This window comes from Myotis yumanensis, unplaced genomic scaffold (assembly GCF_028538775.1).
Source record: "Myotis yumanensis isolate MYYU_CA2020_CCGP unplaced genomic scaffold, mMyoYum1.0.hap1 SCAF_4, whole genome shotgun sequence".
Taxonomy (NCBI): domain Eukaryota; kingdom Metazoa; phylum Chordata; class Mammalia; order Chiroptera; family Vespertilionidae; genus Myotis; species Myotis yumanensis.
This window is the reverse complement of record NW_027223755.1, coordinates 78,663,973-78,736,061: the sequence shown is the minus strand read 5'-3', so window position 1 is coordinate 78,736,061 and position 72,089 is coordinate 78,663,973. Positions and strand designations below refer to the sequence as shown.

The 72,089-nt window shown below is 41.1% G+C and overlaps 1 protein-coding gene across 1 annotated transcript; it reads right to left on the bottom strand.

Moving 5' to 3' along the window:
• Nucleotides 1-28,443: 28,443 nt before the first annotated feature.
• LOC139008876 (cytochrome P450 3A12-like) lies at nucleotides 28,444-64,155 on the bottom strand. Its single transcript, XM_070412615.1, has 13 exons — nucleotides 64,005-64,155; nucleotides 61,754-61,847; nucleotides 59,083-59,135; nucleotides 55,329-55,428; nucleotides 52,127-52,240; nucleotides 51,780-51,868; nucleotides 50,307-50,455; nucleotides 46,209-46,336; nucleotides 44,827-44,893; nucleotides 37,573-37,733; nucleotides 34,375-34,601; nucleotides 31,997-32,159; nucleotides 28,444-29,813 (listed from the first exon to the last, which is right to left on the bottom strand). Exons 1-13 carry the CDS (start codon nucleotides 64,073-64,075, stop codon nucleotides 29,718-29,720), a joined length of 1,512 nt encoding a protein of 503 aa, XP_070268716.1. The 5' UTR covers nucleotides 64,076-64,155; the 3' UTR covers nucleotides 28,444-29,717.
• Nucleotides 64,156-72,089: the final 7,934 nt, after the last annotated feature.

The window sequence follows — 72,089 nt, the reverse complement described above, 5'->3', positions numbered from 1 at the left end:
CTGTCACCAATTCTTTAGATCCCTCTGGCCATAAATTCTTCAGGGTTACATAAAACGGGATGGAAGTGTTGGATGTCTCATTGGTAAAATGCAGAAAATCCCAACTATCTTCACCCACTTCCCTTTATTTATTTGGAAGCTTGTTATGAAGTTTGAAATTTCTACCATCATAGTTTGTCATCTCTGGTTAAGGTTTTCTCCCAGAGGTACCTGTTAAATTCCATAGCTCCCACTGGAAAGAGCAATGCAGGAATACATTTACTCATCTGTGCATTGATTTAAGGCCAAGTGCATGAATGTTATGTGGAGTTATCATGCCAGGCTATGGGCTACAAACCATACAGTCCCCATCCTCAAGGGCAAGGATCCTGAGTCTTATATTCAGTCTTGGCACATGGACTGAACACAGCAGGCATAGAAACTAATCCTAATTGACTGAGCCCAATCGACTTGCCCACCTCCTCCACATCTTTTTGCCACATCGCCACCAACCACAGGCCCAGCCACCAAAACTTAGATACCAACTTGTTGCTGGGAATTGGCAAGATCAAGTTTTACTTTACTGTGAGTTGAGTTACAGACACATAATCTTGCTTTCATTTGTATCCTGTGAAATTTGAACCTACTGCACAAATAAGTTCAGAATAACTCTGCCTCCTCATGCTCTGAGCAATTCTCTCGGCCAGTGGATGTCAGGATGGGCTTCCCAGAAGAGGTGCCACTTGAGCTAACATTATAAAAGGACAGGAGTATCAGCCTAATGGTGCTCCTCACATCCCTGAGTCCATGACAACCTGTCCTATTATACTGATATCTGAGCCTAATGCTTCCTTGAATGTTATTTGAGATTCAACTTTGACCATTTGCTAAGGAGACCAAGAAAGCAGATAAGCCATTCTCTGTTGATGAGGACATTATGTTTCTCAGACTTGTATAATTACTTTAACTTTGTTATACTAAAATTATCTGTTAATTTGTCTCTGTATCAACTTGAATAATATCTGGGTCCTAGTCATATTTGTACTGTAAGCATTTAGAGCAGAGTTCTGAAAGAAGGTGATGAGCACATAAGTACACGCATGAGTAGGTGAGAGGCATCGGTTATGTGGGTGGGCTTCCAACACATAATGCATTTTTTTTACACTTTAACTGAACTCTTAGTATGTAAGTCTTTTCTTGTTAGATGTTTCCTTTTGTGGGATGTTTCCCCTTGAGGAACAAGACCATTTGCATTGTTTAGGACACGGTGCTAGCTACATTTTAGTCCTAAGGAATGACTAGCCTATGAGTCTTGGGATATATTCCAACCTGCTGGACCAGTCCCTAAGGTGAATAGGGCCAGGGAGTGGTCATATTAGGCTTAGTTATGAAATCAAGGCAGTTACATTTGATTTTAGAGAAAGAATAAAGCATATTAGTTTCCACAGAAGTTTTGTTTCCAAAAAGAATAATAAAGGCTTTGTGTTTGGGGGAGTGAATTAAGTAATTATCAGATGAACCCTACCTTTTCCTTGTTTGTATGTATGCTGCAGTAATGGCTGAAACCAAACAAGTAGCCAAAGGCCAGGATAGGTACATTAGTTATTAATGCACTCTGACATATTATCCCCAAATGCAACAACTTAAAACAACAAGTAGCCAGACGGGTATGGCTCAGTGGTTGAACATCGGCCCATGAACCAGGAAGTCATGGTTTGATTCCCAGTCAGAGTACATGCCTAGGTTGCAGGCCGGATCCCCAGTAGGGAGCATGCATGAGGCAGCTGATCATTGATTCTGTCTCATCATTGATGATTCTAACTCTCTTTCCCTCTCCCTTCCTCTGTCTGAAATCAATAAAAACATATTTAAAAAAATAAAACAACAAACATTAATTCTGTCAGTTTCTTGGTTAGGAATCTAGGTATGGCTTAGCTAGAAACTTCTGGCTCAAGGTCTCTCATGAGGTTACAGTCTCCTCTCAGGCTGGGCTGCACTCCCATCCTAAGACTTGAGTGAGGGATGATTTACTTTCAGATCAATTTAGGTGGTTATTCACAGGAGTTAGTTCCTCACAAGCTCAAGGCCTGAGTTCATCATTGGCTCTTGACCATAGGCCTCCCTCAGTTCTTTCCTACCTGGGTGTCTTCACAGGGCAGGTCGAAACTTGGCAACTGGCTTCTTTCAGAATGAGTGAGTGAGAGCAGGTGCCCAACATGGAAGCCATAGATGTTTTTTAAAAAATTTTTTTTATGAGTTTATTTGAGCCAAACTGACAACTTATGCTGGGAGCAAGATCTCAAGTGCTTCAATGAATAACAGCTTTGCAGTTTCTTTTGTGCATTTGAAATTAAGGAGGAAATGTAAGGAAGATTACATGAAGGTGAGAGAAAGCAAGGCAGGGATTGGATTATAGGATAGTTAAAATCATTTGCTCTCTGAAGGTGGGTAAATCTTAGAAGGGGGGATCTGAAAGGATAGTTCATCCATTAGAAGGAGGGGGTCTAAATTGAGGCATTTTAAACAATGGACATGGCTTGCTTAGGAAAAAGATAAACCTCTTACTAAAAAGCTATATGGCATGAGTACTGAACGTGACCTGCCCAGTTAGGAATTTATGGTCAGATCATCTTGTGAGGTTACTTCCCATAGAACCTCTTTTTTAATTCACAATTCCCCCTTTTGGTCATAAATCAAACCAAAGGATGCATTAAGTGACCAACTTTTTAGTCAAAGCCAAAGATTAGACTTTTTGTAACCTTATCTCAGAAGAGGCATACCATATCTTTTGCTATATATTGTCTTTTAGAACCAAGTTGTGTGATCCAGCCCATACCAAGGAGATGGGATAACACAGGTGTGTACTAACAGGAGGCAGGGGCCATTGGTGACCATCTTAGAGGATACCCCCACAGATGTGAAACCAAAAGAATATATAGTGTCACATAAAATCAATCCAGAGAATTATAAAAGAATGCTTCATGTCTAGCTCATTCTATGAGGACAGTACCAACTTGACCCAAATCAGATAAGACAGGACAGGAAATGAATATTGCATGCTAGTTACACTCAGGACTTCAATGTAAAAACCCTAAAAAAAAAAATCACACTCCAGATCCATCAGTGATAATACACTATGGCCAAGTTTGATTTGGCCCTGGAACTCAAGGGTGTTTAACAGAAAAATTATAAATATCAATTATCACATTAACCGATTAAAAGAGAAAAGTCATATCATCTCAATACTTTTATTTGATGATACTAAACTCACATTTATGATATGAAAAATCTTAAATTACTCATACTAGGGATTTCTTTAATCTGATTAAAAAAACTACCAAAAACCCTAGAGAAAACATTATCATTCATAGTATAAAAACATTATTTTTATATCATTTTATTTATTTGTTTTAATATACTTTTTATTGCTGATCATATTACAGATATCTCCCATTTACACCCCCTCACACACACACACTTTACCCCTCTCCTCCCAGGCCTTACTCCCCCCTGTGTTTTCACTGCCCTATTGCCCATATCCATGGGCTATGCATATAAGTATGTAAATTCTTTGCTTTATCTCTACTGGTCCCCCCAACCTCACATCGAGGTATGTCAGTCTGTTCCATGCCTCCATGCTTCATTCTGTTCATTAGATTCCAAAAATAAGTGAGATCATGTGATATTTGTTTTTCTCAGATTGGCTTATTTCACTTAGCATAATATTTTCCAGGTTCACCCATGCTGTCCAGGTCCACCCAAGAGATCCCTCTTTTTTACAGCTGCATAGTATTCCATTGTGTAAATGTCCCACAGCTTTTTAAAATATATTTTTTATTGATTTAAGAGAGGAAGGGAGAGGGAGATAGAAACATCAATGATGAGAAAGAATAATCGATTGGCTGCCTCCTGCATGCCCCCTACTGGGGATCAAGCCCGCAACCCAGGTATGTGACCATAATGGAACCTAGACCCTTCTGTCCGTAGTCCGACGCTCTATCCACTGAGCCAAACCAGCTAGGGATCCCACAACTTTTTTATGCATTCATCTACTGATAGGCACTTCAGCTGTTTCCAAATCTTAGTGTTATAAATAATGCTGCTATGAACATAGGGGTGCATATATTCTTTCTGATTGGTGTTTTGTTTTTTAGGATATATTACCAGAAGTGGGATCACTGAGTCAAATAGAATTTCCATTTTTAATTGTTAAAGGAAACTCTATACTGTTTTCCACAGTAGCTGCACCAATGTGCATTCCCACCAGCAGTGAACTAGGGTTCCCTTTTCTCCACATCCTCACCAGCACTTGTTTGTTGATTTTTTTGATGATAGCCATTCTGACAGGTGTGAGATGATACCTCATTGTGGTTTTAATTTGCATTTCTCTGATGATTATTGACTTTGAGCATTTTTTCCATATGTCTCTCAGCCATTTGTATGTCCTCTTTGAAGAAATGTCTATTCAGGTCTTCTGCCCATTTAAAAAAAAATTTGTTTTAATTTAATGCTTTTCTTCTTTATTGTTGAGAGTATTACAGCTGTCCCCTTTTGCCCTCCACCCAGTTCCCGCCCCATCCCAGGCCTTCATCACCCTATGACTCTGTCCTTAGGTAAGCTCTTTGGTTCATCTCTTCCCACCCACCCCCTTTCCCTCTGAGATTTATCTCTGTTCCATGCTGGTGCCGGGTCTTGGGCCTTTTATTGAAAGGTGTGGGGCTCCCTGACCCAGCTGCAGTTTGTTTGACAGATTTTTAGCCTGAGAAAGGTCAGGCCATTATATGCAAAAGTCTCTGTGCACAGCTTGGGTGGGTTTGTAAATTGCTTGGGGTGGGGTCTCAGGGAATCCCCAGGGCGGAGCAAACAGTGTGGGCTGCCATGATGGGAACTCAGATCTGACTGCCAGTCAGCCCTGCAACAGGGGAGGTCCCAGTACAAGAACCATGACCCCTGGGAGCACCTCCACCTGGGAGAAAGCCCCAGAGTTCCTGCCCCATGCCAGACAATCCAGTCCCTCCATGTATGTGTCTCGGTCTCTCCGCGCTGGGGCTCCGAAGCAGCAGACTGGGTAAGTTTGTGCACAGGCCCTTTAAGAGGAACACTTGTGATTCCAGCAGCCTCTGTGTCACTGAGCCCCAATCCCTGCTAGTTTTTACAACCCATCGTTATGGGGACTTCTCTTCCCAGCTCTGGAGCCCTGCGCTGGGGGTCTGGAGCCCCTTGCTCCTCATGGGCGGCCTCCACAGAGACCATCTCCCTCCTGATTAAAAAAACGCACACATGGGTGTCGGACCAGCTGGTTCAGCGGCTCCACTCCTCTGCTAGTCTCAATGTGCTTTTTTCTTTACTTCTCTCATTGTAGGACTTCCATTCAGGTGGTTCTGAATGATGGTTGTTCTGTGTTTTAGTTGTAATTTTGATGTGGTTGTGGGAGGCAGCAAGTACAGGCATTTACCTACCCCACCATCTTGGTTCTCCCTCTCTTCATATCAGTTTAATATTTTATTTTGAGTACATATAATCTTTTCAAAAACAGTAATTTCCCTTTTTAACATTTGCTTTCAATTTCATATTGGTTTCAGGTGTACAGCTTAGTAGTTAGATAATCATGTACTTTACAAAGTGTTCCCCTCGATATTTCCAGTGCCCAACTGGCATCATACGTCGTTATCTCAATATTATTGATTGTATTCCCTATGCTTTATTTTTTTAAAATATATTTTTATTGATTTCAGAGAGGAAGGGAGAGGGAAAGAGAGATAGAAACATCAATGATGAGAGAGAATCATTGATCAACTGCCTCCTGCATGCCCCCCAGTGGGGACTGGGCCACAACCCAGGCATATGCCCTTGACTGGTGATCAAGGGAATTGAACCACAACCTCCTGGTTCATAGGTCGATACTCAACCACTGAGCCATGCCAGCCAGGCCCTATACTTTACGTCCCTGTAACTATTTTTAACTACACATTTGTATTTCTTAATGCCTTCACCCCTTTCATCCAGTCCATCAACCATCCTCCCCTCTAGCAACCATGAGTCCACTCTCTGTGTCTATGAGACTGTTTGAATTTTGTTTGCTTATTTATTTTGTCTTTAGATTCCACATGTAAGTGAAATCATATGGTATTATGCTAACTTATTTGACTTAGCATAATACCCTCTAGTCAGCGGTTCTCAATCTGTGGGTCGCAACCCCTTTGGCGGTCGAACGACCCTTTCACAGGGGTCGCCTAAGACCATCCTGCATATCAGATATTTACATTACGATTCATAACAGTAGCAACATTACAGTTATGAAGTAGCAACAAAAATAATTTTATGGTTGGGTCACAACATGAGGAACTGTATTTAAAGGGCCAGAAGGTTGAGAACCACTGCAGTCTAGGCCCATCCATTCTGTGGCAAATGGTAAGATTTCATTCCTTTTTATAACTAATATTTCATTTTATATATGTACCACCAATTTTATATCCACTTGTTTACTGATGGGAACTTGGGTTGCTTCCAAATCTTGTCTGTTGTAAATAACCTGCAGTGAACACAAGAGTACATATATTTTTTTGAACTAGTGGTTTGTGTTTCTTCAAATAAATCCCCAGAAGTGGGATCGCTGGGTCATATGGAAGTTCCACTTTTAATTTTTTGAGGAAACTCCATACTGTTTTCCATAGGGGCTGCACCAATCTGCATTCCCACCAACAGTGCAGGAGGAGTCTCTTTTCTCCATATCCTGGCCAACACTTGGGTGTTGATTTATTGATGATAGCAATTCTGACAGGTATGAGGTGATATCTCATTGCGGTTTTAGTTTGCATTTCTCTGACAGTTAGTGATAATGAGCATCTTTTCAAATGTCTATTGGCCATCTGTGTGTCCTCTTTAGAGAAGTCCTGTGCCTATTTTGAATTGGATTGTTTGTTGTGTTGAGTAGTATAAGTTCTTTGTATATTTTAAACATTAACACCTTATTAAATATATTATTGGCAAATATGTTCTCCCATTCAGTAGGTTGTCTCTTCATTTTGTTGATGATTTTCTTTACTGTACAAAATATTTTTAGTTTGATGTAGTTCATTTGTTTATTGTTTTCTTTTCTTTATCTTGACCAAAGAGATATATCAGAAAAATATTGCTAAGGAAATGTCAGAGATTTTACTGTCTATATTTTCTTCTAGGGTTTTCATGGTTTTGAGTTTTACATTTAAGTCTTAATCCATTTTGTGTTTATTCTTGTATTGTATATGGTGTAAGAAGGTGGTCTAGTTTCATTTTTTCCATGTATCTGTCCAATTTCCCAGTACCATTTATTGAATAGACTATATTTACCTCATTGTGTGCTTTTTTGATTACTCTGGCCTTGTAGTATAGTTTGATATCAGGTAGCATGATACCTCCAACTTTGTTCTTCTTGCTCAATATTGCTGAGGCTATTCAGGATTTTTTGTGATTTCATATACATTTTTGGGTTATTTGTTCTAAATCTGTGAAATATGTCATTGGTATTTTGATAGGGTTTGTATCGATATTTTAATAATGTTAATGCTTCTTATCCATGAACGCAATATATGCTTCCATTTATTTGTATTTACTTTGATTTCTTTCTTCAGTTCCTTATAATTTTCCTAATACAGGTCTTTTAGATTCTTGATTAAATTTATTCCTAGTTATTTTATTTCTTTGATGCAATTGTAAATGGAATTGTTTTCTTAATTTCCCTTTTTGATAGCTCATTATCTATATATATAAAAGCCAAGCGAGCAAAACGCCACTATGAACAGAATGACCAGAATGACAGGTTGCTTTGATGCACACTGCGGCCCCTCCCCCCGACCGGCCTCCCATGTCCCCTCACCCTGGCCAGCCTGGGCCTGGTCGGCCTGGCTCCGATCGGCCCCAATCGGGTGGGCCAGCTGGATTCCACCCATGCACAAATTCGTGCACTGGGCCTCTAGTTTATGTATAAAAATTCAACAAATTTCTGAATATAAATTTTGTATCCTGCCACTTTACTGAATTCATTTTCTAGTAGTTTTTTGGGAGGGTTGTTAGTGTTCCCTCATGCAGTATTATGTCATCTGCAAATAATGACAGTTTTACTTTTTCCTTTCCAATTTGGATGCCTCATATTTCTTCTTCTTGTCTGATTGCTGTGAGTAGGACTTCCAGTACTATGTGGAATAGAATGGTGAAAGCAGACATTCCTGTCTTGATTCTGATCTTAAAGGAAATGCTTTTAATTTTTGCCTACAAGTATGATATTGGCTACAGGTTTTCATAAATGTTTTTTATTACTTTGAAGTATATTCCCTCTATTCCCACTTTGCTGAAAGTTTTTAACATAAATGAGTATGAGGGCTGTATTTTGTCAAATGCTTTTTATGCGTCTATTGATATGATCATGTGATTTTTTATTTTTCATTTTGTTTATGTGCTGCATCATGTTAATTGATTTGCTGATATTGTACCAACCTTGCATCCAAGGAAAAAATCCCACTTGCTCATGGTGTATTATCTTTTTAAAGTATTGTTTAATTGCTAATATTTTGTTGAGGATTTTTGCATCTCTGTTTATCAGGAATATTGGCCTATAATTTTCTTGCATTGTAGTGTCTTTATTTGGTTTTGGGATCAGAGTAATGTTGGCCTTGTAAAATGAACTTGGGAGGCTTCCCTCCTCTTCAACTTTTTAAAATAGTTTGAGAAGGATAGGTGTTAGTTCTTCTTTGAATGTTCTGTAAAATTCACCTGTGAAGCCATCTGGTTCAAGGGCTTTTTCTTTTGCTAGGAGTTTTTTAAAAAATTGTTATTACTGCTTTGATTTCATTAATTGTAATCAGTCTGTTCAGATTTTCTGATACTTCTTGATTCAGTTTTGGAAGATTTGTTTCTAGAAATTTATCAATTTCTTCCAGATTGTTCAATTTGTTGACATATAGTTTTTTGTAATATTTCCTTATAATATTTTACTAGAGGCCCAGTGCACGAAATTCATGCATGGCGGGGAGGGGGTGGTGAGGAGGAGGGGTCCCTCAGCCTGGCCTGCACCCTCTCACAATCTGGGACCCCTTGGGGGATGTCCAACTGCCGGTTTAGGCTCGAAAGGATTGGGCCTAAACTGGCAGTCAGACATCCCTCTCGTATACGGGACCACTGGCTCCTAACTGCTCGCCTGCCTGCCTGCCTGATTGCCCCTAACCACTTGCCTGCCTGCGTGATCACCCCTAACCCCTCTGCCTGCCTGATCGCCCCTAACCACTCACCTGCCTGCCTGATCGCCCCTAACCACTCTGTCTGCCTGTCTGATGCCCCAACCACTCTGCCTGACTGCCTGATGCCCCTAACTGCTCGCCTGCCTGCCTCAATGCTCCTAACCACTTGCTTGCCTGCCTGATCACCCCTAACTGCCTCTGCCTGCCTGATCACCCCTAACCACTCTGCCTGCCTGCCTGATCACCCCTAACTGCTCACCTGCCTGCCTGATCATCCCAACTGCTCACCTGCCTGCCTGATCGTCCCTAAACACTCTGCCTTCCTGCCTGATTGCCCCTAACTGCTCACCTGCCTGCCTGATCATCCCAACTGCTCACCTGCCTGCCTGATCGCCCCTAACTGCCTCTGCCTCGGCCCCCCATCTTGGCTTCATCTGGAAGGACGTCCGGAATGACATCCAGAAGGTAGTTCAGCTGTCTGGTCTAATTAGCATATTATACTTTTATTATTATAGATAATTCTGAGGTGTTAATTTTTACTTCTTTTCTTTCATTTTTAAATTTTATTTATTTGGGCCCTATCTCTTTTTTCTTGCTGAGTCTGGTTAAAGGTTTGTCAGTTTGGTTTGTTTGTTTGTTTGTTTTTGTCTCTGTGTCATTTAGTTCCACTCTGTTCTTTATTATTTTTTCCTTCTACTTACTTTGTGTTTTGTTTGTTCTTTTCCTAGTTTCTTTAGGTGTAAGGTTAGACTGTTTATTTGAGCTTTTCCTTGCTTCTTTTTAAATTATTTTTAAAATTCTTGACACTATTACAGATGCCCCCCTATATTCCCCCTTTGCCCATTTGAAGTAGACCTGTATTGCTATGAATTTCCATTTTAGTACTGCTTTTGCTATGTCTCATAGATTTTGGGTTGTGTGACTGATTTTATTTTTCTCAAGGTAACTTTGATTTCTTCCTTGCTCTCATTGTTAACACATTCATTTTGTAGTAACATAGCCTCTATGTGTTTGTGTGTTTTTCAGTTATTTGTTTCTTGTAATTGATTTTTAGTTTCAAACCATTATGGTCAGAGAAGATGCCTGATATGATTTTAATCTTCTTAAATTTATTGAGGCTTGTCCAAATATGGGGCCTATTCTAGAAAATGTTCCATGTGCACTTGAAAAGTATATATTCTGCTGCTTTTGAATGAAATGCTCTGAAAATATTAAGTCCATCTGGTCTAATTTGTCATTAAAGGCTGCTGTTTCTTTGTTGATTTTTTTGGTCTAAGATCTATTTATTGATGTCAATTGGGTGTTAACATCCCATATTATGACTGTATTACTGTCAATCTCTCCCTTTATGTCCATTAAGATTTGTTTCATATATTTAGGTGCTCCTATGTTGGGTAAATAAATATTTATAAGTGTTATATCCTCTTGTTAGAATGATCCCATTATCATTATGTAATGTCTTTCTTTATCTCGTATTGTAGCCTTTGTTTTAAAGTCTATTTTGTCTGATAAGTACTGGTAAGTATTGGTACCCCAGCTTTTTGTTTGTTTTCATTTGCATAAAATATCTTTTTTCATCCCTTTCCTTTTAGTCTATGTGTATTTTTCATTCTGAGGTGGGTTTCTTGTAGACAGAATGTATATGGGTCTTGATTTCTTAACCATTTAATTATACTTTGTCTTTTGATAGGAGCATTTAATTCATTTACATTTAAAGTGATTATTGATAGGTGTGTGTTTATTGCCATTTTATTCTTTATAACAATGTTCTCTTCTTTTTCTTTCTTTTTTCTTCTTAAAGAAAATCCTTTAACTTTTCTTATAATATTGATTTGGTAATAATGCACTTCTTTAGCTGTTTCTGGTCTCAGAAGCTTTTGATTTCATTTTCCATTTTGAATGATAGCCTTTCTGGGTAAAGTAGTCTTTTCATTTATATCCTTGCTTTTCATCACTTTGAATATTCCATGCCAATTCCTTCTGACTTGAAGTGTTTCTGTTGAGAAATCAGCAGACGGTCTTATGGGAGATCCTTTGTAGGTAACTAATTGTCTTTCCTTGCTGCTGTTAAGATTCTCTTTTTGGCCTTAGCAGTTTGGCTCAGTGGATAGAGCGCCAGCCTGTGACTGAAGGATCCCAGGTTTGATTCTGGTCAAGGGCACATGCCCAGGCTGCAAGCTTGATCCACAGTAGGGGGCGTGCAGGAGGCAGCCAATCAATGATTCTCTCTCATTATTTTTTAAAATATGTTTTATTGATTTTTTACAGAGAAGAAGGGAGAAGGATAGAGAGTTAGATACATCGATGAGAGAGAAACATCGATCAGCTGCCTCCTGCACACTCCCTACTTGGGATGTGCTTGCAACCAAGGTACATGCCCTTGACTGGAATCGAACCTGGGACCCTTGAGTCCGCAGGCTGACACTCTATCCACTGAGCCAAACCAGTCAGGGCTCTCTCTCATTATTGCTGTTTCTATCTCTTTCTCCCTCTCCCTTCCTCTTTGAATTCAATAAAAAAATATTTTTAAGATTATCTTTTTGTCTTTAACTTTTGCCATTTAATTATGTCTTGGTGTTGGTCTCTTTGGGTTCATTTTGTTTGGGACTCTGTGCCTCCTGGACATGTGTGGTTTTGTGTTTCAGCAGATTAGGGAAGTTTTCAGCCATTTTTTTTTTCAGGCATGATCAAGTTTCCTTGCACTTCTTTTTCTCCTTCTGGCACCCCTATGATGTGGATGTTGTTACCGTCCATGTTGTCCCAGAGGTCCTTTATATTCTCATTTTTAAAAATTCTCTTTACTTTTTGCTGCTCTGATTGAGTGCTTCCTGCTACCTTATCTTCCAAATCGTTGATTCTATCCTCTGCTTCATCTAGCCTGTCTTTGACTCCTTCTAGTGTGTTCTTCATTTCTGACTGGTTCTTTTATGATTTCTATGTATTTTTTAATGCTTTCTATCTCTTTGTTGAAGTTCTCATTAAGTTTCTTATAACCATTGTTTTGTACTCTGTATCTAATACCTCACTTGCCTACACTTCATTTCACTATTTTTCTGGGGATTTCTCCTAATCTTTCATTTGGGGCATCTTTCTTTTTCTCTTCAGTTTAGCTGCCTCTCTCTATTTGTTTCTTTGTATTAGGTTGACCTACTATGACTTGACATAGTGGCCTTATGTAGTAGGTGTCTTGTTGGGCCCAGTGGTGAAATCTCCCTAATTGCTTGACCTAGGTGCACCTGGAATTTCCCTTGTGTGGGTTATATGCACCTTCCTGTTGTAGTTGAGTCTTTATTGCTGTTGGCTCATCAATGGGTGGGGTTGCCCCTCTAACTGGCTATAAGCAGGGGTCCTCAAATTATGGCCCACGGGCCACATTCGGCCCGCCGAAAACATTTATCTGGCCCGCCGGGTGTTTTTGCTGCCGCAGTGTGCATAGGAATTTGTTCATAGTTTTTTTTTAAACTATAGTCCAGCCCTCCAACGGTCTGAGGGACAGTGAACTGGTCCCCTGTTTAAAAAGTTTGAGGACCCCTGGGCTATAAGGATGGACCCCGAGTGCAATGTATGGTCGGCTATACAAGGGCTGACTCCACCAAGCTTAATTTGCCCCAACAAGGTCTTTTGTCTGCCGAGATCTCCCTTTTGTGTGCTTCTTGTGGAGCTAATTGGGTTGTGCTTTAATGTGGTCTGAGCCACTGGGTGTGTTGATTCTGGGGCTACATTGGAGGAGATCCAGTGCTTGTCAATGGAGGAGCTTCCTGTCAGCAGCCTTGGGCTGCCTATTTGGGGCTATAAAGTGATCCACAGTTTGTGATTGCCTCTCCTGGGCCTGGGTGTGTGGGAGGAGTACAGCTGCATACCAAGGCTGGTTTCTACCAGCTCTGAGCCTGGGGTAGGTCAGTAAAAGACACAAGGATCCCCAAGATCCACCCTCACCTGTTAGCTGCCTGTTAGGCTCATTCACTGAAAGAGCCTCTAGTGGTACACAAGTTGCATGAGGGAGGATGTTGGTGAGTCACCAGGTAGGTGTGAGTGGTGTTCACCAGATTAACACAGATTCAAACTTGGTTTCAGTGCTGGATTTGAGACCAATCAGCAATAGTCTTAGGGTATCGCAAGGTCAGCTGCTACCCATCAGGTGCCTGTGAACCTTTGTGGTGGAGTGGGGTCTCGGGTATTTATCAGGGTGAAGCTAGGAGTGCTCATCAGGCCACACTTACCAATATTTGGCCGTCTGAAAGGAGAGCCCTGTACAGAAATGATAGCACCAGTCTGGCTAAGAGAAAAAATGGCCCCACCCAAGAGCCCTACAACTCAGTTTTTCCTAGAGTCTGCCCTAACCTCCTGGAGAGTCTTCTGCACCAGGGACCAGGCTAGCCACAGCCCACTGACAATATTGCCATGTGCAATCTCAGCAAAATGAAGCCATCAGGATTCGGGAGGGCAGAGCTGAAGGTTCTCCCTTGGTGGGGCTAGTGGATCTCCGGGAGGGTGCAGAGGTGCCACTACTTCTGTGCACGTGTGCAGCAGGTCTGAGCTGTGGTGGATGGGGTGCAGCTTCTCTGGCACTCTGGGTGCCTGTGATACAGCTACTCTGGCCCGGGAAGGGGGTGCTAAAATTGGTGTCACTGTTCTAGCGTGGTATGGGGAAGAAGGAAAGAAATGTCCTCCACCCCAGAGCCACTCTGTCTTTGATTCTCCCTGAGATCACTCTCAAGATCCCTTCAGGATCATCTGTACCTTAGGCTCCGGCAGCAGGCTCATCTGCAGGGCATGAGCTCAGCTGGGTGAGGACATGGGAAGGTAGGGCTTGTACAGTCCCTCCTGGCGAATGCAGTTTGGAGGGCAGTACTTGTCTCAGGAAAGATGGCATTTGTGGGCATCACAAGAGAAAGACAGCACAGGGACCCTGGTGGCTGCCTCTTCAGCTCTCTCCTCAGAGCCATGCAACCCAGTCTGTCCTCACAGGACTCTAGTCCACTCCCACCCAACCTTCTTTTGCTGGAGCGTAGGGTGGGTGTCTGCAAATGAGATTTTGTTCACTGGCCCTTTAATAGGGCACCTGGGTTTGCAGGAGACCCCTATCTCTCCCTGACACACAAAATCCCTGCTGATTTTCACAGCCAGATGTTATGTGGGCTTCTTTTCCTGGCTCTGTTGTTCTGGGCTGGGACCCTGGCAAGGAGTTGAGATCCCATATCCCTCAGTATTCTCTCCCACAGCACATGAGTACAGAGCCAGCCCTTTTCACGTCTTGGCTCTTCCTACCAGTCTGGATGGGATTGCTTCTGAAAATTCTTGGTTATAAGGCTTCTGTTCAATTAGTCTTTAGTTGGTTATTTAGATTGATTGCTCTATAATTTAGTTTTAATTCTAGTTTGGGCCTGGGAGGTCAATGTATCCATCTTTTCCCCCCCAAAATAGTAATTTCTTAAATAAGTAAAATCCCATTAATTAATATATTTTTGCTTTTAGTGAGAAGAGCTTTACTTGTTTTTTTGTTTTGTTTTGTCAGACACCCTGCTTGCAGAATCTAGGGTGAACAGTATGAAAATTACTCAAAAATTTAAATAAATCATTTTCTCCTTATGAAGCTGTATGAACTGACCAGATTTAGGGGCAGCAAGGGGAAGAAGGGGGGTGGCGGAAGGCCAGCAATTCATTCAGTTGAGATCACCGGAGTTCACAAGTTGGAGTTTTGACCTTTAGTCAGAACACGGGCTCCTTTGATAATCAGATTGAAGTAATGAACAATCTCCCCAGAAAATAAACAAACACTCATCATTTTCCATGCAGTTCCAAGCCGTTTCCAAGCAGACATGTCACCGTGGTGCCTGCCAAGCCCTGTGACGTTTTCCAGGAGCCCTGCCCAGCCAAGGTCAGCCCTCTCCTGAAGTCCAGCACAAGATGCCCTATTTCAATCAGTCATAGGGTTATCTCCAAGGCCATGGGGCCCCGCCTCTCAGTCTGAATTAGGTCTTTGCTGTGTCTGGTGCTAAGATGTACATGGGGACATAGTGTGAACAATAACATCACCCCGGCTTCTAGGGGTGCTCCATTGCAGGCAGACACCTCCAAAGGCATGGGGAGCTTGGGAAAGGCAGAGATAAGTGGGATATGGAGCTACCTGGGCGGGGGGGTTCCAAGAGGAGGTGACACTCTGCTTGTACTACTGTGGAGAGAGGAGTGTTTAAACATAAGAAGAGGAGAGAGGGCATCTAAGGCTTTGAGAATGGCTTAGCCTACCATTATTATCATTGTTGAGTGTGTTTACCATTTCTTTTTTAAAATATTTTTATTGATTTCAGAGAGGAAGGGAGAGGGAGAGAGAGATGGAAACATCAATGATGAGAGAGAATCATTAATTGTCTGCCTACTGCACACTCCCAGCTGGAGATCGAGCTTGCAACCTGGGCATGTGCCCTGATTGGGAATTGCACCATGACCTCCTGGTTCATAGGTCAACACTCAACCACTGAACCATACCTGCTGGGCAAGTGTTTACCATTTCTTGGTTGCAAAGTAAACAGTGTCTGAATTATGCCAACTTTTATTACTGCTAATAAGGAAGAAGTCAGTTCACAGGCAAAACTGGGGATCTTCTGCTTCCATGGTCAAGGCTCAGCCCTGCACCAATCAGCAGGGTGCTGAAGGCTGGGCAGGTCCTCTGGAAATAGCCACTGGGCGTGGCAGGGCCCATGGTGATCTGGGTTGTACTTAGTAGGGCACATATTTGGGATTTTTTAAAAAAAAACTGAGGTAAAATCCACATAACATAAAATTAGTCATTTTAGTGTCTTTTAGTACATTCACAATGTTGCACAACCACTACCTCTGTCTAGTTTCAAAACATTTCCATTGCACCAAAAATAAAATCCTGTGTCCATTGAGCAATGCCTTCCTGCTTTCGGCTTTCCCAAACCTCTGGCTACTACCAGTGTACACACTGGTTTTATGGATTTACCCCTTCTAGATATTTTATATAAATGTAATCATGTATATGTGGCCTTTTATATCTGGTTTCCTTCATTTAGGGTAAAATTTTCAAGGCTCATTCTTGTTGCGGCATGTATCAATACTTCATTTCCTTCATGACTAAATACTATTGTGTTGTATGTATATACTACAGTTTGCTTATCCATTAATCCCCTGTGTTATGTGGTTTTCACCTTTTAGCTACTGTGAAAAATGCTTCTTTGAACATGTAGGTACATGCATTTCTTTGAGAAACTGTTTTCAGTTCTCTTAGGTATATACCCAGGAGTGGAATTACTGAATTGTATGGTAATTCTCTACTTAAATTTTTTTTAAATATATTTTTATTGATTTTAGAGAGGGAGGGAAAGGGAGAAAGAGTTAGAAACATCAATGATGAGAGAGAATCATCGATCGGCTGCCTCCCACACACCTCCTACTGGGGATCCAGCCTGCAACCCGGACATTTGCCCCTGACCGAAATTGAATACAGGACCCTTCAGTCCACAGGATGATGCTCTATCCACTGAGCCAAACTGGCTAGGGCTCTAGTTAACTTTTTGAGGAACTACTGAATTGTTCTTCACACCAATTTACATTCCCACCAGCCATGTACAAGGGTTTCAGCGTTTCCCATTCTCACCAACAGTTGTTTTTTTCTTTATAGCCACCCTAATGGTTTTGAAGTCATAATTTCTCTGGGATTTTAACTTTGTGCAACACTTTGGGTAAGAACCTGTGAGAACATACTAGATAGAGGAGGAGAAGAAAAGGGTGTGGTGGGAATCTGCCTGGTTGGCCCCTGAGCCATGAACTCCAGGGACATGTGTCTTCTCTGTAATGTAGATAGTCAGCTGGCAGGGATCTACAGGATGTGACTGATATGCATGCACTCTGGAAGTTATTTAAACACTTTAGCCTCAGTTGCTCAATTTACAAAATGAGCATGAAGAATTATGTTTTTTCCTCCCAAAGGAGCCCTGACCAGAAAAGACCCTGATTTGTAAACTGCAGCAGCTTGAGGTCTAGATCTTTAAGTCTGACCCATGGTGACTATGACTATACAGAATATTTGAAATGTTCAGCCAGGTATCTGACCCTCTGCAGGTTCATCCAGAAATGTTCACCCATGTGAACTCATCAACAGTTCCACTAGTGTCTGAGAGAGGACAAGAGTTATAGAGTAACCCTAAGTTGAGTAATGTATTTTCTTTGAGCAAAAAGAGGAGATAAAAGTTCAAATTTTAGTTGAAAAAATAATTAAAATGTTGGGAGTTTGCCGAGTGTGAACTGTTTACCTTTTTCCATTTCATTGATTGTATTTAAATGGCTCTTATTGGCATAGAGTAATGGGTTTTAAAAAACAAGACCCAGCAGTATATTGCCTTCAGGAGACTCAACTGAGATACAAAGACAAAGATAGGCTTAAAAAGGAGTGAAAGATAATACTCCAAGATAATGGAATCCAGAGAAAAGTAGGTGTATCAGTACTTTTATCAGAAAAAATATATTTTAAGGCAAAATGGTAATGAGACAAAGATGGACATTTTATAGTGATGAAGGGGACAATTCATCAAAAAGACATAACATTTATCAATATACTAGAGGCCCAGTGCACGAAATTCATGCTGGGGGCGGGGGGGAGGCTCCTCCTCAGCCAGGCCTGCGCCCTCTCGCAGTCCGGGACTCCTCGGGCGATGTCATCTGCTGGCTTAGGTCTGATGCCAGCATGCAGACATCCCTCTCGCAATACGGGATCCTTGCTCCTTACTGCCCGCCTGCTTGCTGCTCCTTACTTCTCAGCTTGCTGCTCCTTACTGCTCAGCTCGCTGCTCCTTAGCACTGCTGCCGAGATGGGAGAGGCTCCCGCCACCACCTCTGTGCTCACCAGCTGTGAGCCCGGCTTCTGGCTGAGCAGCGCTACCCCTGTGGGAGCGCACTGACCACCAGGGGGTAGCTCCTACATTGAGCATCTGCCCCCTGGTGGTCAGTGCACATCATAGCGACTGGTCGTTCTGGTTATTCCACTGTAGTGGTCACTTAGGCTTTTATTATATAGATATGCATCCAATTAGGGAGCACAAAAATATATAAGGTATTTAATACAGACCTAAAAAGAGAAACTGAAAAAAAAAAAATACAGTTATAGTAGGGGACTTGAATACCCCTCTTTTAGCAATGGTACATCATCCAGTCAATAAATACTGGCCTTACATGACACATTCTACCAAATAAATTTAATAGATATTTATAAAACTTCCTATCCAGTAATGACAAAATACGAATTATTTTCAAGTGCACAGGGAACATTCTCAAGGATAGTCCATGTGCTGGGACTCAGTACTAGTCTCAATAAATTTAAGAAGAACAAAATTATACCAAGCATATTTTCTGAGCACAATGGTATGAAATTAGCAATTAACTACAATAAGGAAGCTAGAAAAATGACAAATATATAGAGACTAAACAATCTGCTACTGAACAACTACTGGATCAAAGAAGAAATAAAATAAAACATCAGAAGATACAAGGAGACAAATGAAAATGAAATTATGATATATCAAATTTTGGGGATGCAGCAAAAATTACTTAGAGAAAATTTTATAGCATTTCAGGCGTACCTATAGAAACAAGAAAAATTTCAAATAAACAATTTAAAATTACACCTTAAAGATCTATAAAAAGAAAAAAAAGAATAAATGATATCCAAAGTCAGTAGAAAAAAGAAAATAATAAAAATCAGAATGGAAATAAATGGAATAGAGCTAAAAAAGGATAGAAAAAAAATAATGAAACAAAGAACTGGTTCTTTGAAAAGGTAAACAAAATCGGCAAACCTCCAGGGAGACTAAGTAAGGAAAGAAAAAGATAAAAGACTCAAATAAAATCAGAATTGAAAAAGGATAAGTTACAATGGACACCACAGAAATATGAAGATTATGTAAGAATACTATGAAAGGCTGTACACTACCAAATTGGATAACTTAGAAGAAATGAACAAATTCTTAGAAGACTACAACCTTCCTAGACTAAATCATAAGGAATTGGAAAACCTAAATAGGCCCATCACTAGTAAGGAAGTTGAAACAGTAATCAAAAACAAAACTGCAGGAGTCAATGGCTTCACTGGTAGATTCTACCAATCACTCAATGAAGATTTAATATCAGTACTTCTTAACCTCTTCCAAAAAATTGAATAGGGAATACTTCCTAACTCATTTTACAAGGGCAACATTACCCTGATACCAAAACTAGGCAAGGACATTTTGAAAAAAGGAAATTACAACCTGGCGAGTGTGGCTCAGTAGTTGAGTGTCGACCTATGAACCAGAAGGTCATGGTTTGATTTCTGGTCAGCGTACATGCCTGGATTGTGGGCTCAATCCCTAGTAGGGAGGCGTGCAGGAGGCAGCTGATCAATGATTCTCTCTCATCATTGATATTTGCATCTCTCTCTCCCTGTCCTATCCTCTCTGAAATCAGTAATATATATTTGTTGTTATTAATGCTCACCCGAGGATATTTTTCCATTGATTTTTAGGGAGAGTGGAAAAGAGAGGGAAAGACAGAGAGAAACATTGATGTGAGAGAAACACATCAATTGGTTGCCTCCTGCACGTGCCCCAACCAGGGCCTGGGCCGGGGAGGAACCTGCAACCAAAGTACATGCCCTTGACCGGAATCAAACCTGGGACCCTTTGGTCCACAGGCCGACGCTCTATCCACTGAGCCAAACTGGCTAGGGCAACACAAATATATTTTTAAAATAGGAAATTACAGGCCTTTATCTTTGATTAACAGAGATGCAAAAATCCTAAAGGAAATACTACTAGCAAATAAAACACAATAATAGATTTAAAATATCAACCATCACAATAAAATGGGATTCATTCCAGGGATACAGGGATGGTTCAACATTCATAAATCAATACATGTGATATACCATATTAACAAAATAAAACATATAAATCAGATTTCCTGTCAAGAAGTAGGTAAATGCTGTGCTCCTCTACCCACAACCATATCAAAATTACAAATTATAGAATAATCACCCTTGAAAGCCACTTATTAGTAAATGTTAGCTGAACAGAAGTCCTATAGCTGAGGATATAAAGAAGAAGCCATGTTGAGACTGGTAGGAGGGTCAGAGCTGTGAAATGGGTTGATCTGACACCCACTTGGAGCAGTTAAGAATCAGGAGTTATCTCAGCTGTGGAGGTTCCCCTGGGTGTGAGTGGGGGGGTTCGTGGTGGGCGGGGGGGGATCCCCACCTCATATTAGGCTCCCCAGCCTAGAGCACCAGTGCCAGGAATAGGACTCCATACTATATCTGTCTGTGAAAATCATCAGGATTCCTTCCAGATGAAATGGAGGGCTGCTGTAGATCCAGGCATCCTCTGAAATCAATGGGCCCTAGCACAGACTCACTCCCTCACAAATGCTTGCCCTAAGTTCCAGTGAAGGAACAGCAGCTCAAACATACCAGTGACATACTGAGAAAATTGAACTGTTTGGTTTCAGGGCAAAGGTTGGAGGGGCAGCTCTCCCGGGGCAAAGTGCTGGCAGGTGTCATTGTTTCCTTGTTGAGTCCACCTCCCACGGAGCTGGCAGACACAGGTGGAGTGCTGGCAGGCTTCATTATTTCTTTTTGAGGTCCCCTCTCACCCAGCCGGTAGGCTCAGTCCCAAGCCTGAGTTTCCATCAACCTGGTTAACACTGCTCACTCACCCTAGTGATTCCCCAAAACCTCACCCCACCCAACTCATGCACCAGCCCAGTTTTGAGGCTGTTTCTCATAAACAGCCAGCCTTGGGCCATGCTGCAGACTGGCCTAAACAAGCAGCAGCTGGCCTCGGTGTACCCTGTGCCTCTTGCGAAGTGGCCCCAAGCTAACCCTAGTGGCAGAAAACCTTAGTTTGCAACATAATCTTTTCCAGGAACCTCCAAGCCCAGAATAGGCGACTACTACCAGCAGGTTGTAGGCCCTATCAGGTAGCCCCAGCCCAGGCACAGGCAGTGGCTAATGATGGCCTGCACCAGAGCCACTCCCAAGAGACCCCAAAACTTACATACCTGGTGGACAACTTCAAACCAAACCAGAGCACCACCGAGTGGTCTCCACAAACAACATACCCAAAGGTTGGACTCAGTAGACTACAGCCTCCCTGAAGAGAATCCCCCTGCATGGAGTCAACTCTGGACCAATAGCTCATCTGCTCTAGTTATGGCCAGTACTGACAGCCAGTCAGCATGAGGCAATCCTACCAACTGATATGCCGACAGCAATTAAGTGTCAACTACAACAGGAGGGCACACATAACACAGAAAAGGAACACTCCTGAGGCACACAGCTCAGGTGATCAGGGATACTGTGCCACAGGATCTCACAAGACATCTACTCCACAAGGCCAGCTTGCCAATTGCAGCAGATCTACCTAATGCATAGAAACAAAAATAATGAGAGATCCAAATTGAGGAGACAAAGAAACATGTCCCAAATGAAAGAACAGGACAACATTCCAGAAAAAAAACTACACAAAATGGAGGCATGAAATCTACAGATATATAATTCAAAATATTATTTATAAGGATGCTCAATGAATTTAGGGGAAGAATAGATTAACCTAGTAAGAACTCACACAAATTGACAGAAACCATATAAAGAACCAGACAGAAATAAAGAATAAGAATACAATAATTGAAATAAAGAATACATTAGATGGAATTAAGAGCAGATTAGATGAGCAGAGGATGGAATCAGCAATTTGGAAGACAAGGTAATGGAAAATACCCAATTGGAACACAAAAGAAAAAAGAATTTTAAACAATGAGGATAATTTAAGGGACCTGTGGGACAACATCGAGTGCAACAACATTTGCTTCATAGGGGTTCCAGAAGGAGAAGAGGGAGATCAAGTAATTGAAAACCTATTTGACCTGCTGAAGGATATAGACATTCAAGTCCAGGATGCACAAATAGCCCCTAACAAGATGAACCCAAAGAGGCCCTCACCAAGACACATCATAATTAAAATGGCAAAAGTTAAAGACAAAGAGAGGATCTTAAAGGCAGCAAGAGAAAAGCAGGTAGTTGCCTATAAGGGAACTCCCATAAGATTGTTAGCCAACTTCTCAAAAAAAAAAAAATTATAGGCCAAGGCAGTAAAAATCTCAGATATCTCTCATAGCAATATTTTTGCTGATACATCTCCTAAGGTAAGGGAAACAAAGAAAAATATAAACAAATGAGACTACATCAGCAGGTCAAATAGGTTTTCAGTTACTTGATCTCGCTCTTCTTCGTTTTGCTGATGGTTTCTTCTGCATAGCAAAAGAAATCATCAGCAAAATGAAAAAGAAAAACATATTTGGCAATGATACATCTGATAAGGGGTTAATTTCCAAAATATATTTAAAAACTTATACAACTTAACACCAGGAAGGCATATAATCCAATTAAAGAATGGGCAAAGGACCTGAATAGACACTTCTCCAAAGAAGACATACAGATGGCCAATAGACTTATGAAAAAATGCTCAACATCACTAATCATCAGAGAGATGTAAATTAAAAACACAATGAATTACCACCTCATCTCTATCAGAATGGCTACCATCAATAAATCAACAAACAAAAATTGCTGGCAAGGATGTGGAGAAAAGTGAACCCTCGTACACTGTTGGTGAGATTGTAAATTGGTGCAACCACTATGAAGAGCAGTATAAAACTTTCTCATAAAATTACCACATGACCCAGAAATCCCAGCTTGGGGTATCTATACAAGCAAATCCAAAACACTAATTTGAAAAGACATATGCACTGCCATGTTTATTGCAACAATATTTGCAATAGTCAAGATATGGAAGCAACCTAAGTGTCCACTAATAGGCAAATGGATAGAGAAGATGTGGTACATACATACAGTGGAATATTACTTGGCCATAAAAAGTAAAGAAATTTGCAATTTGCGACAACATGGATGGACTGATAGCATATTATGCTTAGTGACATACATCAGACAGAGAAACAGATACCATATGATTTTTTTATATGTGGAGTATAAAAATAAATGAACAAAACAGAAACTCATAGATATGGAGAATATTTTTAAAATATGTTTTTATTGATCCTAGAAAGACAGGAAGAAAGAGGGAGAGAGAAACATTCATGTGAAAGAGAAATATCCAAGGGCTACCTCCCACACGCACCCCAACCGGGGACTGAGCCCACAACCTGGGCAAGTGTGCTGACCGGGAACCAAGCCAGTAGGCTTTCGATGCACAGGATGATGCTCAGCCAGCTGAGCCACTCCAGCCAGGGCCCGAGAATATTTTGATGGCTTCCAAGTGGGTGGGGTTTTGGTGGTGTGGGTTAAAACAAGTAAGGGATTAATAAGTACAAATTGACACTTATGAAAACAGTCATAGGGATGTAAAGTACAGCACAGGGAATATAGTCAATAATCTATAATAATAAAAGCGTAATATGCTAATTAGACTGGATGACCTTCTGGACAAAGCCAAGGCAGTGGGGGCTGAGACCGAGCCCCTTGCATGAGTTTCATGCATTGGGCCACTAGTTGTGTGTGTGTATGTGTGTGTGTATTATTGTTGAAAGTATTACATGTCTCCTTTTTTCCCCAATTAACACCCTCCAGGGCACTCCCACACCGGAGGCAAACCCCCACCGCCCCAGTGTCTGTGTCCATTGGTCATGCTAATATGCATGCATACAAGTCCTTTGGTTGATCTCTGAACCCCCCTCCCCAGCCTTCTCTCCAAGGTTGGATGGTCTGCTAATAATATTTAAATAGCTATGTATGATGTCAGATGGGTAATACCAATAGTTACTGGGGTGATCATTTGGTAAGTTACATAAATGTCTAATCACTATGTTGTACAATGAAAACTAATATCATATTGTAGATTAACTCTAAGAAAAAATAAATTAAAATAAAGTCACAAATCATATACTCATCTTAGTAGATGCAGAGGAAGTATTTGACAAGATACAATATTAATGTTTGACAAAAAATGCTCAATAAAATGGGTATAGAAAAAACTACCTCAACATAATAAAGGCCATAGGTAATGGTCCCTCAGCTAATATCATATGCAACAGAGAAAAACTGAAAGCTTTTTCTCTAAGATCAGGAACAATACATGGATGCCCACTGTCACCACTGTTACTCAACATAATATTGAAAGATCTAGCCAGAGAAATCAGGTAAGAAAATAAAATGCATTCAAATTGGGAAGGAAATTTATTTGATTCTACATACAGAAAACCCAAAAGACTCTACCAAAATATGTTAGAAATAGTTAAGAAATGCAGTAGCGTTTCAAGATATAAAATCAATATATAAAATCCTGTTGCATTTCTATATACTAACAACAAATTATCAGAAAGAGAAACAAAGAAAACAATCCCATTTACAATAACAACAAAAATAATAAAATACCTAAGAATAAACTTAACAAGGACATAAATGATATGTACACTGAAAACTACAAGATGTTGTTGAAAGAAATGGAAGAAGATACAAGAAATGGGAAGATATTCCATGCTCATGGACTAAAAAGAATTAAAATTGTTTTAATGTCCATATTAACTAAAGAAAGCTATATACTTAATGCAATTCCTATCACAATCCCAGTGGCAAGTAGAACAAATGTTCCTACATTTGTATGGAACCACAAAAGACCATAAAGAGCCAAAGCAATCCTCCAAAAAAAGAACAAACCTAGAGGTATCATACTCCTTGACTTCAAAATATACTACAATAATCAAAACAGTATGTAATTGGCAGCAAAACAGACACACAGACCAATGGAACAGAATTGATAGCACAGAAATAAGCCCACACGTATATGGACAACAAATTTTTGACAAGCAAGTCAAGAATATTCAGTAGAGAAAGGAAAGTCTCGGAAATAGATGATGTTGGGAAAATTAAAAGCCACATGCAAAAGAATAGACCATACAAAAACGAACTTCAAATGGATTAAAGACAAGACCTGAAACAATAAAATACAAAGAAGAAAACATAGGTACTAAACTTATAAACCTTGGTCTCAGAGGGGTTTTTGCAAACTTCACTCCAAAAGCAAGGGAAATAAAAGCGAAAATAAATGAATAGGCAGTGGTCGGTAAACTGTGGCTCGCGAGCCACATGCGGCTCTTTGGCCCCTTGAGTGTGGCTCTTCCACAAAATACCTCGTGGGGGCGCGCATGTACAGTGCGATTGAAACTTCGTGGCCCAGGCGCAGAAGTCGGTATTTTGTGGAAGAGCCACACTCAAGGGGCCAAAGAGCCGCATGTGGCTCGCGAGCAGCAGTTTGCCGACCACTGGAATAGGGCTACAAAAAAGAAAAGCTACTACACAGCAAAAGAAACCATCAACAAAACAGAAAGGCAACCCTCTGAATGGGAGAAGATATTTGTGAAACATACCTACAATAAACGGCTAATATCTAAAACATGTATCTTACACATCTCAACAACAAGAAAACAAACAACTCGATTTAAACAATAGGTAGAGGGCCTGACTAGATGCTTTTCCAAGGAAAACATACAGGTGATCCAACAGATATCTGAAAAGATTTATAAAGGTTTCTCAAAAAATTAAGCATTTTTATCATATGATCCAACAATTCCTTTTCAATTCCACAAAATGTGAAAACACTTACTTGTAGAGATGTATGTTCCCCCAATTAACTGCAGTATTATTTCCCAAGCTAAGACATGGAAACAACCTAACTATCCATTAGCGGAAAATCAAAAAAGTAAGTAGTGGTACATACATACAATGGATGACTACTACTTTATAAGGAAGATAAAGTATTATCTTTTGAGACAGTGTGAATGGACAGGGAAGGGCTTATGCTAAGTGCAACAGTTAGATGGAAAAGGACAAAAACCATCAAGTTTTATTCACATGTGAGATATAAAACAAATATCAAAATATATAACAAAATATCAAAACAGTCCAAACCAGACTCATAGCATGGTGGTTAAAAGAGGGGAAAGAGTGAGGGTAGAGGATTTCAAATATTTGGCAATGGAATGAAACTAGACTTCAGGTGCAGAGTATGCAACAGAGTGCACAGATGTTCAATTATAATCTTGTACACCTGAAATATTATGCAATGTTATCAATCAATTTTACCCCCAATAAATTTAACTTGAAAAATAAATAAAGTGAATGGCTCTTTTTAATAATTGCTGTGTGAGGAGCCACTGAACTCATAAATGTTTAGAGCCTTAACTTCCTGGATTTCTTATTAGGGCTGGTGGAGTCTGCCCAGCTGTGACAGCACAGGACCCGGAACAGGCCCACCACACCCCCCTTTCCACACCCTGGTGGGATCTTAAAGTCCCCATCAGTTGAAATCCCTTTCACCCTGCTCCTCAGGTGGGGCAGAATTTGTTTCTAAACAGTTCCCCAAACCCAAAGGAACCAAAAAGGAGCAGGGAGAGCTTATTCTCTTCTCACCAACACAAGGAATTTATAAAGTTCAGTGGGACTTCCAGGCAGGCTCAGAATGAGAGCGAGAAGAGGGAGAGTCTACTTCAGTTCAAATTTGTCAAATATCACAGTAATACTTATACATTCTAATGCAATATGTAAAAAATCAATATTGATGCCAAAAAATGAGAAACAAAATATCAAATTTTAAAATAAAGGCTGTCAGTGTAATGGGGCAACCCGCGGAGATGACCACCAGGGACTCAGATCAAGATTTAGGAGCCTTTATTAAGTTGGCCAGTGACCACAGTTACAGCACCCTGCCGAAGCATAGGCTGAACTGCAGTGCCGACTATAGGAGTTACATTTTATTATTAAATTCTGTGCAGGCCCAGAGAAAAATGTGTCTTTCCAATTCTGGGCCCCCAATATGGAGGAAACTCTCTTTATTTATACTTTTTCCAGTCGTTTGTCTCCCAAATTTGGGATGAGATTTCCTTGGTTGTGGGCACATCCCCAGTGGCGAGTGTGCAGGAGGCAGCTGATCAATGTTTCTCTCTCATCGATGTTTCTAACTCTCTAAGCCTCTCCCTTCCTCTCTGTAAAAAATCTATAAAATATATTTTTTTAAAAAGGGAATTAATTAGCAGAGATATTTTAATATTGCTATTTGCCCTTTATAAACCTGGTACCATTACAAAGACCCCATTTACTATTGAGATTTCTCAATAGCATGATGATTGCACCCACTTTCAATTTTAATTTATGGCATGGCATTCCTGAAGGAGTAATACTGTTCAGAAATTCCATGGGAAAACTTTCCTTTGTTTTTTTGTTATGGGGTGGGGCCACAACATTAGTAACAAAGAAACAGAATTAAAGCTTTGTTGTGGGGAGCCACTACAGTGTTTTGGACAGGTTCAAGCCTTGGACTGATGAGAGGGGACAGTCCTCTCATTGCCACGTGCAAGTCCCAGCTTGGAGGGCAGGGCCCTCCCAGCACAATTATAGCCAACAGCTGTAGTTGTAAGCTTGAACCTATGGTCCGAACACGTGGCCCCACATGCCTGAGTGATGTGGGCTTGACAGAGTTCAGGTGCATGTAGTTGAGTAGGATTGAAACCCAGGAGAATGTTGTAAACATCTTGGTCACCCCTTACTTTGCCTCGTAGCAACTACTATAAAATAAAGGCATGGCTGTGGGCATGGTCGCTGTCTCTCAGAGAAGCAGCGTCCCACCGAGACCCGGCTTTCATTCTCTTATCTGCCTTTTCTAAGCCTTTCAGCCTCCCCCACGAGGTTCACCCCTGGCCCTGCTGGCACGTGGCACACTTTAGAAAGATCTGCATCCACTCTCTGAGGGCGGGTTCCTGCCTCAAACCCTGCCCTTACAGGAAACAGCTCCAGGAAACAGCTTGGGGGAGGGAGCAACCGTTGCCAAGACAGCCCCTGAAGGACTGACTTCCTTCTGGTTGGTCGTGGCGGTTCTGATGGTCTTGATGAACACCACCCATGGTTTTTATGTAAGTAGATGTTTATTTGTCTGATCAATCCTCCTTGATATAATAAATCCTTGCTCCATCCCTTTGCACTAATGGATGCTCTCTTCATCCTACTGAGATTCTCCACACCCTATTTAGGCCTGGATGCTTTCGCCAGGGTACCTCTCTGCGTGGACACATTTCCCATCTTGTTTGGGTTCCCACACCCACACCAGGATTCCCTCCATGTGGATACCCTTCCACCCTACTCAGCCTCCTAGTTAGAGCCACTGTGACTCCCTTCCCTGCCCCTGCCCCGCCCCTGCCCTGCAATCTGTGTCTGCCAATAATGCTGTGCTGAACCTTTTGGCTTTCGGACCAAATTATCCAGAAAGGAAAAAAAGGAAAGGGAAGGGGAGGCAAGGGAAGGAAAGGGAAAAGAAGGAAGTGAAGTGAGGGGAAGGAAACTGCAGGAGAGAGATAGAGATGGAAAAGGAAGAAACCTGTGCACTTCTGAAACTGACAAATGCTTGTAGCCTTTCTACCCAATCAATTGACCAATCAACTATCTTTTATTCCATGTTCATTATGTTAAGAGGGTTGGGACTTGAGGATGACATACAAAGAATATAAGAAAATATGTTTTCTTACTTCTAGAGTTTTCAGGGGAGATGAGATAAAACATTAAATCAGCCCTAACCGGTTTGGCTCAGTGGATAGAGCATCAGCCTGCGGACTCAAGGGTCCCAGGTTCAATTCCAGTCAAGCGCATGTATCATGGTTGTGGGCACATCCCCAGTGGGGAGTGTGCAGGAGGCAGCTGATCGATATTTCTCTCTCATCGATGTTTCTAACTCTCTATCCCTCTCCCTTCCTCTCTGTAAAAAATCAATAAAATATAGTTTAAAAAAACATTAAATCAAAACTAATAATAAAATAGTAAGTGCCTCAGCTGAGTCTTACAAAAAATATGTGCTCCAAAAAAGGCGGAATTAAATTATGAATGTACTTTCTAAATAATGGGGGAAATCACAGTGGATTTATTCTCATCTATCTTAATATATCAAATTGGAATTCTGGAAAGGTCCCACCCAACCAGTGATTGTGATAGTTAAAAACATTTAGTCACTGGCTGTGCATGAAAGCATTAGATAATACTATTATGAAGAGATGTTTATTGAGTTGCTCAATATAATATACAATATAGAATATTCAAAATAAAACGTGATATAAATGTCACTATTGCCATTTCCACAATGATCCTTTTTTTCATTAAAGTTTGTTGATAAAATTATAGAGAAATTTGTATTCATGATTATTACTAAGTAAGTAGATGATACTAAGTGAGAATAGATATAGTATTATAAGAATCCAATAAACTTGGTCTACTTATTTAGTCACCTCTCTTACATTACACAATATGTAATACTCTATATAGACACTGAGAAGATAAGTGAATGTGCAGACTCCCTAGTCATCCATCAAGTGCAGTAGGGTAAGCCCATCTTCATTTCTGTTTTTTTATTTACTAAGTACACTGAGATCTCTGGTGTCAGGGGATTCGACTTCCTTGAAGAACGAAGTGTAAATCCTTTGGGAAAATCAGGCTCCACTTACAGTTCCATCTCTCAACTCAGCCTTTAGAACAATGGGTTTTTTTGGTTGAATAATTCCTTGAAAATCTAGTTCCACAGGAATCTGCAAAATTTAAAAAGCATATGAGAACTAGTTAACAAAGCACTGTCAACACCAAAAGCTAAGTAGATGAGATACATTGAGGACAAAAATGATTTACAATATATAGAAATTACTTTTCACAAAATATATCTTTGTTTCTTTATACTTATTCAGTAAGCTGTCTCAAGACTGGTCAGTGAAAGCATTCATCAATACATTCATTCAAGAAAATATCAATTACAGCATCTATTCTGTACCAGGCCAGAGACAAAATCATATTGGTTTGTGCTTGTTTTTGGCTTGAATTTTAAGCAAATGAATGAATTTTTAAAATGTAAACCAGATTTTTAGGCATTATGGAAAACTATTTAGAAAAGCCATACAGAATTCATTTTGTACATATTGGAATTTGCAAGGTAACCTGAGTACATATTATATATTTTAATTATTTGAATTATCCATCACTTCTAAAGAGTCCCGTCACTTCTCCCAGTGGAAGCCTTCTAGTTCCATGATGGGAAAAGGTATTTGTCAAGCAGTGTGCCTATTTTCTAATATCTCCTGGTTCCCAGTGTAAATAGTAAACTTCTGAATAGCGTTTTGACCTAAATAGTGTTTTGAATAATTTTTTAGCTCTATTCCCACCGAGTCACACTCTCAGTGTTGGGAGATCCACCACCACAGTAACCTTCATATCTCAGTTGACTGAAGGGCAAGAAAATTGTCATGCAGCGTGAAAAGCAGATCTCTGCTTGTGCTCATTCATTGTTTCAGGGAGTGTCTGCCCCCCTTCTCCCCGCCCCACCCCCTTGCCCCAAGGTGTGCCAGAGGCCCACTTCTTCTCAAGGCTAAGACCCCCTTTGTATGCACTTGCAGGACTGCTGCATAGCTGCCTAAAGCCACAAATAAGATGGTAACCATCTTCATCCTCCTCCTTTTCTCTGAGAAAGCCTACTTAAGGAAAGGAGCTGCATAATAAATATACAAGTCCTAGAAATAAGCCTTATTATAGGGCCTTGCTTGCTATCACTCAATGACAACTATTGTAATGTTCTTCAGAGGAGAGATTCCAGATCTTCCTATTAATGTAAAACCTTCCTATTTTATAATTTCAAATGGCATGTATATATTTCCCCTGTACACAGACCAACACACGTAGAAAGTGTACATTACAAATGTTATTTGTTAAATTTTTCAAATTAAATCATTTAAAATGTGGATTCATGATCTCCAGATCAACTGCAAAATACTCTTTAAGCATTTCCTGAATGACCGCAAGGCACTATTGGGAATTTATGAAAGGAATAAAATGAGGTGCTAGACTTAAGGATATTCTTAGATACAAAGAAAACACAGAGTACCAAACTGGATGGTTTAATGATAAAGTTTTCGGTTAGGAAGGATAGTGATGATACCAGCTTGCAGTAGCAATAACATGGCAGAGGAAAAATGGGCAGGAAGCCTCCTGGAAGGGCTTTGGGAGTGAACTAGGACTTGAAAGATGAGAACAGAATGGGGAAGAGAGTGAGAAAAACATCATAGAGTTCATATTAGGATGTAAAGAATCCAACTTGATTGCAGCCTGGCTCCCAGAAGCAGGTCTCAAGTAGCCAGGATGGCCATGGACTGTAGGAGTTCTTACTTCAGGCAGAAATGCTTTAATCAACCTTGGCTGCATATGCAAACCAAACGGGGTGCTTTTAAAGCCACACAGGATAGATTATTTTAGAATCTGAGGTGACCTCGGCATAGGATTTTTAAAAGATCCCTGCTGATTTCGTTGTATAACCAGTGGTTGACAACCCTCTCACAAGAGCTTCTGTAGGTTCTGGTGGAAAAGAGCAGTGTTCAAAAGTCATGACCCAGTTATCGTTGTCCTTCAGGACTGTGCACAGCACTTTCCCTTCCTTCCAGTGGACTTGAAACCAAATTTAAACTTTTCTCAAATGACTCTACCTGATCATGTCACACTAACTACATTGACTCTAGATGGCCTTTACAGTTGGATATTTATAAAAACACAGGCTTAGCACTCCAGACTACCCGGATCTTAAAGGTTACATGTGACTCCAGATAGATTCTCTGTCCAACAGAACAAAGTATTAAACAAGGAATGAGCACACTCATGCATATGGACCTCAGTTTAAGAAAAACTCTCAATCAAGCATCATTCACACAGAGTGGTAACATGTTAAGTATCTGACCTGTGTTTCTTTGCAAGGTTTGAAGGAGAAGTTCTGCAGAACTCTGACGAGAGCAATTTTCATGTTCATGATAGCGAACCTCATGCCGATGCAGTTTCTGGGTCCACTTCCAAAGGGTGTGTATACGTAAGGATTTATGCTGTCCTTGTTCTCCTTGCTAAACCTGGTTATATAACAGTAGATGCAAACAATTAATGAAACATAAACACCACAAGAGCTACATGTTTGGGGTTCTTAGGCTCCTCTCCAAGTCGTATACAGAATACTCCTTTGGGCCAGTCAGTGAGATCCTGCTACAGTTCTGTGGCTGTAAGAATGGTAAGCTACAGATTCTTTCCATTCCCCATACCCTATACGAGCTAACAGTTATCATTGAAGAGATGACATGAATGCTGTTTAAAGGGAAATTTATCTTTGAACACTAAATTACATTCAGGGTATTGAGATGTTCACACTCTGAAAGGCAAGTAGGAAATGAGACTAATTGAAGAAAAAGTAGGTCCCTGCCTCCATCAAACTCATGTTGGTCACATGCTCATGGAGGAAGGAAGTAGGAATCATATCTCTCATTAGTTGTATTGTTATTTTTTCCTTCCCTTCTCTTTCCTTCCTCCCCTCCCCCCTTTCCTCTTCTCCCTTCCTCTCACCTCTTCTGTCCCTCTCCCACTGAATAGCTTAAATCAGATGACTCAGATGGGCATTTGATGCTCCTCTGCTCTAATATCATCTGTGATTTCCTTGTCTATCTGTTCCACTAGGCTATAAATTCCTTGAAGGTTAGACTTATGTTTTATTCAAATTTGATTCCTCCATATTTGATTATATTAAGGGAAAATGTGGATTTGGGAAAGTGATCATGGCATTGCGGTTATGTATTTTTAAAAGGTTCTTGAATATTGGAATATTTAGAGATGGTATGCCTTAAAATAATATGGGAATTAGGAGGATGGTAGTAATGGTGTGTGAATGGGGCAGAAGACATAGTTTGATGTCTGTAACCATGTGATGGGCACGCATAGATGAATCAAAATTAGACTGGTATCTATAGAAAATGATTTTGTATATTTGTATAAGTGTCAACTTCTCCATAATAGGCATTTTTTAACATTTGGATTTCTCACTGCCTTACCCATTTTCTGACACGGTAAGCGGTTACTCTCTGTGGAAGACTTAATGATCAAAAGAGCAGTACAGTCAGTGGTCTCTGGTTTCATGTTCATGAAGCAACGGGGGGTGGGAGTAGGGGGAGAAAAAACGGTTGAGCTTGGAGGAAACACAGAGGCCCCTTGGTCCAGAAAACAGGATTTGGTCATGTCTAACTTCTTCTTTCACCAAATACTATGTGTAGACAATAAGCTAGAGCTAAGAACACCATGGCAAATGAGAGAAGGTCCCTGCCATTAGGGATCTTATAGTAGGGCTAATGAAAGCCTAGATCCCAGCTAATGCCCTCAATAGTTAATTCCAATTTTGCTCATCAATACAATAAATGGGAAACATCAGCTCTGTCTAGAGTTCAAGCTATGCCTAAAGCTAGACCTTGGCTCTGAATTTCCAGAAGAACACGCTAAACATCATCCTAGGGAGCATGTCTCAGGTGTCTGGAGAGCAGGTGACTTTTCTTTGGAAGTACCACTTTCTTTGAGAGTAGGAGGAAGCTGACACAGGACTGTAGCCAAAGACAGACCAGTGACTTGTGTTCTCTGTCCTCAAGGGGCTGCTTAAATCATCAGGGATGAGGACCTCTCAGGTTCTCATAATGTACTCTCGCAATAATGATAAAGATGTGGCCACCAATGTGAAAATAAAAACCCAAACAGAATGTGGGAACATTGGTGGTAAATTCAGAGAGCTAATGAGAACAACACAGAAAATTTTAAAGAAGTAAAAAAGCCTACATTCCTAAAATCAGATAATGATTAAATAATTTATGGCATAAGCATATAGTCACATCTGCATAAAATTTATATGTGTGCATCCCTATATATGATGGTTATATATAAAAGGACACTGTTTATAGTTTACTGGTAAGTAAAGTAAGCAGTTCAAAATAAAAAATATATTACTATTTTAAGTTTAAAACTCTATATATGCTTAGAAAAATGTCAATAATGACATACATTGCATTACTAATGAGGCCTATCTTAAGATATTAGTATTATGGACAGATACAATTTTCTTTTAGCTAGTCTAGAGTTTGTAAAGTTTGTCAACAAACAATGATTACCCTTGTAATAAGAAAAAACAAACTTGTAAAAACGGAAAAATGTACAATAAATGATTGTACAACCACACATTCATCATCTATACTAAAAGACATCAGAACATGTCCAACCAGCCTGGATGAGGATGGGTTCCCTTTCCCAGGGCTCCAGTACCTTTCAGGACGGAACTCCTCAGGCTCTGTCCAGTACTTCGGGTCTCGGTGAAGAACAAAGTTTGGCACCATCACGACTGTTCCTTTGGGAATGAACACCCCATTGATTTCCACATCCTTCTTACAGACCCGCTCAAGTCTACCAGCAATTGGGAATAATCTGAGGGATTCATTCATCACCATGTCAAGATACTCCATCTGTGCCAGGGCATCATAAGTGGGAGTTGCCTGGGAAGAAAGAAACAGATTTTGATAAACTGAGATTTGAGATCAACTATCAATTCAGTCTATGTAGTTCTATAGAAATGTTAGGCGCTCCAAAGAATAACTTATTTGGGTAAAGGACCTTAGGATTTATAGATATTTTAATATCTGTCATGCCCTTTGGCCTGCTTAATGGCCCATTGAGATGTGTGGAGTAGTTATGACTATGGGGGGACATTGGGGACAACTCCTTAAACAGGACCCCAAATCCCCCACATTACCGTGTAGTGATTTTTTTTAACTCATGTGAGTAATAGACTATGACCCATATTCTTAACTGAAATACGCTAAGGTCACTGTTTTCAAAAGAGAGGCCACACCTCTGTACCAAGGAAAGAGAATGTGTAAAAGAGCAAAATTCCAACTTGACAGTGTTTAGTTGAAAAATCCTGCTTACTAAGCCTTTAGATTATATATATAATTTGGAGAGAAACACCACATAAATAGAAACTCTACAAATAACAAAACTTTATACGTATAGCAAAAGAAGGGCGTGACTGAAAAGAATGAAAGCAGGGCACACAATTTCATTCTAGCAGAAGTTATAAAGAGGTGGAACCCCACTCAGCCTCATGCTGCCTTGCTGGAACAGTCTCCTAGTTGTTGTTCAGGGTTTGACTGTAAGCTGTGAAGATCTCATACAAGCTTCTCCAGCCCCAGAGGCCAGTCTCTTCCTACCACAAAGAGTTCCAGTTTTGTCAGATATCTGCAAACAGTGTGGGCAATATGTGGGTATCACTTGGTGTTATATTGAAGAGGCAATACTGTAGAGGTTAAGGCTTCTTCACCACTAGCTATAGGACTAGTGTTTGAAAATTATTTCACCTCTCAGTTTTCTGATATGTTGCATGGAGATCTTTAGAGTTGACACTTCCTAGGGTTGTTTGGTAGAGACCTTACTGTTCATCCAATATCCATGTGGTCTCCACATCTCCCAGCCCACTTAAAGCTAGGAGGAACCAGCTTTGAGAATGGGCTCTGAGCTGAGGTGACATATGTCAGTTCAGAGCCAAAACACTTGAAAATCCAGGGAGCAACACTCTACTTCTTTATTCCCCAACCAACATGAAGGCCTTGTGTTCCAGAAAGTGCAGCTACAAGAAAATGGGTCCTTTTTAGCTTATATTTCCGAGTAACTATGGAGCACAAAGTCCAACTCCAATCCTTCATTAACAATCCATGTTGGACATGTTAATGTGAGTTGGAAATAATCCTTTGCAATGTAAATCCACTGAGAATAGAGGGCTAATCTGTAGTTGTGGCAAATTTAGCCTATTCTGACTAATGTATCACTTTTTAAAATTGAATTTATTGGGGTGACATTGGTTAATAAAATTATATAGGTTCAGTTACAATATATTAATACTCCATCTGTATATTGTATTGTATGATCACCACCCCAAGTCAAGTCTCCTTTCATCACCATTTATTTTCCCCCTCTCCCCATACTCTCTTCTACTTCTGCCGACGCCTATTCTCCTCTAGTAATCATCATGCTGTTGTCTGTGTCTATGAGTTTCTTGTTAATCCTCACTCGAGGATATTTTTCCATTGATTTTTAGAGAGAGTGGAGGGGAGGGGGAAAGACACACAGAGAGAAACAGCAATGTGAGAGACACACATGGATTGGTTGCTTCCACATCATAGCAATGGTCCAGCCTGCAATCAAGGTGTGTGCCCTTGACAGCAATCAAACCCAGAACCCTTTAGTCTGAGGGCCAAAGCTCTATCCACTGAGCCAAAGTGGTTAGGGCTGTGTGAATTAGGTTTTTTTGCTTAACCTCTTCACCTTTTTCACCCAGCCTCTCAAAGCCCCCTTCCCCTCTGATAGTCTGTTCTCTATCTATGAATCTGTTTCTATTTTTAATACATAATTTTTAAAAAATTCATTTATGAATATAAGGCATTTAGAACAGACAAATATAGTGAGAAGTATATGTTAGCTATTAGTGTTGTTGTTGTCATTGTTACTCTTATTAAGAGGGGAGGACATAATGCTTTAGCTAGTCTGTTTCTTAGTGACCTTTCCATCTTATTGCAATAAAATGATCTCCAATAGAGGCTTACCCAGAGAAGAAAAATAATCTTTAATTTAGTTGGACCCTAAAATGTATCTTTATTTTATATTTGAAGGACCTATGACACAGAGTTCTTAAGACCTATCCAAAACCACAGTCTGGACTCAAATTCATGTCTTCTATTTCCTGCACTATGTTCTTTTCTGTATACCAGGCTTCTCCTAGATTGCACAGTTTACCCAAGGTGGTAGATTCCAGTAATAGTGCCAGTTTTCCACCTTCCTGTGTCCATGCCCTTAGTCATCTAACTTTGTGGCCTCCTATTATGATCCTAGGGTTGGCCATGGTGCATGCTTTAAATCAATTGAATGTTGGTTAAGTGTGATGCAAGCAGGGTTCTGAAAGGCACCCATATGTTTGGGCTTATTGGTCATTCCCTCTGTCATTGCCTGAGAAGAACATACCCAGGCTTCTTGTCTGCAGTCTGGGAGATATGTGGATCCTGTGTGAAGCTGATTCACCCAGCCACTTAGCTAAGGCCATCCTAGATCAGCCAAGAGCCAGACTAAAGCAAGTCTAGTCAATATCAACACAGGTAATTATCTAGACACTTGAGCAATAAATTCCTATTGTTAATTGCCGCTGAGGTTTTAACATTTTTTTTCATTTGACATTATTGTGATAACAGATAACTGACACAACAGGACCAACACTTTTTTCAAAGATCTTATATATCTCTAATAACAAAAATTACCTATATTCTCTGTTTGTTTTTGTCTTTTTACATCCTTCCTAAATAGCACAAGTAAAATAACTGATGCTTACATTCTTTGTAAAAATTCTCCTAGGAAGTGGTGAGGAGGCATTCTTGATAAGGCTTTACTTTCTCCCTCGCTCTCCAAGTGTCACCCACTCACCTTATTGGGAAACGTTGCATCAATCTCCTTGTGCAATTTCTGCTGCACATCGGGGTGAGTGGCCAGCAAATACGTAAGGAAAGAAAGAGAACTGCTAGTGGTCTCATAGCCGGCAAACAGAAAGATAATAGATTGGGCAGCAAGCTCCAGATCGGTCAGAGCTAAAAGGAGAAGAAAGGTATTTTATAAAGCAGGTCAATGAACAACATCACAATTTAGGTTATGAGAAATCCAAATGGAACTCCCAAACCCTCATAGGAAAAATTGAAAAAACAATTCAGCTTAAATTGGGAGTGTTTTGCACTCTGATGTGTATATTACAGAGCCAGAAACAGGCAAAAATGTCTTCATCTGCAACCCCCGCCCGCCCCGTCAGGTCTATTCTATTCTTCACCATCTGCTTCTGGTTGTGTCACTCTCCACAACATAGCTGTGCAATTTTAAGACATAGCGTTTTGTGTTACATACACAGTGTTATCAGTCTGTCCCTTGGAGAATCCTGAAAGTACTTTAGCTACAAGTAATATGGGATAGATTTCTCCCCCAGGAAAATTTAAATTATTCTAGATAAAATATACCTGGATAATTTTTTAAGTATATTTTTAAAATATATATATTTTTATTGATTTCAGAGAGGAAGGGAGAAGGAGAGAGAGATAGAAACATTAATGATGAGAGAATCACCAATCCACTGCCTCCTGCATGCCCCGCACTGGGGATCAAGCCTGCAACCCAGGTACGCACCCTTGACCAGAATCAAACCCGGGACTCTCCCAGTCTACAAGCTGACACTCTATCCACTGAGCCAAACCGGCCAGGGCCCTGGATAATTTTTAAGAGACTTTGCACTAAGGCTTATGCAGGGAAAATTAAAGGATCTTTCATTCAAAAATGTTTGCAGAAATTTTAGAGAATGTTACTGGGCTACACATAAAATATGGTTACTCTAAGTATTGTCCATAGACCAGCATCATCAGCAGTACCTGGAAGATTATTAGAAATGCAGAATCTTGAATCCCATACAAAAACTACTGAATCACAGTATGAACTGTCAAGAGATGTGATGATTTTCAGAACTAGAACAAAAAAATCCACAATTTATATGAAACCACAAAAGACCTCAAATAGCCAAGCAATCTTGGGAAAGAACAAAGTTGGAGGTATCACACTACCTAATATCAAACTATACTACAGGACTATAGTAATCAAAACAGCATAGTATTGGCATAAAAACAGTTAAGATCAATGGAACAGAATAGGGAACCCAGACTGATATGGTCAATTAATATATGACAAAGGAGACAAGAACATACAAGGAAGTAAAAATAGTCTATTCAATAAATGATTGGAAAATTGGACAGATAGGAGCAAAAAAAAATGAAACTAGACCATATTTTTTTTTAAATCCTCATCCAAAGACATGCTTATTGACAGTGAGAGAGAAAGAGAGAGAAATATCTATATGAAAAACATCGATCAGTCCTCCCCCTCCCCCCATATGTGCCCTGAGAGGAGGCTGCGACTGGGGATCAAACCCGCTGCCCAGACATGTGCCCTACTTGGGGATTGAACCCACAACCTTTCATTGTACGGGAGGATGCTCCAACCAACTGAGCCATACTGGACAGGGCCTAGACTATCTTTTTACACCGCATATAAGAATAAACTCAAAATGAATGAAAGACTTAAATGTAAGACTTGAACCATAAGAACCCTAGAAGAAAACAGAGGCAGTAAAATCTCTGACATTTTTCTTAGCAATATTTTTTCCTGACATATCTGCTTGGGCAAGGGAAACTATAAATGAATGGGACTACATCAAACTAAAAAGTTTACACAGCAAAGGAAACCATCAACAAAACAAAAAGACAACCTATGAATGGGAGACAATATTCACCAATGATACATTCCATGAGGAGTTAATACTCCAAATTTATAAAGAACTTATACAACTCAAACCAACCCCATCCCCCCAATAATCCAATTAAAAAGTGGGCAGAAGTTCTGCATAGACACTTCTCCAAAGAGGACATACAGATGGCCAATAGACATATGAAAAGATGCTCAACATCACTAATTGTCAGAGAAATGTAAATTAAAATCACAATGAGCTATCAGCTCACACCTGTCAGAATGGCTAACAACAATAAATCAACAAACAACAAGTGGTGGCAAGGATGGGGAGAAAAGGAAACCCTCTTGCACTGTTGGTGGGAATGCAGATTCGTGCAACCACTGTGGAAAGCAATATGGAGGGTCCTCAAAAAATTAAAAATGGAACTGCCTTATGACCCCATGTTCCACTTCTGGTGTATAGCCAAAGAATCCCAAAACACTAATTTGAAAGACTATATGCACCCCTATGTTCATTGTAATGTCATTTACGATAGCCGAGATTTGGAACAACCCAAGTGCCTGTCAAATGGATTATTACTTAGCCACTAAAAAAGAATAAAATCTTATAATTTGCAACAGTATGAATGGATAGAGGGTATTATGCTAAGAGAAATAAGTCAGACAGAGAAAGACAATTACTGTATGATTTTACTTATAGGTGGAATCTAAACACCAAAATAAATGAACAAACAAAATAGAAACAGACTCATAGATACAAATAAAAGACTGATGGTTGCCAGAGGGAGTGGAGTAGGGGGACTGGATGAAAAAGGTAAAGGGATCAAGAGGTGCAAATTGGTAGTTACAAAATCATGTGGATGTAAAGGCAACATAAGAAATACAGACAAGCTCTAGCTGGTTTTGCTCAGTGGAAAGTGTTGTCCTGAGGACTAAAGGGTCCCAGGTTTGATCCCAGTCAAAGGTACATGCCCGAGTTGTGGGCTCGATCCCCAGTGGGGGGTGTGCAGGAGGCAGCTGATCCATGATTCTCTCTCATCATTGATGTTTCTATCTCTTTCTGCCTCTCCCTTCCTCTCTGAAATCAATAAAATAATACATATATAAAAGAAATACAGTCAATAATGTTGTAATAACTCTGTATGGTAGCAGATGGATACTTGAAATATTAGGAGGACCACTTTGTAAAATATGTGATTGTCTACCCACTATAATGTACATCTGAAACTAATATACAATAATAGAGAATGCAAACTCTAATTTAAAAATAGTATTTATTTATTTTTATTATTATTTTGGGGGGGTTACATAGTCATTGATGAACTTTATTTCAACCCACTGCCTGAATACCCTTTCCAGGATTATCCATTTTATCTAGTGTTTTGATTTTTTTTTTTAAATAACACCAATGATGGAAAGCTCACCACCTCTTCAGGGAAATCATTCCACTTTTATACAATGTTAATAGTTGTAAATATCTTCCTTATATTGGGCCCAAATAGGCCTTCCTGACAATTATTGCTGCATTAGTTCTGCCCTTGGAAGTCACCTAATATGAAGAAAGCACTCTTTTGTAAGATGGCCCTTGAAAAATGAAAAGACTACATCATATTATTGCAAAAGAGAGATGTAATTTTTGTGCCCGACCTAGCATGGGAAGCACGGATTATACCTTTAAGAGATATTAGGTAATAAAAGACTTGGGACACATGTCTTCAAAATTAATGATCTGAGATATGGACAAAAACTGCAGAGATTTAAAAAAAAGATGGAAGATTGGTGATTGATCTTAGTCTAATCAATGGTATTAAAATAGCAGATAAAAGAATGTGCCAATAGAAGGGAATTGGACAGCATGAAATACAGAAATGTAGGGTTCAGTAAGTGGAATTAGCAATGTTCATTCAATCATGACCTGAATGTCATCTTTCTGAGCACCTGCCCCCTCTCTTTGTTCTATTTTATGCTCAGCAAATAGCCCTTGTGATCAAATTGGTCTCTTTTTTTAATTTTCTCCTGAGAGAAACAAAGCATGGTCAGGATCTAATCTATTTGTTTGAAGTATAATTCAACTAAAAACAATAGCATCTAATCTAATAAAAGAGAAACATGCAAATTGACCGCACCTCCATTATGCCCAAGCCACACCCACCAGCCAATCAGAGTGACTATATGCAAATTCACCCAACCACAGAGCTGGAGCAAGCAGGAGACTTGGTTGTCCCAGCGATGGAGGAAGCCACGCTTCCCGCCTGCCCTGGCTGGCTGTGGCCTCCACTCAAAGCAACAAAGTTTCAATTATAGAAGATAAATAAATCCCAGATACCTGCTTCCAGCCAGCCTCCACTGGGAACTTGAGTGGCTGGGGGCTGTGGCCAGCCTGCAAACAGCCATCAGCCCCTGACCCAGGCTGGCCACACCCAGGCTGGTGAGGGTCCCAGCTGGGGGGCTTGGCCAGCCTGCAAAGAGCCATCAGCCCCTCACCCAGACTGGCCAGGCACCCCAGCAGGACCCCCCACCCTGAAGGGGGTGTGGCCAGCCTGAAAACAGCCATAAGCCCCTCACCCAGGTTGGCCTGGCACCCCAGTGGGGACCCCCACACCGAAGGGGCTGTGGCCAGCCTGAAAATGGCCATAAGCCCCTCACCCAGGCTGGCCAGGCACCCCAGTGGAGACCCCTACCCTGAAGGGGCTGTGGCCAGCCTGAAAACAGCCATCAGCCACTCACCCAGGCTGGCCAGGCACTTCCAGCGGTGACCCCCACCCTGAAGGGTGTGTGGCCAGTCTGAAAATGGCCCTCAGCCGCTCATCCATTCTGGCCAGGCACCCCAGTGGGACCTCCACCCTGATCTGGGACACCCTTCAGGGCAAACCAGCCGGCCCCCACCCGTGCACCAGGCCTCTATCCTATATAATAAAAGGGTAATATGCAAATTGACCCTAACAGCAGAACGACTGGGAATGACTGGTCACTATGATACACACTGACCACCAGGGTGCAGACACTCAATGCAGGAGCTGCCCCCTGGTTGTCAGTGTGCTCCCACAGGGGGAGCTCTGCTCAGCCACAAGCCAGGCTGATGGCTGCCAGTACAGCGGTGGTGGTGGGAACCTCTCCCGCCTCAGCAGTGCTAAGGTTGTCTGACTGAAGCTTAGGCCTGCTCCCCACTGGCAAGTGGACATCCCCCGAGGGCTCTCGGGCTGCCAGAGGGATGTCTGACTGCCAGCTTAGGCCCAATCCCCCAGCAAGCGGGCCTAAGCCAGCAGGTGGTCATCCCCCGAGGGGTTCCAGACTGCAAGAGGGCACAGGCCAGGCTGAGGGACCCCCCTGAGTGCACAAATTTTTGTGCACTGGGCCTCTAGTCTATACTAATAAAAGGATAATATGCTAACTAGATTGGGTGAACTGGACATCTTCCAGATATCCAACTTCCTTCTGGACAAAGCCATGGTGGTGGTGGCCCAGGCAGAGGCGGTTAGGGGTGATCAGACTGGCAGGGGGAGGGGTGATCAGGTTGGCAGGGGAGCAGTTAGGGTGCGATCAGGCCAGCAGTCAGAGGTGGTGAGGGGCAATCAAGCAGGCGAGCAGTTAGGAGCCAGTGGTCCCAGATTGCCAGAGGGATGTCCGAATGCTGACCTAAACCAGCAGTCGAATATCCCCCGAGAGGTCCCAGATTGGAGAGGGTGCAGACTGGGCTGAGGGACTCCCACCCCCCACAGGAATTTCAAGCACCGGGCCTCTAGTGTATTTATAATGGTGTATTAGAGTCATCTCATCCCTGCTCTCTAGAACCAAATGTTAAATATTCAAACATTTTGTGAGATGGTTGTCAAACTATTGGTAGTTTAAAATTAACCATAATGGGATTATTTATATTATGGAAATAAGTTATTATTCAGATTTTTGAGAGAGGAGGGAATCCTTGGTCTAGTTATGAGTATATAGAGAAATATTTATATTCATCAGACCTGTGTAAATATGGTTCATATTATTAGGTTTGTCCACTAAGGAGATCTAGAAGAAAAAAAGCCTAGTAGGAATAAGCATTCCCAGATCATAAATATTGGTTTCTAAATATCACTTCTTACTAAAGTGACCAAAGCTCCTTGAGAAATGACTGATTCGAGCCTTGATCAAGGGAAATAAAGAGAAACCTAAAATTTTCTCACACCAGGAAGCAAGGAAGTGCACACAAAAACCATGAGAGGTAAAGCCCAGCTGGTGTGGCTCAGTGGTTGAGCATTGACCTATGAACCAGGAGATCATGGTTCAATTTTTGGTCAGGGAACATGCCTGGGTTGTGACCTTGATCCCCAGTAGGGGGTGTGTCGGAAGCAGCCAATAGATTAAACTCATCATTGATGTTTCCATTTCTTCCTCTCCCTTCTCTCTGAAATCTATTCAATAAGAACATATTTTTAAAAAATGATAGGTAAAAATGATACTGGACACTCTGTATACTAGTATATGCCATTATACATTTGTCAAAACCCTAGAATGTATAACACCAAGAGTGAACCCTTATGTAAACTATGAACTTTGTGTGGTATTCATGTGTTATTATACGTTCACTAATTATAACAAATGATCCACACCTGTGAGGGATTTTGATAGTCGAGGAATCTGTGTATAGGTAGAGGGAGGTGGCATATTAAGTTTTCTATAGAATTTTGATGTGAATCTAAAACTACCCTAAAAAAGTATATTGGAAAAATAAAATATTAAAATGAAAGAAGGAAGAAACCCAGAGCCCACTTAAAGGAACTCCAGTGAACAAACCTAAAAGAATTTGATCACACACACAAAAAAATGTAAGAGAGTAAATTTATAATATATAAGATCGAATTGACATAAATAAATAAATAATAAATGAGAGAGAACAGAAAACTTTACAATGAAACATCCTATATAATAGAAGGCTAAAATGCAAATTGTCCCTTCAGGAATTTGACCGACCATGAGTTCGCTTGCTTGCTATGACGTGTGCTGGCCACCAGGGGGCAGCGTGAAAAGAAGGAAGGCCCCAATCAGCCATGATTGCCAGCCAGGCCTAGAGACCCTACCCATGCAGAATTTTGTGCACTGGGCCTCTAGTCAATTTATAAATGTAGAAGAAATGATGGAATTAGAATGTCATAATTTTGCAACCATCATAGTAATAATGACTAGTCAAAAACCATTCATGATGATAAAACTAGTAGGTGAAAGTTTCAAGAGGAACAGAATATTTACTTAGTCTGAAAGGCTTCCCCACAAGTTACTTATTAATTACAAATGAAAAATAAAACTTTATAGTAGACTAAGCTAGTGAACATAATTTTAACCAAGTGTTCCAAGTTAAGGTTGTCAACTACCTCTGAGCCTCCCCATCACTGGCCCTCTGAAGCATGCCTTGTTTACCTTTATGGGAGTCTGTTTCTTTGGAATTCTGGGAGTTAATCATCAGCTGAAGAAAATCCACTCGGTGCTGGAAGCAGAAGGAAAACTTTCAATGTTAGAAATAAATCAAGGGTGCAATACTAGCCCTAGCCGGTTTGGCTCAGTACATAGAGTGTCGGCCTGCAGATCAAAGAGTCCCGAGTTTGATTCTAGCCAAGGGCACAAAACTTGGTTGCAGGCTCCTCCCCGGCCCAGGCCCTGGTCCAGGCTTGTGTAAGAGGCAACCAATCGATGTGTTTTTCTCACATCGATGTTTCTCTGTCTTTCCCTCCCCTTTCCTCTCTCCCTAAAAATCAATGGAAAAATATCCTCAGGTGAGGATTAACAACAACAAAAAGTGCAATACTAAATTTCTTTCCTGATAAGATGGCCCTTTTAAATCCAGAAGGGTGTCTAGTGTTGCTTGAGTTATCAGTGAATAAAAACACCCAGCTATAAATCTTGGAGACAGGATGTTTACCTGAGAAAGATCCAGCCATCATGCCCAGCTGCCTTTTGGTCCTCACTCTCTCTGATCTTCAGCTTCTCTTACTTTTGAACATAGCCAAAGAATTGCCTGCTCCCTCTCCTGTCATGCCTACATGCTCACAAAAATGTCCCTGACCTCAAACCTTTCTTTCTCTCTAGGCTTAATTCTTAATGAATGGTCGCATAGATGAATCTCCTGATATTTGAAGTGTTCACTGGCAGTCTTTCTGTGAGCAGCTTCAAGTGCCACCATCCCAGATCTCTCCACAACGTTCAGTGCAGTTCTGGGGTGCCCAGCCCTATCCCCGTGGCCTGCAGACATTCTTGTGCTGGCCTCCAGGCCCATGAAGGCAAAGCTGGGTTAGCCAGCTTGCAACCTCAATGCCCAGAGAAGACTACTGCCCTCTCCAGTCTCTGAGCAGGCTTCAGTTTGACATAGAGCACTCCCCCAGGGGCCTGATGGGAACTTCCACTGCAGAATGTGTAAAATAAGAGGCTTGGAATTGATGTGATTCTTTGCCAATTTTAACTCTGGGGAATTATACCAGGAAAACAAATTTTAAACAGCAATTTTTATACTTTGATAATTTATTGAAGGGCAGTGGAAATCTTTTTATCTCAATAATATTCATGCATTGATATACTGACCTTTGTGCCTATTATTATATTACATTTTAGACAATGTCTCTCTGACTCATTTTTTATTTCCTTTCCTAACCTCCACCTTCTTCATTCCCCACAAAATGATAGAACTTTCCTCCTGTAAACCTACAGTCCTTTATCTATCTGAAAAAAGAAGTGCAGAAATCATATGTATCCAGGTCAATAAATTATCAAAGCGTGAACACACTCATGTAAAGACCACCAGATTTTACCTTTTGTTTATCTTGGAGGCGATTTTCTTTCATTCTTTTTACAGATTTTTTGAAAAAATCAGTCACACTTTTTGGGAACACGAAAATATTAAAGGCTTCAAAAACTGGGCCAAGGAATGGGAAGAGTGCTGCAAGAAAAAAGAAAGCACAATGAAAATATGAAATGTACCGGGAGCAATTATAATTTTCTCTACCAATGAGGAGAGTGAAAGACACCAGGCTTCTCAACCAGGAGCCAGTCCCTCTCTGCCCTTTGCTCAGACTTCCAAGCCCGTGGCTGCTCAAGGGCAAGTCCACACAGACGGGCCATCACTATAGCAGTGAGATCATGGCCCCTTCCCATCTTTTGGATGAATAAAGAAACAGGATTACATCCCTGAATGACTTTGTCTTTTATCTAAATCAGAGCAGAGTCTGATTTATTTAATTAGTCACCCTGTTCTAGAAAGAGTAGTCAGATACACATGCCTGAACACAGTGGAACACTAGACACTAAAATGTAAACAATGATTGCATGTGAGAGTTTAATTATAGGTGAGTCTTGTTTTTTCTTTGTCTTTTAAAACAATTCTGAAAATTTTATAGGAAATGTGCATTGTATAATAATATAAATATTAAGAAAAGTATATTTTGAAAAAATGAATTTGTAGCTAGGATAGAAATAATACAGAGTATGTCTTTCAACCATAATGGAATGAAATTAGATATTAATAACAAAGAAAATTGGGAAACTCACTACTATGTGGCAATTTAAGAATACCCTTCTAAATAATCCATGGGTCCTACAAAAATCAAAAGGGCAATTAGCAAATACTTTGAGATAAATAAAAATTAAGAGAAAGCATGCCAAAATTCATGGATGTAGCAAAAGCAGCGCTCAGAGAGAAATTTATGGCTATAAATGTCTACATTTAAAGAGAACAATGATCTCAAATCAATAACCAAACTTTTCTCCTTAACACACTGAAAAAAAGAGCAAACAAAACCAAAAGCAAGCAGGAGGAAGCAATGATACAGATAAGAAAGAAACTAATATAATAAAGAATAAAAACAATAGAGAAGATTAATGAAATCAAAAGATGATTCTTGGAAGACATTTAGATAAATTGACCAAGAAAAAAAAAATTCAAACTTCTGGCATCAGAAATGAAAAAGGGGAGATTATTACTGACATTAAAAAATTAAAAAACTATAAGGGGATATTATAAACAACTGTATGCCAATAAATAAGATAACTCAGATAAAATGCACAAATTTCTATAAAGACACAACTATAGAAACTGATGCAAAAAGAAATAGATATGCCCTGGCCAGTTTTTCTCAGTGGTTAGTGCGTGGGCCCTCTGACCAAAGGCTTATGGGTTTGATTCCTGGTCAAGGGCATGTACCTCGATTGCAGGTTCAATCCCTGGCCCAAGTGATAACTATTTATGACATATTTGATAATGGATCTTTTTTTCTGACAATGGATCTTATACATGTCACCAAAACCTCAGGCAATAAAAGAAAAAATACATAAATTATAGACCATCAAAATGAAAAATGTTGTGCTCCAAAGGACTCTATCAAAGAGAAGAAAAGACACCTACAGAATAGGTGAAAAATTCTGAACTCATATATCTGATATATTTTTATGTGGAACATATAAAGAATTCTTATAACTCAACAACAAAAAGACAAACAACTCAAATGTAAATGGGCAAAAGCATTTGAATAGAAATTTATCTAAAGAAGATACAAAGATGGCCAACAAATATATCAAAATCATTAGTCATTAGAGAAATCCAAATAAAAACCACAATGAGATACCAATTCATACCCACTAGAATGGTCATAATAAAAAAGATAGAAAAATGTCAACCAAGTGTTGGTGACGGTGTGGAGAAATTCAAACCTTCATACATTACTGATGGGGATGTAAAATGGTGTCACTACTGTGGAATAAAGTTTAGCAGTTCTTTGATAAGGTAAACACAGATTAATATAGTATTTAGCAATTCCACCCCTGAATTAAAACCAAATGAAACCCCCCAAAATTGAAATAGGTGATCACAAAAAAAGTGTACAGAATGTTTACAGCACCATTCTTCACAAGAGCCAAAAGGTAGAAACAACCCAAATGCTCATTAACTGATGAATGAACAAACATAATGTTCATATAATCGAATATTATTGGGTCATAATAAATATAAAATACTGATACATACTACAACATGGATGAACCTAAATTTTTTTTTCCCCACTTTTTTTTTTTAATATATTTTATTGACCTTTTACAGAGAGGAAGGGAGAGAGAGAGAGAGTTAGAAACATCAATGAGAGAGAAACATCGATCAGCTGCCTCCTGCACATCTCCCACTGGGGACGTGCCCGCAACCCAGGTACATGCCCTTGACCGGAATCGAACCCGGGACCCTTCAGTCCACAGGCCGACGCTCTATCCACTGAGCCAAACCGGTTTCGGCGGAACCTAGATTTTTAAAAGCCAGCAACAAAAACCCACATATGTGATTCATAGGCAAATTTACAGAGACAGAAAGTAGATTAGAAGTTGCTTTGAGCTAAGGGGAGTGGAATGTTAATGTTAAAAAGTACCATATATCTAAGTTGACAAAAATCCTACATAATAAAACCCTAATATGCAAATCAACCGAATGGCAGAACAACTAGAATGTCACTATGATGAGCACTGACCATCAGGGGGCAGACGCTCAACACAGGAGCTGCCCACAGGGGTAGCCCTGCTCAGCCAGAAGCCAGGCTCATGGCTCGCAAGCACAGTGGCGGTGGTGGAATCTCTCCCACCTCCATGGCAGGCGAACATCCCCTGAGGGGTCCAGACTGCAAGAGGGTGCAGGCCAGGCTGAGGGACTCCCCCCCAGTGCACGAATGTTGTGCACCGGTCTTCTGTTATTCTAGGTAATATAATAATGGCTGTACCTATCTCTGAATGTACTAAAAACAATTTTTCCATTTCATTAGGTTATAATTGACATAGTTTAAGGTATACAGCATAATGACTTGATATACAGTGGGGCCTTGACTTATGAGTTTAATTCGTTCTGTGACGGAGCTCATAACTCAAATTACTCGTATGTCAAATCACTGTGACGTTCGCTGTGCCAACTAGCGGTGGGGTATCTGAAGCTGGCTCGTAACCCGAATTTTTTTGAGCTTGCAACTCAAAGCAAAAAATCGGCTGAGAGATGGCTCATATCTCAATAACACTCGTTAGTCGGGACACTCGTAAGTCAAGGCCCCTCTGTACATATATTGTGGAATAATTACCATAATAAGTTTAGTTAACATAAATCACTGTACATAGTTAAAAATGTTTTTCTTTCTGTGTGATTAGAACTTTAAGAATCTAGACCAGGGATCCTCAAACTTTTTAAACAGGGGTCCAGTTCACTGTCCCTCAGACCGTTGGAGGGCCGGACTATAGTTTAAAAAAAAACTATGAACAAATTCCTATGCACACTGCACATATCTTATTTTGAAGTAAAAAAACAAAACGGGAACAAATACAATATTTGTATTTGCATGTGGCCCCCGGGCCGTAGTTTGAGGACCCCTGATCTAGACTCTTGTTTATCTTATAACTGAGAGTTTGTATCTTTTGAGCACCTTCAACTAAAACCCCCAACCTCAAACTCTGCCTCTGATAACCACAAATCATTTCTTGTTTTTCTGTGAGTTTGGGTATTTTTGTAGATTCCACATATAAGTGAGATCCTACAGTATTTGTCTTTCTCTGTCTGACTTATTTCACTTAGCATAATGCCCTCAAAGTCCATCCATCTTGTTGCAAATGGCAAGATTTTCTTCCTTTTTATGGCTGAATAATATCCATTCTATCTATTATCTATCTCTCTATCTATGCCACATTTTTTACTCATTTATCTGTTGACAGACACTAGGTTGTAAAAATGATAGAATTGCACATTTTAAATGGATGAATTAAATAATATGTGAATGATATCTCAAATGAGGAGAGAGAGAGAGAGAGAGAGAGAGAGAGAGAGAGAGAGAGAGAAGAGGTTGTGAAAGGAGGGAGGACATTAGGGAGAAAGAAAAAAAATACATTAGTCCACATACTTATGCAGAGAATGAATGGGTCAAGGAAATTAAATTTTAAGAGCTTCTTGATATTTTCCACAAAGGGATCTTGTGGGTTGTTCAGGGAGTCGATGTTCACTCCAAATGATGTGCCAGTAATCACATCCATGCTGTAGGCCCCAAACATGCTGAGTAGAGAAATAAAGACAGAAAATTAAAATCATCACGTCCTTACTATCTTTTACCAGCACACACAACACAAAGAACATGTAAATTCATATGCCCAGGCAAATAAAGGTAAAGAGCCACACAACTGTCAAAACCATCGGCTGGATCATCTAAAGAATCTATGCTCCTGTCACAGCCAATCATGAGGTGTTTATCAGATGCCAGTGATACAGCTGGCCCTGAGCTGGGTTATGGGGACACCAAGGCAAGTTAGACCCACCTGTGAGCAATAGGAGATCAGTCAGAGGGAAGGAGACCCATAATCAGGCAAATTACAGTAGTGTGTTTTGAGTCTGGACAATAGTAGCCATACTGTGCTTGAGCAGGACCAAGGGTACGTAATGACTCTTCCCAGTGGAGTCAAGAAAGGTGACATTGATCTGGGTCTTGCCTCACCACAGTGTCTATACTCAGAGCTGATTCCACTTCAACACATGACAGAACAGCAGCACCTGGTCTGAGTTGCCAGGAATGCCATCGCTCCTTCTCTGCACTCCTGCTAAAGCTCCTGAAAGACCCACTGTCCTCAAGTCCAGTATCTCAAGTTGCCTTTAGGGCACATTCATTTCTGTAAAATGTAAGAACTAAGAATGTCTCTGGTTTAAGAAATAATTTAAAAAATTACCCCAAAATCAATTTGGGGGAATCCCATAGGTAAGTAATCATATGTCCTCAGTTTCCCCAGATCAATCCCACTTTACCTGTGTTGTTCCTGCATAGTTAAACATATCTGAATTTAGACAATAACTGACATGCTCTCCTACCCATAGTCTATACAGGACCTTCTTTAATTTGAGACTAAAGAAAGGAGAAGTGGTGGGAAGGTTTAATATTTCATATTTTGCTGGTATCCTCACCAAAATCATGAAGTTGTTCCAAGTTCTCCATTGTAAACTTCCCTGCTCCACCCACTGCTCACTAATACATACCAGTGCCTTCCCCTGCCAGTATTTCACATCCTCTACACTGAAAACTTTGGTACAATCATGTTTCTACTTTCTAAACTATGTATTTTTGTCGTCAAGAATATCCAAGGTGACAAGTAAGCAGACAAATCAATCCTGGTTCATGTACACAGGAGAAGATCTTTCTCTCCTGGCTGCCCTGCTTTTTGGAGGAGCCACATCCTCTTGGGTAGCCCATTGGACTTCTAACACCACACACCCACTTCTGTCTGGTCATTACAGTAATTCAGTGGGAATTGGGCTCTGGCAGGCGGCTGGGGGGTGGGGGAGGGGTTCTTGAGGACGAGCTCCAAATCCCAGCAGCTGGCCTCCTACTTACTCTTTCAAGGTGATGGGCTTGCCTTTCTCTGCTTCCTTCCTCAGGTTGCTGACCAACCCATCTGCATACTGGCCAATGATGGGGAACATCTAGACACAAAATACAACAACACCCGCAGTTAAGTGGGAAGACTCGAGTACTAGAAGACCTGGCTTTCTCAAGCATGGAGCAGTAAGTGATATCTTATAATGAATCTTATGTTGTCACTTCTAGGATATAAAGATAAAAGACCATTATTAGGAAGCTCAAATTCAGCAGGCTACCCTTGGAAAGAAATGATCTTACTTTCTTCCTGTCCCCAGATGCATTCTTTAAATTTCAAATTAAATATTCTCTTATACTCTTACCTCCTTGAGCTTTCCACTGGTGAAGGTTGGAGATAGCAATGTTCGAATTCTCTTCCAAGTTTCATCCTCAGATAGAGAGATGGCACTTTTCATAAACCCCACTGCAGGAAAAGGCTAGAATTAAAAGCAAAAGACATTTTGCCTTGCATAAGTTTTGGAGTTCTCAACAGTTGAAGAAAATTTGTTAAGCGGGCATCAATTATTCAACAAATATTCAGTGACTGTCTACTTAGTAGCAGGCCCTGTGCTAGATACTCAATAAATGCTTATCCCAATGCCTAGCATCTCATAAAGGTGCAGGAGACAGCCAGCCACCAGATGTGGTTTCCAGGCTTTACTCTAATCATAGTTTTCAGTGCAAATGACCCATGTGTTAGGGAAACGGCTTTTTCTGGGGAATACATAGGAATAAGTCCTAGTGTATCCTCCAGGGCTGTGCAGAATAGAAAGGTATTCTTTTTTTTTTAATATATTTTATTGACTTTTTACAGAGAGGAAGGGAGAGAGATAGAGAGTTAGAAACATCGATTAGAGAGAAACATCGATCAGCCGCCTCCTGCACATCTCCTACTGGGGATGTGCCTGCAACCCAGGTACATGCCCTTTGACCAGAATCAAACCTGGGACCCTTGAGTCCGCAGGCTGATGCTCTATCCACTGAGCCAAACCAGTTTTGGCTAGAAAGGGATTCTTGACTGGTAGCCAGATAGCTTTGGCAAATTGTATACTGCCTCAGACCAGTTGTTTTTTACTTATATATACAACATGAGCAACCTGAAAAAAAAGAATGTCTTGATATGGTGATTTTTTTTAAAAAAAGTAGTTACTACTTAAAAGATTAGGAATCTATTTGTTATTATTAAAAAATAACAAAATCACACGGAAATTCGTATATTTTTCCACCAGGGATAGATGAAGGACAAAGGAAAGATAATTCTATTTCTCAGGCTGGGACTGGCCTATCAAGCCACCCTACTTGAGACTTACTTCCATCTTTTAACACGATGTTTTGTTTTAAAATGTATATCTCCATTATCCATTCATGATAAAAACAACAACAACACTCACCAACTAGGAAGAGAGAGAGAAAGTTTCTCAACTTGATAAAGAGCACCTACAGCTAACATCACATTTACTAATGAAAACCTGGAGTAACATCACTAAGATGGCAACGTCAGAGACTCCAGCTTCTGTTGCCCCACAAAGAACAATTACACAGCTATCCACACACAAAAATAGGTCTAGGAGAGTTCAGTAGTTCACTCAAGAATCTTCAGCCACAGAGTGGAGAAAAACACACACAAGACAACCCTGAGAATAACTGAACAGAATGGGTAGGGAGAATAGTTTCCTTTTGCCTGCATCATGTCACCCCCCAGGCCAGCACCGCTCGGTGCCAGGAGGGAACTCCGCAGCCTGAGAGACTTGCCCTTGCTGCGGAAGGAACAACAGGGTAAGTGCCAATTTTCTCTACCCTTTCAGGACGCTGTACAAATGGCCTGCTTTGGTATCACTATGCCCACTCTGCTGGCTTAGATGAAAAATCTAGTGACAGCAAAGAACAAAGAAGAAGAGTAGGAAATGCTAGTCATGCTTTCCCATGTCCTGCTCTGCAGAAGACCCCACCAGCCCACAACAGCTGCTGAGGAAACCAATAGCCAGCACAGCCTCTGTGAACACCCAGCTGGTTTTGCTGCTGATAGTTCCACAGGTTTTCACACTTGCAGATTCTAGCGGCCTGAGCCCTGCCTTACCGCCCTCCACGCTCACTAGAGCTGCCCCGAGTTGTGCTACCGCCCTGAGTCATGGGATCTACTCCAGCAGCCAACACTGGCGTATGTGGCTGGGCTTGTGCATAGTACCAGCCCAGTTCCCTGCAGCTGTTCAGTGAGTGCTTAGTATCAGGGTGGCTGCCTGAAGGTCCAAACCATGCACCTTTGGAGAGATTAACAAACCCAAACTCCCTTGTAATCTGCTCCAGCCCAGCCCCTCCTAAATAGGACCTGCCCTTGTTTCCAACAAGTCCTGCAGTCCACTTCTCCTCAAGATACATATTGCCGGGGACCTGGCAGGTCAGAGCCTGTCCCTCCCACCTGCTGGTGCATGACACCAAGCTCAGACAACAGTCTTTTTGGCCAGTTCAAGCCTCCACCAGAAACATTAACTTTGTTCCACAGATAAACGAGCCTCACAAGCATGTGAGTGAGGTATGTGCCCGAGATCTGGAGTCCAGGTGGGTGTGCAGGTGGGGCTGCTTTAGTCTAACTGTAATGAGACATGCACAGATATCATGGTTTAGGAAGACAATACAAGAGCCATTCAGAGAGGAGGCCCTGTATTTCTGTGCTGGCCTGCTCTCCCTGCTTTCCTTCCCGCTGCCATTTCCTGCTCTGAAGCCCAAGACAGTCATTTTCTAGGCAAGTCTGCCACACACTCCCCCGAGCTGGGCATGAGCTGGTTCCTGGATCCTCCCCTTAGGAGGAATTGTATGTGTGTGTGTGTGTGTGGGGGGGGGGGGGGGGGGGGGTGATGGATGAATGATAGCCTTTTCACAAATGGTGTTGCAGCAAATAGACATCCATAGGGAAAAAAAGAACCTTGACCTACAGTTCACACCTTATGCAAAAATTAGAACAAGATGGATCACATACTTAAATGTACAAAATAAACCTATATAATATTTAGAGAAATAGAAGAAAATCTTTGGGGCCTAGGGCTATGAGAAGAGTTTTTGAACCTGGGCACAAAAAGGCAACCCATAAAAGGAAAAATTGAAAAATTGGCTTCATTAATTTAAAAAAATGTTTGCACTGCATAGGACTCTCATAAAGGAAAAGAAAAGCTACACACAGTGACAATAAAAGAATAATAAGAGGAAGACTTGTGGTGATGGAACAGTTCTGTCTTCATTGTGGTGGTAGTTACACAAATCTATATATGAGATAAAATTTTATAAGCAAGACACACACACACAAATGAGTGCAGATAAAACTGTCAAAATCTGAATAAGCTCTGTGGATAGCACCAATGTGAAATACCTGCTCTGATGTTGTGCTCTAGTTATATAAGACATCACTATTGGGAGAAACAGAATGAAGGGTACATGACATGGGACCTACATGGATATATTTTCTGACAACTTCCTGTTTATTATTTTTTCAATATTAAAAACAATTTGGTTTTAAAAGGAATGAATACTTACCCGCCGATTTGTGAAGACAGAATAACATTCTTTCACTAGGATTGCTTTGATCATGTCTGGATCTGTGATCGCCAACACAGGCCGCCGACCATCATAGAACCTAAATTGGGAAAAAAGAGCCGATTAAAATGAACAGGACAGCCCAGGTGGTGTGGCTCAGTGGTTGAGCGTCAACCTCTGAATCACGAGGTCAGGGTTCAATTCCTGGTTAGAGCACATGCCCGGGTTGCGGACTCGATACCCAGAAGGGTATGTGCAGGAGCCTGTGTTCAATGATTCTCATCATTGATATTTCTATCTCTCTCTCCCTCCTACTTTGTTGTTCTTTCTCAGGATTGCTGTGGCTATTCGGGGTCTTTTTTTTATTCCAGATGAAGTTTTGGAGAGTTTGTTCTAGGTCTTTGAAATATACCGTTGGTATTTTAATGGGGATTGCATTGAATCTGTCGATTTCTTTGGATAGTATGGACATTTTAATGATGTTGATTCTACCAATCTATGAACATGGTATGTTCTTCCAGTTGTTTATGTCTTCCTCTACCTCTCTTTTCAATGTCCTGTAGTTTTCCGAGTATAGGTCTTTCACCTCCTTAGTTAAGTTTATTCCTAAGTATCTTAATTTTTCTGGTGTAATGGCAAATGGTATTGTTTTTTAGTTTCTATTTCTGTGGGTTCATTATTGGTGTATAAAAAGGCATAGATTTCTGGGTATTAATTTTGTATCCTCTTACATTGCCAAATTCATTTATTCAGGTAGTGTTTTTGTGGGGATTTTCTATACCAGTCTTTATAAGTTTTTGTATGTTTCAAATATTTCATTATCAAATTATCAAAAAGAAAGTTAAGTTAGTAAATACATGAAGGCCAGTAAATTATCTCAGAACAGAAAAAAAAAAAACATAAACACCCAGTTACTTAAAAATATACTTTTGAGCCAAAACCGGTTTGGCTCAGTGGATAGTGCGTCGGCCTGAGGACTGAAGGGTCCCAGGTTCGATTCTGGACAAGGGCATGTACCTGGGTTGTGGGCACATCCCCAGTAGGAGATGTGCAGAAGGCAGCTGATCGATGTTTCTCTCTCATCGATGTTTCTAACTCTCTCTCTCCCTTCCTCTCTGTAAAAAATCAATTAAAAATATATTTTAAAAATATATATACTTTTGAAGAATATAAAAACATAAAAAATGCATATGACATAGTATTAGATGAAAAGTGTAGACATACTGATCACAAATACATGAAAATATGTCTGCGAATACAAAAGACTTGGAATGCTAAAAAAAGAGTAGAAATATGAGTGATTTCTTTGCCCTATTTTCTAAAATGTGTTTACTGGTTTATAATTGCTTAAAGGAAGTATTTTAACTATTAGAGAGAATTCCTTGCTTGGTAGAATCAAGTTTAGAAATATTTAAAACAATGGACAAAGAGAATAAAACATACAAAGGAGCATGCGCTATTCATTTAAAAATATTTTCTTTTCATTATATTCATTCTATCTGTGGGTCCTAAGTGGGTCTCAGGCCCCATGTAGGAGACATCAGCCAGCAGCAGGACCACTTTTAACACACACACCACACAAAGCTGACTCTTTATGGGATACATCCCAACCTGGCCATTTCCTGACTGGTTTACTATAAGTTGAATTACATGAGGTTTGCTAACGTTTAGTAACACTGACCTCTAGCATTTTATTTTTTACTATAAATCATTTCATTAGCTAGAATATAATGGGAAATTTTCCACAAGTCTTATCTATTCTTTCTTTGACTCCCTCAGAGGACTTTCTAACGGTTTTGTGATTCCATATAAAAATGGATGAGGACCCCTGCACTTAATTCCGCCCATTTCCAAAAAATCTTCTGAAGCTCAGAAGGCGTAAGTGGGTGTCAAGTACACTTAGTGTTGAAGCAGTGATATAAGTAATTGCGGCGGCACTTAGATTGGTCAGATTGATTGACTATATTCCTTGGATGATTCCCTTCTCCCCATCGTGTTTTTCAAAAACACCTGGGTGGAGAGACACAAGGTTTTGGGTAACCCTCTACATTTATGACCTCACACCAGCCTTAGAGTTTGTTACAATACAGGCAACATTCAGATTCTTGGGCCCCAGCCCTGACACTGCGGATTCCGTGTTGCTGGGCCCTAAGTGTGTATGTTTAACACACTCTCCAAGGTGGTTCTTATACACAGCCAAGCATGAGAACCACTTTCTTTCTTTAGAGGACGACATGCAGACCTCACAAGTGGTCAATGTTGGGAGGGCAGTTGGAGCTGGGCCAGTGGTGACCCAGTGCTGTGTGTTCCCTCTACTCCATGTAGCCTTTCTGGACCCTGCCAACTCCGTAGAACCTTATTGTTTCTGAGGATTTGAAGAGTATGAGAAAGTACTGAGAAGCAAAGCCTTTCCCCCCTTGCTTCTAGGACTCACCACCACGTTACACCTCTCCTGCGGCTCTCACCACACCTCCAGCAGCTCCGAGTGGGAACAGCCGCTGCAACTGGGCAAGACCACTTTGCAAAATCCTACATCTCTTCAAAGTCAGTAGAATAGGGTAGATAAAGCCACACTTGTATAAACTAAACCTCTATTGAGAAGTCTTGGCTTAAACATTTTTTAAAACCCAAACTCCAAACTTGTGAAGGAAGTAAAAACAAAACCAAGCAGATATGGTTTCCCATTCTGTTTACCTCCTAGACCCATGGTCGGCAAACCACGGCTTGCAAGCCACATGCAGCTCTTTGGCCCCTTGAGTGTGGCCACGAAGTTTCATTGCACTTTACGTGCACGCCCACACGTGGTATTTTGTGGAAGAGCCACACTCAAGGGGCTGCAGTTTGCTGACCACTGACCTAGACCCACAGCCCTTTTTCAAAAGGATATAACAAATCAAATTTAAAATGAAGAATTTTGAAAAAATAAAAATAAAAAAATAAAATAAAATGAAGAATTTTGGATTTTAATTAATAGTCAATCATGTGGGTAAGAGATTATGATAGACATTTATGAGGATAGTTTAGAAGGGTCTGCCCTGGCCAGGTGGCTCAGTTGGTTGGAGTGTTGTTCTCTACAACAAAAGGTTGTGGGTTTGATTTCTGGTCAGAACATGTGCAGGAGACCAATCAATAAAAACATAGCCTGAGGTTAGGATTTTATTAAAAGTTTGAAAGAAGGCCGAAACCGGTTTGGCTCAGTGGATAGAGCGTCGGCCTGAGGACTGAAGGGTCCCAGGTTCCATTCCGGTCAAGGGCATGTACCTGGGTTGCGGGCACATCCCCAGTAGGAGATGTGCAGGAGGCAGCTGATCGATGTTTCTCTCTCATCGATGTTTCTAACTCTCTATCTCTCTCCCTTCCTCTCTGTAAAAAATCAATAAAATATATTTAAAAATAAAAATAAATTTTAAAAAAGCTAAAAAAAAAAAGTTTGAAAGAAGAAGGGTCTGAAATAATGCATTTCATTCAATTAAAAATACCTAAGGAAAGAAAATTGGAGACGAGGGGAATAATGAGACACTGGACAGAAAGTGATGTCAGGAGTCCCTAGGCCATTAAAGTCTTGAGAGTATGATAACCTGCAACTCCCCATCTTGATTCCGAATGCAGCCTGGACACCTGGTGAAATCTGGGGTCCTAGAGGACAAGCCTCCAAAAGCTTTACAATAGGCTTTGAGCTGAGATTGTCCTCCACACCAGGGAGGCCCTCATCATAACAGCAAGTCTATCCAATGGGAGTTCCCCGAATACTCACCCCCACATGTTTCCATACTTTTTAAAACAGTCCATGTCAAAAGTCCCAAAACCCTGCAAGGAGAAACAAAATTAGATTATTAACCTAAATGTACTGAACTCTACTTCTAACTGGGACCAATATTACTCAAATCCCTTGAAATTAGGCTTACTGTCTTTCACAGGCAGATAGAAGGAAGCTCTTATGCAGAGGTGTCTTGGGGAACAGAGAGAAAATGGAGATGTTTGAAACGCAGAATTTAAAATCACTCTTGAGCCCTAACTGGTTTGGCTCAGTGGATAGAGCGTCAGCCTGCGGACTGAAAGGTCCCAGGTTTGATTCTGGTCAAGGGCCTGTACCTTGGTTGCGGGCACATCCCCAGTGGGGGGCATGCAGGAGGCAGCTAATCGATGTTTCTCTCTCCTCGATGTTTCTAACTCTATCCCTCTCCCTTCCTCTCTGTAAAAAAATCAATAAAATATATTTAAAAATAAATAAATAAAATCACTCTTGAATTTTCTCCAAGTAGTATTGACACTCGACTTACCCTTGTCTATGATACTAAGTAACTCCTTGTCTTTTTAAAGGGATTTTGTTGTGCATGTGTTGCCTCTAAAATCTCATAACCCCAGAATTATTACTTCCATAGACTCCAGAAGTGAAGCTGAGGGAGAGTAAAGTGACTTGCACACTCTTTGACCTCCTGGTCAAGCATCCTTTTCATTTATCTCATGAGCCCTAGCAGAATTAGGAAGTTTAAGACACCAGGGACCACTTTTAGTCTAGCAGGTGTAAACACGTCTAAGGCATCTTTGTTGAGTGAGAAGTGAGTGAGTGAGTGAATGACCGAGTGACTCGCTTTCCAGTTTTCTACCTCAACACAGAAAAGATTGGTAGATGTCACCGCTCCAGAAGGACAGAGCAAATTAAAACACGTTCTCTGTGTTTTCACTTCTGTAATTAAAAAACACATCTTCCTGTTGCTAAGTTTCAAATATTTGATATTTTAATTATGCAAAGGAAGGTCCCAGAAATGTGGGTCTTGAGGTACATCCATAAGGAGTTGATCTGGGGAAGGTAGACAGGAAATTATTGTCTTTTCAGTAGGGAAAGTTCTTAGACTAATAAAGGCATTGAGACCTCACCTGGGAGAATGAGCATCTGAGAATCAAGCCTCTCTCTTTCAGGAAAGAAAATCCGAGGCAGAGAGCAGCCTGCACAGAAGACTCTGCCCGCTGGCCTAATAAACATGAGCTCATAGCTTTCCGCTAAGGGTCAGGCCCTGGGCGAAGCATTAGGGCTGCATTAATCGCAAAGGCTCTGCCAAAATTAACAGTCCATGTGTCACCTAGGACATTCCATTCCGTTAATTTTAAAAATATATATTTTTTATTTATTTCAGAGAGGAAGAGAGGGGGAGAGAGAGAAATATCGATAATGAGAATCATTGATTAGCTGCCTCCTGCACGCCCCCTACTGGGGATAGAGCCCACAACCCAGGCATGTACCCTTGACCAGAATCGAACCTGGGACACTTCAGTCCACAGGCCAACGCCCTATCCACTGAGGCAAACCGGCCAGGGCCATTCAGTTACTTTAATTTTAAAATAGTTTTGTCAAATCATCTTTTTTCTAGTAATTTCATATAACTCTGCTTTTGGTTTAGTTTCTTTTTTTAAAAAAACCCCAACTTGGGCTGCCTAATACACTGAAATTTCAAAGCTATCCAAGAGGAGTCAAGAAAAGGCTACCTAGAGCCGTGGTGGGCAAACCACGGCTTGCGAGCCACATGCAGCTCTTTGGCCCCTTGAGTGTGGCTCTTCCACAAAATACCAGGTGTGGGCACGCACACATAGTGTGATTGAAACTTCGTGGCCCATGCGCAGAAGTCGGTATTTTGTGAAAGAGCCGGTATTTTGTGGAAGAGCCACACTCAAGGGGCCAAAGAGCCGCATGTGGCTCGCGAGCCGTGGTTTGCCGAGCCATAATTTGCCAACTCCGTAGGACCTTATTGATATAAGTAATTGTGGTGGCACTTAGATTGGTCAGATTGATTGACTAGGTCCTAGAGCAGTGATGGCAAACCTATGACACGCAATTTTTTGGTTGATTTTTTCTTTGATAAATGGCATTTAAATATATAAAATAAATATCAAAAATATAAATCTTTGTTTTACTATGGTTGCAAATATCAAAAAATTTCTATATGTGACATGGCACCAAATTAAAGTTAGGGTTTTTCAAAATGCTGGCACGCTGAGCTCAAAAGGTTCGCCATCACTGTCCTAGAGCGTATCCTGTGAACAGGAAAGTCTGACTCTAGCACTTCCGTCTTCATGGGACACTACCAGGCATCCCTTCATGCTTTTCTCCTAATCCTAAGTATGGTTATGTCTTCCTGGGAACCTGCACCTCCCAGAAAGAAAATGCTCCTCACGATGCTCACACGTTGGGACAAGGCGCGAGCTGGATCAGCTGAGAGCTCTGCTGCCCACTGAGCCAACCCCTGAGGCTCCTGACAGCGGACACTGACCCTGGGGTAAACCCGGCCTGCGCAGGGCGGGGCCTATGGTGCCCTTTCTGGAAAGTGTGAGACCTCAGAACTTCCTCCTGAGCAAGGCCCTTTTACTAGGGAACTCAGCTGCGATTTGGAACCATAAGAAGCAAAAGAAGAAGCGCAAACAGCACTCACCTTGCGGTAGCCCAGAACAGTTCCCATAAAAGGTAGGGGTGTCGGCCCAGGAATTCCCAGTTTCTTAAAAAGTCCATGTGTATAGGTCCCATATCTATAAAGTGAAAGAGAAAGCCAGGTTACAGAAGTATGGATTAGGTCCTGGGGCTGGCCAGTCAAGCTAGGGAATGAACATGTAGGTGATCAGTAGTAACAACAACTCCCACAGCAGTAGTTACCATGGCAAATCAATTAAACCCGTTTCTGCTTCTGAACTTTCAACATGTTACATAAACTCTCAACTGAGGCCAAGCAATTGAGTGAATGTGTCAGCAACATTGATCCCACCTAGTGCTCTGGTCTAGTGTCTAAACTCACATAGTTCCATATCAAGGCAGAAGGTGGGCTAAATTAACTTTTCTTTCCAGCTTCCTCTTTTTGGTAAAGAAATGCTGCTTTTGGTGCAAATAAAGGGGCTAACAGGAAAGCCAATCATTTTTATTGCATTTACATTGTGTTGCCCACAGAGGGCATTGTCTACTCCACAGCTACTCACCCATGGTACAGCTACTGAACCAGTGTCTTCTAAGACTACAATGTTGTTTGGTCAGTGGTGCCAGTGTCTAGTGACAGACCCAGACCACACAGTATGACTTTGCTGGTGTCCCTATCCCCAGGCTTCAAGCAGATGAGATGCCAACACTATTGCCCTCTTATTGACCTCCTGTGAGACCAGGACCAGGAGTATCTGGTAGGAATATTCTCCCAACCCATCCACACTGCTGCCTGGATGCCTCTCTTGTCATCACTGGCTCACAGTCTCGCTTACTCACCTGCACTGTGACATTAAAATAACTGGCTGGGTATATTTAAAAACATATGTATAATCTATGTCACAGAAGTATATATTTATACAATAGACTCGTATTCCTGATATTATTCTAGAAGTATGAGGTTAATTCCACACTTTTGCAGCCAAATATTCTGAACCAACAGCGCTTTTGTAATCCTTCAGAGAGAACATGCTAGAAAGAGTGTTATCTCACTAAAAAAATCTAGGATTACATAGAATGAAATTAAGCACTACCAATTAATTTTTAAATGTCATCAGACAGTATATATGTTGCCACAATAAACTGTATTTATAAAATTTCTTTCATAGAATTGAAACAAAGTATATATTTCCTCTATTCATGTCATCATGATTTCCTACTTTTAAAGAAAGTGAAATTGAGATAGAGATCAAATGGGACTTGGAGGGAGGCTTCCCTACCCATATATACAAAAGGACTCCTCCCCCAACCTGTTTCATGATGCCAGGAATCTCACGCTTGAAAGGATGCTAGATGGTTTGATTCATCCTCCTGTACTGTAACTTAATGGAAAAATATTTAAAGCCAAATTGGCTTTTGAGCTCATGCCTGTGTAGGCAGTTAGCAGATTTCATATTGGGGGAAAAATAAATCTCTATAATGATGCCAACCCTCCCCAAAGACTAGAAGAAAAAGGTGAAAGAAAAGAATACAATTTCAAGATTTCTGCTAAATTTCTTCTGCTCTAATGTTTTCTCACTTAGGGGTAACAGTTCTGCCTTTTACGGGGTGTGGGAACTAAGTCTTATGAGGAGAGTGTCAGGGGAGATACAGAAATGAGGAAAGAGCTAGTGTGAAGAGAAGGTGGGACAGTCTCCAGGCCTCCCACCCTGCCCCCTCCCCCAAAGTCTGGGGTGCACCCTCGTACATGCTGTAAATTATACCAGGCAGTGGGAGGGAGGAAGCAGGAACAAGCCTAGTGACACAAGGGCCATTCCTTGTACACATCTCTAGCAGCAGACACTGAACTGGAAAGGTGAGGATAATGAGACAAAACCCCAGGCCACTCCCTCCTGCCTCCAGGATCCCTGGAGCTTGGAAAGGAACAAGGAACCCACTGCACAAAAGTGAGCTGATTTTGATCTGCCTCTGCTGAATTCTGGTTGATTAGTCTCGGCCTCCCCGAACTGTCAGTCAATCAGAAAATCACCCCCAGGAGCAAGTAATGTCAGCAAACCCTCCAGACTACAGAAGCTGGGAGTTGGGTGAACATGAGATGTCTCTCCTTCAGTAGAACAGGGTAAGATCACTGATACCTCCTTTGGTGTTTGTGAACCCCACACTTAAGCAATTACCCCCCTGTTAACTGTTGGGTCTCCAAAATAGACAAGGGGAAGGGAGGCCCGATGAGCTGCCCAAGTCCAAGATTACAGAGGCCATGAGCCTGGACAGTAACTCACAGATAGAGGAGCACCAGGCTGATAGCCAGGAGAACCCAGGTTCCTGTGGAAAAGCTTGGGATCAGGTCCATGGCCACTTTCCTTCCAAGATTTTCTCTGAGTTTTCCTTGTGTTGGTGTGTGCTCTTCTTAGCAGGTCTGTAGGTTGAGAGTTTCCCTTCCCAATTCATGGATAGTGTGTGAGACTGGATGTTTATATACTGGGAGAGGGGGCGGGGCTTGAGCTTCAGCCAATAGGGCCATCTGTGCACGAACTGGCATGACCTCTCCAACTTGACAGTTGGCAAAGCACCATGGACACTCCCACTTTTATCTCCCTTGAGTTCATATTCTGTGGGAAATCAATAAACAGCTCTCTCCATTTTATCGGTAAGCCCAAAGGTTACAGAAACTCAAGTAAAGCCACTGGCATTGTATCTTTCAACTGCACTTGACTCCATGGCTGCTTGCACTAAAAAAATACTTGAAATCCTTTAAACCAGCAAGGTCTACAGATCTTTACCCATGAAGTTTCCTTTGCCAAGAAATCTCTCTGTGCACCTAGAAGGTTCCTACTCATCCTTCAAAATTCAGTTCAGACAGAACCCCTTCTATTGGAGTCTTTCCTAACCAACTTCCCTGAACAGATACCACCTCTTCCTCCTCTGGGCAACTTCTATTCTTTGCAGACAGTTTTATTATTGTCCTTGCAACGTATCCCACCATTCTTTTAACATTGTTTCTGGCACAAGCCAGTTTTGCTAAGTGGTTAGAGCCATGGTCGGCAAACTGCAGCTCTCGAGCCACATGCCGCTCTTTGGCCCCTTGAGGGTGGCTCTTCCTAAGCCTTAGGAGTACCCTAATTAAGTTAATAACAATGTACCTACCTATATAGTTTAAGTTTTAAAAATTTGTCTCTCAAAAGAAATTTTAATCGTTGTACTGTTGACATTTGGCTCTGTTGACTAATGAGTTTGCCGACCACTGGGTTAGAGCATCAGCCCTCAGAATAAGGGTCCAGGTTAATTCTGGGTTGGATTCTGGTCAAGGGCACGTCCCTCCGTTTGCAGGCTTCATCCCTGGCCCCAATTGGGGTGTGTGCGGGAGGCAACCAATGGATGTGTCTCTCTCACATTGATCTTTCTCTCTCTGTGTCTCTCCCCCTCCCTTCCATTCTCCCTAAAAATCAATGGGAAAAATATCCTCTTTGAGGATTAACAACAAGACAGACAAACAAACAAACAAAAAACTCATTGTTTCTGTAAATTATGACTTGTAAATTTAGATGTAGCTACATAAACAGCCTGTTTGCTTAAAGGATTCTAGGAGGAAAGGAAGCCTTGAGGCATTTCAGTTCCACATTTGCTCACTTTGGACCCTAAAATCAGGATAACAAAACCAGACCATCCCTTGACTGGCTCCAAGATGGTTATTGAGAAGACTGTGTTGACTCCCTCAACAGAGAGCCCACAGCTGGCTCCTTCTCTCCCTCTGGTTTCCTTTGTTCTGCTTTCCCCTTTCTGCTCATAAAAACCCCTGCCTGCCCTGAGATGTGAAGGTGGTCTTTGTGACATTAGTCCATTGTCTTCTCAGGCTGGCAACTCTTGAATAAATCAACTTTCCTTGCACCAGCCCTTGTCTCTTCATTCTTGGCTTTCAAGAGGCAGGCAGGTGAACCTGGATTCAATATCCACCTCTCTACTGTCCAGCATCACTGTTAGTCTCTACACAAAGTTCCCTTACCAGATAAGAGCTTCTCAAGGGCACATCCAGGGTACTATTTTTAAAGATATATATTTTATTGATTTTTTTACAGAGAGGAAGGGAGATGGATAGAGTTAGAAACATCAATCAGCTGCCTCCTGCACACCCCCTACTGGGGATGTGCCCGCAACCAAGGTACATGCCCTTGACTGGAATCGAACCTGGGACCCTTCAGTCTGCAGGCCAACACTCTATCCACTGAGACAAACCGGTTAGGGCCTGGGTATTATTTACCATTATGTCCCTAGTGCCTAGCAGAGCACTTTATGTATAGTGTGTATTGAGAAATGTTGGCAGAGTTGAGTTGGTAGAAGTAATATTGCTGGGTTCCCTGCATGTTCTTTCCTTGTGGCTCTTTGGTGACCACTCATCTTACTAGATGGTTAATACAACAAGAGGGCCTGGCTGTGCCTCAGCCATCATTGCTGTACATTCAGGCTGATCCCTGCCCCCGAAGGAGAGGCAGGACATGGTCAAGATGGTGATGGCTACACCAAGCTTATCAATTCATCCTACTTCCTGTCCCACCCCTCAGAGGGTCCTACAGTAGACAGGAAGTTAGACAGATTCATGACCAAAGAATGGCTCCCTCCCTCTGGAAAGACTGCAAGTCCAAGACCAATGGGTGTGAAGAGGAGAACAGCAGCTGGATGGCCAAGGGAATCCTGAACACCATAGCCACCACTGACACTGCAAATGTCCCTCTGGGCAGCACGCATTGCACAAGGACTCCAGAAACACGGCATGTGTTTTTCTCTGAGGCCAGTGGGGGTTAGAGAAGATGGCTTCCTTGTTTTTTGACTAGTGGGGGGTTTTCTAATGGCTGTGAAGAGCTGGTAGGTGTAGGGCTGCAATAGCGTCAGTGTCACCTGTGAACTTTCTGCCACATTCCTGATGCAAGAAATCCAAATACTGAGGGTCTGGAAATTCTACCAGCTCATTATCATCCCTCAGACCCATGTTCTGTGTCTGCTTGGCTGGAGAAACCATGGATTATGTCCAAAGGAAACCTTAAATGTTCTTAAAACTCAAAGAAACAGGAGACATTTAAGCTGTTTGTGTACTTCCTTCTCTTTTTATCTTTGCTCACTTTCAGCCCTTCTGCAGAAAGTGATACTCATCTGTCACCAATTCTTTAGATCCCTCTGGCCAGAAATTCTTCAGGGTTGCATAAAACGGGATGGAGTGGGTAGATGTCTCATTGGTAAAATGCAGGAAGTCCCAACTATCTCACCCACTTCCCTTTATTTATTTGGAAGCTTGTTATGAAATCTGAAATTTCTACCATCATAGTTTGTCATCTCTGGTTAAGGTTTTCTCCCAGAGGTACCTGTTAAATTCCATAGCTCCCACTGGAAAGTGCAATGCAGGAATACATTTACTCATCTGTGCATTGATTTAAGGCCAAGTGCATGAATGTTATGTGGAGTTATCATGCCAGGCTATGGGCTACAAACCATACAGTCCCCATCCTCAAGGGCAAGGATCCTGAGTCTTATATTCAGTCTTGGCACATGGACTGAACACAGCAGGCATAGAAACTAATCCTAATTGACTGAGCCCAATCGACTTGCCCACCTCCTCCACATCTTTTTGCCACATCGCCACCAACCACAGGCCCAGCCACCAAAACTTAGATACCAACTTGTTGCTGGGAATTGGCAAGATCAAGTTTTACTTTACTGCGAGTTGAGTTACAGACACATAATCTTGCTTTCATTTGTATCCTGTGAAATTTGAACCTACTGCACAAATAAGTTCAGAATAACTCTGCCTCCTCATGCTCTGAGCAATTCTCTCGGCCAGTGGATGTCAGGATGGGCTTCCCAGAAGAGGTGCCACTTGAGCTAACATTATAAAAGGACAGGAGTATCAGCCTAATGGTGCTCCTCACATCCCTGAGTCCATGACAACCTGTCCTATTATACTGATATCTGAGCCTAATGCTTCCTTGAATGTTATTTGAGATTCAACTTTGACCATTTGCTAAGGAGACCAAGAAAGCAGATAAGCCATTCTCTGTTGATGAGGACATTATGTTTCTCAGACTTGTATAATTACTTTAACTTTGTTATACTAAAATTATCTGTTAATTTGTCTCTGTATCAACTTGAATAATATCTGGGTCCTAGTCATATTTGTACTGTAAGCATTTAGAGCAGAGTTCTGAAAGAAGGTGATGAGCACATAAGTACACGCATGAGTAGGTGAGAGGCATCGGTTATGTGGGTGGGCTTCCAACACATAATGCATTTTTTTTACACTTTAACTGAACTCTTAGTATGTAAGTCTTTTCTTGTTAGATGTTTCCTTTTGTGGGATGTTTCCCCTTGAGGAACAAGACCATTTGCATTGTTTAGGACACAGTGCTAGCTACATTTTAGTCCTAAGGAATGACTAGCCTATGAGTCTTGGGATATATTCCAACCTGCTGGACCAGTCCCTAAGGTGAATAGGGCCAGGGAGTGGTCATATTAGGCTTAGTTATGAAATCAAGGCAGTTACATTTGATTTTAGAGAAAGAATAAAGCATATTAGTTTCCACAGAAGTTTTGTTTCCAAAAAGAATAATAAAGGCTTTGTGTTTGGGGGAGTGAATTAAGTAATTATCAGATGAACCCTACCTTTTCCTTGTTTGTATGTATGCTGCAGTAATGGCTGAAACCAAACAAGTAGCCAAAGGCCAGGATAGGTACATTAGTTATTAATGCACTCTGACATATTATCCCCAAATGCAACAACTTAAAACAACAAGTAGCCAGACGGGTATGGCTCAGTGGTTGAACATCGGCCCATGAACCAGGAAGTCATGGTTTGATTCCCAGTCAGAGTACATGCCTAGGTTGCAGGCCGGATCCCCAGTAGGGAGCATGCATGAGGCAGCTGATCATTGATTCTGTCTCATCATTGATGATTCTAACTCTCTTTCCCTCTCCCTTCCTCTGTCTGAAATCAATAAAAACATATTTAAAAAAATAAAACAACAAACATTAATTCTGTCAGTTTCTTGGTTAGGAATCTAGGTATGGCTTAGCTAGAAACTTCTGGCTCAAGGTCTCTCATGAGGTTACAGTCTCCTCTCAGGCTGGGCTGCACTCCCATCCTAAGACTTGAGTGAGGGATGATTTACTTTCAGATCAATTTAGGTGGTTATTCACAGGAGTTAGTTCCTCACAAGCTCAAGGCCTGAGTTCATCATTGGCTCTTGACCATAGGCCTCCCTCAGTTCTTTCCTACCTGGGTGTCTTCACAGGGCAGGTCGAAACTTGGCAACTGGCTTCTTTCAGAATGAGTGAGTGAGAGCAGGTGCCCAACATGGAAGCCATAGATGTTTTTTAAAAAATTTTTTTTATGAGTTTATTTGAGCCAAACTGACAACTTATGCTGGGAGCAAGATCTCAAGTGCTTCAATGAATAACAGCTTTGCAGTTTCTTTTGTGCATTTGAAATTAAGGAGGAAATGTAAGGAAGATTACATGAAGGTGAGAGAAAGCAAGGCAGGGATTGGATTATAGGATAGTTAAAATCATTTGCTCTCTGAAGGTGGGTAAATCTTAGAAGGGGGGATCTGAAAGGATAGTTCATCCATTAGAAGGAGGGGGTCTAAATTGAGGCATTTTAAACAATGGACATGGCTTGCTTAGGAAAAAGATAAACCTCTTACTAAAAAGCTATATGGCATGAGTACTGAACGTGACCTGCCCAGTTAGGAATTTATGGTCAGATCATCTTGTGAGGTTACTTCCCATAGAACCTCTTTTTTAATTCACAATTCCCCCTTTTGGTCATAAATCAAACCAAAGGATGCATTAAGTGACCAACTTTTTAGTCAAAGCCAAAGATTAGACTTTTTGTAACCTTATCTCAGAAGAGGCATACCATATCTTTTGCTATATATTGTCTTTTAGAACCAAGTTGTGTGATCCAGCCCATACCAAGGAGATGGGATAACACAGGTGTGTACTAACAGGAGGCAGGGGCCATTGGTGACCATCTTAGAGGATACCCCCACAGATGTGAAACCAAAAGAATATATAGTGTCACATAAAATCAATCCAGAGAATTATAAAAGAATGCTTCATGTCTAGCTCATTCTATGAGGACAGTACCAACTTGACCCAAATCAGATAAGACAGGACAGGAAATGAATATTGCATGCTAGTTACACTCAGGACTTCAATGTAAAAACCCTAAAAAAAAAAATCACACTCCAGATCCATCAGTGATAATACACTATGGCCAAGTTTGATTTGGCCCTGGAACTCAAGGGTGTTTAACAGAAAAATTATAAATATCAATTATCACATTAACCGATTAAAAGAGAAAAGTCATATCATCTCAATACTTTTATTTGATGATACTAAACTCACATTTATGATATGAAAAATCTTAAATTACTCATACTAGGGATTTCTTTAATCTGATTAAAAAAACTACCAAAAACCCTAGAGAAAACATTATCATTCATAGTATAAAAACATTATTTTTATATCATTTTATTTATTTGTTTTAATATACTTTTTATTGCTGATCATATTACAGATATCTCCCATTTACACCCCCTCACACACACACACTTTACCCCTCTCCTCCCAGGCCTTACTCCCCCCTGTGTTTTCACTGCCCTATTGCCCATATCCATGGGCTATGCATATAAGTATGTAAATTCTTTGCTTTATCTCTACTGGTCCCCCCAACCTCACATCGAGGTATGTCAGTCTGTTCCATGCCTCCATGCTTCATTCTGTTCATTAGATTCCAAAAATAAGTGAGATCATGTGATATTTGTTTTTCTCAGATTGGCTTATTTCACTTAGCATAATATTTTCCAGGTTCACCCATGCTGTCCAGGTCCACCCAAGAGATCCCTCTTTTTTACAGCTGCATAGTATTCCATTGTGTAAATGTCCCACAGCTTTTTAAAATATATTTTTTATTGATTTAAGAGAGGAAGGGAGAGGGAGATAGAAACATCAATGATGAGAAAGAATAATCGATTGGCTGCCTCCTGCATGCCCCCTACTGGGGATCAAGCCCGCAACCCAGGTATGTGACCATAATGGAACCTAGACCCTTCTGTCCGTAGTCCGACGCTCTATCCACTGAGCCAAACCAGCTAGGGATCCCACAACTTTTTTATGCATTCATCTACTGATAGGCACTTCAGCTGTTTCCAAATCTTAGTGTTATAAATAATGCTGCTATGAACATAGGGGTGCATATATTCTTTCTGATTGGTGTTTTGTTTTTTAGGATATATTACCAGAAGTGGGATCACTGAGTCAAATAGAATTTCCATTTTTAATTGTTAAAGGAAACTCTATACTGTTTTCCACAGTAGCTGCACCAATGTGCATTCCCACCAGCAGTGAACTAGGGTTCCCTTTTCTCCACATCCTCACCAGCACTTGTTTGTTGATTTTTTTGATGATAGCCATTCTGACAGGTGTGAGATGATACCTCATTGTGGTTTTAATTTGCATTTCTCTGATGATTATTGACTTTGAGCATTTTTTCCATATGTCTCTCAGCCATTTGTATGTCCTCTTTGAAGAAATGTCTATTCAGGTCTTCTGCCCATTTAAAAAAAAATTTGTTTTAATTTAATGCTTTTCTTCTTTATTGTTGAGAGTATTACAGCTGTCCCCTTTTGCCCTCCACCCAGTTCCCGCCCCATCCCAGGCCTTCATCACCCTATGACTCTGTCCTTAGGTAAGCTCTTTGGTTCATCTCTTCCCACCCACCCCCTTTCCCTCTGAGATTTATCTCTGTTCCATGCTGGTGCCGGGTCTTGGGCCTTTTATTGAAAGGTGTGGGGCTCCCTGACCCAGCTGCAGTTTGTTTGACAGATTTTTAGCCTGAGAAAGGTCAGGCCATTATATGCAAAAGTCTCTGTGCACAGCTTGGGTGGGTTTGTAAATTGCTTGGGGTGGGGTCTCAGGGAATCCCCAGGGCGGAGCAAACAGTGTGGGCTGCCATGATGGGAACTCAGATCTGACTGCCAGTCAGCCCTGCGACAGGGGAGGTCCCAGTACAAGAACCATGACCCCTGGGAGCACCTCCACCTGGGAGAAAGCCCCAGAGTTCCTGCCCCATGCCAGACAATCCAGTCCCTCCATGTATGTGTCTCGGTCTCTCGGCGCTGGGGCTCCGAAGCAGCAGACTGGGTAAGTTTGTGCACAGGCCCTTTAAGAGGAACACTTGTGATTCCAGCAGCCTCTGTGTCACTGAGCCCCAATCCCTGCTAGTTTTTACAACCCATCGTTATGGGGACTTCTCTTCCCAGCTCTGGAGCCCTGCGCTGGGGGTCTGGAGCCCCTTGCTCCTCATGGGCGGCCTCCAC

Coding starts and splice junctions, on each gene's coding strand:
- LOC139008876 (XM_070412615.1), bottom strand. CDS start 64,075: ATGGACCTGATCCCAAGCTTTTCCACAGGAACCTGGGTTCTCCTGGCT. Junction 61,848..64,004: donor AGCCTGGTGCTCCTCTATCT/GTGAGTTACTGT, acceptor TTCACTTTATAG/ATATGGGACCTATACACATG. Junction 37,734..44,826: donor AGAAACAGACTCCCATAAAG/GTAAACAAGGCA, acceptor TTCTCCTTTTAG/CTCTGACCGATCTGGAGCTT.